This window comes from Sinohyriopsis cumingii, chromosome 4 (assembly GCF_028554795.1).
Source record: "Sinohyriopsis cumingii isolate HCF-2022 chromosome 4, ASM2855479v2, whole genome shotgun sequence".
Lineage (NCBI taxonomy): Eukaryota > Metazoa > Mollusca > Bivalvia > Unionida > Unionidae > Sinohyriopsis > Sinohyriopsis cumingii.
The window spans coordinates 108887488-108959576 of NC_142964.1; the positions used below are offsets into that span (position 1 = coordinate 108887488).

Below are 72089 nucleotides of genomic sequence, written 5' to 3' on the forward strand. Positions count from 1 at the left end.
GCAGGTGATCAACGAGTTAATATATACAAGTTAACAAAAGCACCTACGAATTTCTTCCGTTAGCAACAAAAGCAGGCAGATGTATACCATGTAAATGGAAAAATGACATGCATTGCATATAGATTGATTTGAAAAATACTCAAGAAAACATACTACATGGAAGTGGTCTTAAATTGGTCAGTATACAGCAATATATACTCATTTAAACCATCAGAAGTGACATACATTCAGACACTTGACTGAATGTGCTTGGCTAACTGCAATATCCATGTTTGCTGAGTCTCTGATGGCTATAAATGTACTTGTTTGATGTCTGACATTATTACAACTTTTTTGTGAGTAGCTATTGCACAAAATATATAATATGATTTGCACTTTCAAATTTGCAGAAAACGACATATGCAATTTTTACCTAGTGATAATAAAGTCTGCATTTGACTGATCCTGTTTTAGACGGTACGTCTATGGAGTTGCATAACTTGTCTTTCCCCGAAAAGGTTGACATGTGGTTAATGGTAGGGATCTCAGCAGTTTTGAAGACCAAGGATAATGGTCTATTCAGGTGGGCAAGTATATGGTGAGAATGGTAGACTGTCAAACTCGTAGTCTTCAGAATTGTGGAAACAATTTGACTTTGAACGGCGAATTCATTCTCTCTCTCTCTCTCTCTCTCTCTCTCTCTCTCTCAATACAAAAAGTAGGTACGGCTTTATATCATGTTACACTACAGAAAATGGATACAAAATGTAAGATAATCTGCTTAATAGAGTGCCCTAAAGAGTTAGATATGGATGGATATGAATAGGAATATACTGTTTTATGTGTTACTTTGCATAGGTACTGCGATTTGAAAAAAAGATGATGCAATCTATTCAGCTAATGACGAATTTGGAAATGACAGATTGTACACCCGAGTCAGCGACATTTGTTGACACTTGGTTAATTGATCACTAATGTGGGACATGTACTTAATAGGTTAATTGAAATTTCTATACAATCACCAGAGCCCAATCCATATTGGCATCATAAAATCTTCAAGTTAATGCACACTCTGGATTTTTAAACTATCACAGACCTATGATTTACGAGTCTAGCTTTCACAGTGTATGAGTTTTTTTTTTAGTAAAGCAAGTGTACATAATTCGAACTTGCAAACGGATGCATTGGATGCATCATTTAATTATATCAAATTCATTGGCCTGGTGATTACCGAATATATTTAATTTTGAAATAGAATATTACTTTGTATACATATGAAATATTTCTCTAGAAATTGTGAGTGAATTTTATTAATGGTGTAACGAACCATATAACATGTCTTTCAGCTGAAATTAAATGCAAGTACTATTACTAGCATTATATAACGGATATATATTACAATGACTCAATTTGACATTTTTGAAAAAGTTTTAATTAAAATACTTTTGCACAACAACATAACATTTTCCCTATACTACTTCCAACATATAATATCCACACTTTATGCTGCTAAACATAAATACACACAGTACATTTATTTCTAAAATAGATTATAGCAAGGAAATTGAACATTTGGAATTCAAACTTCCAACGTAACCAGGTATAGACTTTTAAACTCACAATTTCTTTGCAACGCAATTATCTGCAGTTGCACAAATATTGTTCAAAACAAAGGGTAAACACATTATACATTAAATTGGTTTTCTGGAACTAGTTTTCGCCCATATCTATACTTCCATTTTAACACTTAATAACTTTCAACTCAATGAAATTAATTAATATTTACTGCTGTCATAAATAAATGTAGAATTGTTATTTAATGACTAGGATATTTTCCTTACCTAGGAAGACTAATCATGCATATATATATATATATATATATATATATATATATATATATATATATATATATATATATATATATATATATATATATATATATATATATATATATATATATATATATATATATATATAATTGAAAAATTCTGATACTGATTTTGTTATGATTCGAATTGTCTGCAATGTAAATTTAATTTAATACGTAGCAAATGATGACCAACTGACTGCTAACCTACAATACAATATACTTATCATTGCGCCCATTAAAGAAAACGTAACATGAAAATACAGGGTAACTTGCTCTTTTATACATGTTTCATGGTCACAAATACAGTAACAAAACTACTTTTTATATCAAGTACTAATATATTAAAATTTGAGTACTGCAATTACTGAAAACATTTTTGTTTCTCATGGCATAACATAATCTGACCTCCCTCATTCCACCCACAAGACTAAATTCTCTTAGCACACTCCTACGATTTCCCCAGCCAATTCAGCAGTTTACACTCAGAACGTACCCAAACCGAAACGTACCCAAGTCGAAACGTACCCAAACCGGAACGTACCCAAGTAAAAACGTACCCAGAACGAAACATATCCAAGTCAAAACGTACTCAAGTCAAAAGGTTCCCAAATTAAAACACGTCCCACACTTGCTTTAAATGACATCATTTTTGAATATATCATATTTCATGACAGAGTGACCGGCCTGATGTAAAAAAGAAAGATTAACATATACCCTTAAAGAGGAAAAAGTGTATCGGTATATAATGGAGATAACATAAGTTTTACTATATTTTTACCTGCAGTTTCTTCAAATAGCAACAAAACCTTCGTTTAAGAAAAGAATGCTGCACAATGGCCAATATTTTAACAAACATTTATTACCTCCTTTAACTAAGAGAAACATTAACCAGTCTACCTTTAAATTCATGGGTCCTAAAACATGACAAAATATCTATGATATCGTTTTGATATGGATGTTGATGTCTACAACAATACTTCACTTATATGTAATTTGCTATGGTATTCTATGCATTCTGCAGGTTTATAGTTCAATAATATTTCTCTGTGAAACGTATTATTATTAATCTTATTATTTTATCATGTCCTTCTCGTGTTTATGTATGTTATCATATATTTTTTCAGTATTCGTGTCTGACAAGTTAATATCAGTAGAGTAAATATTGCATCTAATATCTGATATAAACAAATTACTTCCCTTTGGAAAGTTTTCTGAGAAGTTAACAATGTAGACCCATAGCTTCTGGTGCATTATGCCTCGGTAGATATGCTCGTTGTCTGTCAGTAAATCTACTGATACGAAATGTGTCAGAGATCTGTTTCTGTGTTATCTATTGTCAGATATGCTGGTGTTGTAGGTCTGGTTAACGTTAGGTCTTCCGATGCATTATGTGTTGGCAGATAAACTGGTATGCTATGTTTTGTCGAATCATCTGCTGCGTTTTATGAATTATCATGTTGTCCGCAAAACTTTTTCACGCCACATTTTATATTAATAGTATTATTCCCATAATACAACACGTAAGGAATATACATGAATCCATGACATACAATTACTTCACAATTAATCCTATGATTTTCAAACTGTGAGTCTTTAAAACAGCTGATAATGATACCATATTTACATAACAAAAGTTATATTGTATCGGCTTTCATAGTGTAACCGTAATGTAAACCTAGACAAGAAGAAGAAGAGGATGATGATGAAGATGAAGATAATAATATAAGAATGATGAACACTTTCAAAAATAAGAGAGCAAGCAATAATATATTTGCCAGCAAATATATTCAGCAACATTTCAAAACCATATCAATTATATAAGGATCAATGCCAATGAAATCAATAACCATTATCAACATGAGATATACAATTTACATCATCATTAATATGTCTGAACAAATCACATTTTGTTTCGTAAGCAGATTAAGTGCGTGTTATAGTGTAGCAAAATGCTAATATTATCGATTGATCCTTTTCTAATTTGTCTTCCTTCCCATCTTTTAACGATTCAACAGTACTACCTTTCTCTTAACAAATGCTGAATCAAACATGGGAAGACTAAACTGGACTTAGATGTCCTTCTTTCCTTCCGTCTGTCCCACCTTCCCTTCTGCATAGTTGATTTTACATGGGCTTAATTCAAATTTAGCACGCGGTTTAATGTTGATGAGGCCTTGGTCTTTGCCCGAGTTTAGCTGTCATCTTACAGCACAATACATTCAATAGTTTTTGTTTTCTTTAACCTACATATTTGATATGCATCTCTACTTTTATGACACTTTGACACATCTTAATTGCAAACTTGCTCCGACATGGTTTAGTGGAGTTATAGCCTTTAATTTATAAACCATCAGTGTTTACCCTAGAGTAAGTAACACCATTAATTATTAATAAATTTCAAAAATTGATTTTATGGATAGCTTGATCATCCTTTCTTATGGCTTATAGAGCATGATCCATAAATCCACCTACCTTTGTTTCCTCACAAACACATTTTTGTTTTAAATGTCTTTCAGCGAAACGACTCAGTTTTAGTTGACCTTTGATGAGGGTAATTATCATCAGTCTATGTTATGTTTAGTGCAATTATAGCTCATTATTGTGCGACGATTCGTTTGCATTATGTACAGTAACTCGTTGGATTTAAAATGAAGCTCAGTGCGGTTGGATGTGTTGCATTATATTGATGATATCGGTTGATTTTTTCAGCAGAACATTGGACCCTGATTGGCGTGCCCACTAAGGACTCCGTTGTTAGCCTACTAACAAATTTAGTATGCATATTATTATTTAGGATACCGTAAGTAAGATTTATTATTTAGCTTTGGTATCTGTTCAGAATGCACCGTATTATTTTGGCAAAATAATGATCCGTGGTTGCCTGACCCACCTCATTTCCTTTCTGCGCAATTACTCCAGTTTGCCACTCAACTTTATACTGACGAAACCGAAACCTTGGCTAAGTCCAAAATTTCACTGCTGAGTAATCATGTAGTAGGCTTGTGATCTCTGATTATCTGATACTTTCAATTTGGTTGCAGACAATTATTACCTTAATAATATTGGATTAAAGAAAATTCTCATATGCAGCATTATACTGTTGTGTACTTCAGCATAATTTTATCTGCATCTGTTTAGGTCAGTGTTACTGCTGAGATCATACATTAAGTGTTTGAATGTTCTGCTTAATGACTAGTGGCTTCTGTACAAATGTACCTTGAGTAATGTACTGTATCACCACTGTCAAGTAGCCATTTTCTGAACACAACTACACTCCCTGTTTACAGGGAAAGGTGGGATCATCAGCTCCCGAGATCTGCTTGTTGGCAATTAATCAAGGTAGACATATAGGTCTATTCAGGGCAAATATAACACATTTGTACGACAACATTAAAAGAACACTTGTAATAAATAGGTATTTTATGATTGCAACTATTATTTACATTGAGAATAAAATAATGCAGATTTGCTGACCACTGAAATCCTTAACACCAAATGTAATAAACAAGTTGATATGCTTTTGTTTTCTCTATAACTCTGAAACATGTACCTTATATTAACAGACTGTTACATCTTAAACGGAAAAGATAGCATGGCTTAAAATATCAATCTAACACGAAGTTTATATGCATCATGAACATTAATAATCGAATAATATGGGAACAGATTTTATGGGAACAGATTTTCCCTGGCTGTCGAAGCACTGTCGTTTTTTGTTCTCTCTCTCTCTCTCTCTCTCTCTCTCTCTCTCTCTCTCTCTCTCTTACAGGCACACACACATTTGCAATTGTTTTATTTTGCGTAGATCAATGTCAATTGTATTTGCCAATACTTTGTTTGTTGCGAAAAATCATTGTTTTAAAGGTCTTTTCTGGAGACGATCATCTAGTTATTCAAATATATAGCCAACCTCCACCAAATATAATGATTAATTTACATGTTTCTTCCTTGCCATCAATTTTTTAAATAGTTGAATGAATACATTGGCAATGAAAACTGTAAATGAGATCTAAAAGTTTTCAAAGTGATGAATGTAGGTAGGTCTGCTAAACTTGTTGAGCTCCTTGCATGCCTTGTTTACGCTGTGTGTCATTGGTACAGGCCCACAGCTAAACACACCGATCTTCTCCACTTGTTGAAATAAAAAGAATTAAATGTTTAAGTACATTTTAAATAATACTGATGGGAAACGGACGTAACCAGCAGTGACTTTTTCACTGACACAATAATGAAGGTAAACATTTAAACGCCATAACAAATGCGATTAAATGCTTTATATATGCATTTTAAATTAACTTGAAACAGACTGCCATTAACTGCATTACGATTGCGTTGTAAGTTTTATGAGTAACAGACAACTATCAGAAATTCCGAGCTGGGTAACATTATAATGACATACAACAATCGCAATTGATTTTAAAGGGAAGAAAAGACAATGTAATAATGTATTACTATTGAAGTTAGTTCATAAGTAGTCAGTGTCTCGTGGAAAAATTAAGAAGACCTTCCTTTAAACTTGTCTTATCTGATTTATGTCGTTGGAAAGGAAATAAACTTCAGATAAATTTCTGAGAATCACTCAATCTCTACCTCACGAATATAAGGAAGTTTTCCCAATTATAAAGAAGTTTTCGCCTGTATGTTTCCTCTACCAAAATATAAAGCCTCTCCAAAATTTTAAAACGCATTCAGTTGAATATAACGTTATATATGTCAAATGTGACACTGAGTTTAAACTATCGGAACCCCCTTCTCATTTCATAGGGTTCTACTGTTTCAATGTTCAACAGATGAACAGTCATATGTCGTAAAAATATTGCATTCTCGCGCTGTCAGAGTGGTGACGCTGAAGTATGTAGACACACATGAAGTTAATTTTGTTTCATATTAAATCCAAAACTGCCTGGAGGATCAAAGCATGCCAACTACCTTTTTGTGACTGTAGCGGAGAGCTTCCAAAAAGTCATAGAATCGTGGTCTTCCAAAATGAGTTGTGGCTTTCAAGCCGGTGAACAGACTCTTTCCAGCTACCCTTTGAAAGTGCCGCTCACATATATACTTAAAGAAAAATGATTAGTATTGTTAGTAGTAGTATTAGGAGTAGTAGTAGTCTATAGTAATAGCAGTATCAACAGTAAATAATCTGACGTTTGCTATTCATTTTTGTTATTGTTTTGTCAATGTTATTAAAATATTTTCTCTTCTCATCATCATCATCCTCCTGCTGCTTCTACTTCTCCTTTCCCCTCTTCTTCTTCTTCTTGCATTCAATGTCCTCGTTTTTGTCATATATTTTGTTTACAGTGTACATGTACAATACTCCCAACTGTTGTGTATTGTAAATGAAACATATAAAGCAGGATTGAATATTTGCAAAGTTACTTGCCCATAGCTTTAACTTACAGAGTATACAAATTGATTTTTGAGGTAATATTTAGCTTAGCTGTTGCACGTGGCTGAGCAGAACGTTATCATCTTTTCGGAATTATACTTAGAAAATGGAAAAGATTACCTTATCTTGGAAACATCACGGTAGCAATAGATCAGTGTACGTGACCAATGCCCTTTCATGGCAGTCTTAAATCCATACATTTCATGTTCAGATCAAATCAGCAGATGAAATTGAATTATTTTTTTGTTTTTTTGCATTTCGTGCCGAGATGTAACATCCAGCTTTCTTTGCAAAATTTAGTTGATTGTTGCTTAACGGTCAAAATTCTATCAAGCTTGTGCTCATGGGCTATCAATTAAAACAAGTTTTAAAGAAAAAAAGAAAATCGGTGATCTACCAGCATGGTTGTACGCAGATCAAATCTCCTTCTGAACTCGGTAACGAAAATGTGCACATCTACTAAGTCATTGCAGTCGCTCTCCACCTCGCGAATAATATCTGTTAACCATTCGAACTGTTTCTGTGTTCTCGTCACCCACATGAAGTACACCTTGGTAGAAAGGTGGAAACGTTACCCAAAATCACTGAATGCCGGAATCAGGAAAACGTTGCTGAATTTATATATACTTCTCGAGGTTATTTATCTTTAGTTGCATGTTCAATCACAGACGTGATAATAAGACATTATTTAACTACTATTTGATATGTCGACAGGAATAGAGGTGAAAAGTATTATAGTTAGAATTTTTTACAAAGCGTACAAACATAAAACGAAGTGGCTTTATAATTGACATTTAAAGCAAATAAGCGCTAAATGTGATACTTTTTCTATTAACTACCTCATAATGTTTCTTCTTGATCAGCCACAAATAATGAAAAAATATAATATTTTGAACAACATTTTGGTGTAACACAAGCAGAAAAAGAATAAAGATAAAATATTTAGTAGCACATAGTCTTATGTTGGATAATATACTAAGTTTTGTCGACCATTGATCAAGTGTAATGACGTCAATCAAGTACGATTTACTGTACAAAAGCTATTTACGACACTCATCAAATTATTTAAACTTTCATTATGATCAACGTTTAATTTTTATATATAAAAAATAGAGAAAGTGGTCACCTTTTTGCAGAAGACAGAACTTCCCAGGGACGTTTTTTGGACGATATCCTGCAAAATTGATGCATAGGGTGTGACGCCAATCCCACCTCCGATCAGTACCGCAACCTCATACCGGTACCAATCCTGATGTCCCTCCCCAAACGGACCATCCATCAAAAGCTGGAACATACAAACATATAATGCTCTATTTTTGCTTAACTGGTAAAAATACGCTAACTTGGATTTAGTAAGCCTTTGAGCATGTAAAAATAGCAAAAGTGAACGAAGTATTGGCAGTAGACATATAGCTAAAAGGGTGTAACAGCATGAAGAACGTATACAGCAAGAATAATGAATAACAGCATGAAGAACGTATACAGCTGGAATAATAAATAATATCATGAAACACGTATACAGCAGGAATAATAAATAATAGCATGAAGAACGTGTACAGCAGGAATAATAAAGAACAGCATGAAGAACGTGTACAGCAGGAATAATAAAGAACAGCATGAAGAACGTGTACAGCAGGAATAATACAGAACTGCATGAACAACGTGTACAGCAGGAATAATAAAGAACAGCATGAAGGACGTGTACAGCAGGAATAATAAATAACAGCATCAAGAACGTATACAACAGGAATAATAAATCACAGCATAAAGAACGTATACAGCAGGAATAATAAATAATAGCACGAAGAACGTGTCCAGCAGGCATAATAAATAATAGCGTGAAGAACGTGTACAGCAGGAATAATAAATAATAGCATGAAGAACGTGTACAGCAGGAATAATAAAGAACAGCATGAAGAACGTGTACAGCAGGTATAATAAAGAACAGCATGACGAACGTGTACAGCAGGAATAATAAATAACAGCATGAAGAACGTATACAGCAGGAATAATATATAATAGCAAGAAGAACGTGTACATCAGGCATAATAAATAATAGCATGAAGAACGTGTACAGTAGGAATAATAAATAATAGCATGAAGAACGTGTACAGCAGGAATAATAAATAACAGCATGAAGAACGTGTACAGTAGGAATAATAAATAATAGCATGAAGAACGTATACAGCAGAAATAATAAATAATAGCATGCAGAACGTGTACAGTAGGAATAATAAAGAACAGCATGAACGTATACAGCAGGAATAATAAAGAACAGCATGAAGAACGTATCCAGCAGAAATAATAAATAACAGCATGAAGAACGTATACAGCAAGAACAATAAATAATAGCATGAAGAACGTATAGGGGTTTTCACGCATAGTATCTCCCCTTGAAAACACCAGAGGGCATATCGGTGCAACTCACTTCCGGATAGTTCAATCAGTTAAGATGGCAGATGTAAATCAAGAAAATGTGACAGACCGCTCACATTATACAAGCAGGATCACTATCTTAAAAAGAAATTCTATCAATATTTGATGAATTATTTTTACATCTTTTATTTTTTTTTTTCACTAACTTGCGCTGCTCCCAGCTTTCAAATAAATATTTTCTGCCCATTTCAGAACTTCATTATCTTTCCCTTACTACCTTATGCTCTAGTTTGTATTATTGATTGTGCTAAAGTGTATCCTGCGTAAAAAGTTCTTGTAATTTATCTCGCTTGAAGAATAATGAAAATATGTTTATTTTGTACAGCTTCAATAATAGCAGCTAATGGAGGTTGAACGACAACGAGAACAAAATTCTAACTTCTTAGGGTTTTTTTAATTATTGATTTAGACTTGCTTTTCTATTAATGTTCATTATATTTTTCATGAATCAACTTGAGTTTTTGTTTTTAAATGCACAAATGTCAACCATGCTTGAACAGACAGGCGCACGTACGAGTCTCATTGATGATTATTTTAATTTTATTTCCTTGAACGGTTGGAAATTTTAGAGTATACACTTTGGAGAAATATCGATATTAGACACACTATACGTGCATACAGCATTTGTGGCTCTCACCTATCTGTCTGTCTGAATGTATGTCGTCTTTCATCTGGTGCATGGGTATGTATATCCTCGAATGAATGGGTGTTCGCATATGTATATTACATAAACATACTTCTGGTTAAAAACGAGTATAAAATGATGCTAAGTTAGAAAGAATGACTGATAGATAAAGACAACAAATATGAATATTTATGAGTATAAATTTATTATTAACTTGTACAGTATGTTCTTACAAGCAGTCTCTTTTTTAAATCATACTGTTTGCAATATTACATCCGGTCACGTGGATCAATATTGATTTAAAAGGCGAACCAAAGTATTATGACGGAATCTGTGAAGTAATTGGATCTTTAAAACTTACATATTTGATGCAAGGAAAGTCAAACAGAATTGAACTAATTTTAAGAAGGCTGTTCTGGATGAATTTGCTGGTGGCAATCAGAAATGTTGTCTAAAGACCACAGCAAATTTGAGAGTTATTACGTGTCAGCATAAGCAAAGAAAAATCATGCTCAAAGTTATTGCATGTACCGTCCGATATTTGATGTTTCAAAAGTCAAAAAGAAAATGAAACAACAAAAAAAAATACTTAATTGGGCATGTTATTTAATCTGAACATTTACAACCTAATATGCATAAATATTCCGTCTGCATTAATTACACTCATTTATCTTTATAATAGCTAATGCAATAATTGCGTTGTGAAATTCCTCTGAATACATTAAATGCTATGTTCCATTAAAAAAAAAAAACTGTTCTGGTTTAAAATATTCAGCATTACAAATCAGCTGAAGTATCGAACTTTCTTAACGTGTTATCAACGAACTATTAGCCTTGCGAAAATAACTGAGAAAGAAGGATTTATCAACACATGAAAAATGCAAATTGTTGAGATTGTTTTCGATAAGGTTATATAACCAAAACTCTGCAATAAATGCTTAAAATCGGAGAGCAGAGTAAAATGTTCATACAAATGTGTCTGAAATTATGGATAATGAATTTATATTATCAGGTATGAACAGTCTATTTAATTTAATTATTTGATATCATTTAAGTATGGACAGTAAATATTATTTAATTATCTGATGTAATGTAAGTATGGACACTGAATCTAATTATCTGATTTAATGTCTATAACTATTCTTATGTATGAACAAAAGATGTTTGACATATATAACTGATTCATTGGCTTAACCATAATGATCTGTAGTACAGCTAAGATACCTTCCTTTGTTAACTTTATGTTTCGCTAACCAAGTGTAGAACGGTGAACTATCCGGAACTGGAAATTTTTTGTGGGCATGCGCATTGGAGCTAAGGGACGTAATTTTAGGCGCTACGATCAGTAACTCCGTGCAACCGTGAAACCCCCTATACAGCAGGAACAATAAATAATAGCATGAAGAACGTGTAAGTAGGAATAATAAATAATAGCATGAAGAACGTATACAGCAAGAATAATAAATAATAGCATGAAGAACGTATAAAGCAAGAATAATAAATAACAGCATGAATAACGTATACAGCTGGACTAATAAATAATAGCATGAAGAACGTATACAGCAGGAATAATACATAATAGCATGAAGAACGTATAGAGCAGGACTTATAAATAATAGCATGTATAATGTATCACAGCGCACATAAACGTTATTTTTTGTCTTTGTTTTAAATAATCTGTGTAAAGTTATTAAATTGATAGCACCTAAGAACATTTGGAAGTAGCCATTTATGTACTAGAAACCACAACAAAACATTCAAATAAATGTCTTGAACAAATGTAAGCAAATCTGGCACAAATTAATCTGGAATGAAGAGCTTTGAAATCTTTGAAATGCCGCCCCCGTTGCTAAAAATAGTAAAGCTTGATACAACGTCTTCGCAGAAAACGCTGAACAGAGTTCAAACAAGCTCTATATAAATTAATTTGACACAGAGATCTTTAATATTCGTGCAAATAATACCGAACAGGAAGCAAAAGTAGCCTTATCTAATAACAATAGAAGTACCTGGCCGATTTCTTTCAAAAAAACAATTTCATCAAACATATCAGAAAATGTCTGGATTTGTTAGGCTATAGGGCTTGTAAAAGTGAAGCCCATCCATCATTAAATACGGCCGCTTTTACAAAATATAACCGAAAATTATTTAACTAAATTCTTGAAGCGATTCAATTTATAGCAATTGACCGGAGTTGACAGAAAGCAGTATGGCAATAAGACCTTTTAAATTGATGTAAATGATGCCGATTCATCATCAAATATGACAGGCGCGGCTAAATATAATTAATGTTTCAAATATATATATTCTCCAAAACTACTGCATAGAAAATTACAAAACCTAACGAACACATCCCACCTTGGCATGCCTTTGAAATTTGAACGAAAGATACCCACCCGCCATTAGATATGGCGGCCGGTTCTTGAAAAATGAAATCTTCACATGTAATCTTAACAAAAAGCCATCAGAATGTCACCATATGTCAAAGAAAACATTCTGGCATAGAGAGGTTACACGTTTTTAGCGGTTTTAGAGCTGTGTGGGTGTGGTGCCAAGTGAAGACAATGGGACTCCAAAATCTAACTTCTCTATAACTGAACAAATTCCGTGAAATATAGAAAAATACAGGTTTAATTTTTCAAAATTAAATTTATTTTTAAATATTCTCTTTTAAGTATAATCTGTTTTAAACAAACTACAACATCTGTGGGCCTTCCTAGCTTGTCCTGTTTTCGTAGTACGGGCTTTGAAATGTTTACATAGGGGATTGATTTGACGTCAAACATTTGCAATGTTACTGAAAATGAAATACTCTTTAATTTACATCTCCCAACAACGACTTAAGAGAATTTGACAAGATTTTATAGAACGTTTTCTACCTCGAAGAGTGTATGAATATATATATATATATATTAATGATGACAATCTGTCATCCGGTTTGGCTTCATCGCTATCAACAAGAAGCCTGTCATACACTCTTCAAAGCTTAAAAGAATTTGATCAAATTGACACCTGGAATGGTTTTATTAATTATACAAATGATGGTCAGACATCAAATATGTATGTGATATCTATCATAATAAGTCAATTACACAATTTTATATAAAGCAAAGATCTGCTAATTCGAATTATAAACCTTTGAAATAAAGCGTTCTGCGATTCGGTATTGCATAAATTATCCTGATGTACAAGCAAATATGTATAAAGATACCGATACCTAGAGAAACAGCGCATCGCCTGTTTTCATAACATGGGCAAACAACAGCGTTGGAACAAATTTGAAAAAGAAACATTCTATTAAGATTGATTTGACAACATCCCTTTCGTTTCAGTTGTCAGCCATCTGAGCGACCTCAGATCCATTTAGACTTCTTGCTCAGTTTTGCTTTTGATCGCATTAGCGTATAGACAAAACGCAAACTTACGCACGGCATATCCCGGCCTCGCAGATTGCTAGGGTCAAACAGGCGTCTCAGGTTCCTGGTCCATGGACCTACGGTTCGGATGTGGAAGGAAAGGTGCATCTGATGAGGTGCTGAGGTTAAGGTGAAGGGATGAAACTCTCCGTGCCCCAGGGACGAGCATGCGACCCGCACCCACTGGCCTGACTTGTATTCAAACCCAGGCGGTTTCTTTACTATCAGCGCCGTCACATCTGTGCGAGGGAAATGTAAACTGTACAGGCATTGTGGCAAATAAATTAGTTGCTAAGCTTGGCATTTACAACTGTCATTCATATATACATCAAATAGAAAGTTTTTGCCGAAGAAGATTCTTAGGTGTGTTGAAGAGAGATAGAACTCTGTCTCCAAGCTGAACACTTTTTTCCTTTGTATTTCTTTCATATCAAAATTTCATTTTTTATTTAATTTTTGATCGAGTCGAGTGAAGATTAGATCTCGCCATTTCACAAGCCTTCGACAATTTATATTTTAAATCAGAAACATAGAAGATAAATATTGGAATTGACTTTTGAAAGAACTTTCTCTTTTAATAACTTCAATGGTCCAAAACAGTATGTCCAAAACCTGGTTCATAAAGATTGAATCAATCTTTAAACGAGTCCCCAACAGCAATTAATAGCAAATAAACACCCTCGTCCGAATTTGTTCCTGTACCAGTGCAATATGACATTATTATAGTTTCCAAACTTTGATGAAATCTTGTGTCAAAGCTACCTTACTGTTTCTCAAAACAATTGCCTTTATCAATCTTATATGTGTACACGTTATGGTCAACAATCATTGGTTGCCTGACTTACTCTTGGGTATGGCACCAACATAGTATACCATTAGTCTGCTCAGTGGTTATTTGAATGCAACAATAGGTTGTAGATGAGCCTTATATATCTTTTGATTTGGCTTTCCTACTATTTGAGAAGCGTGACATGAGGAATGTCACAGTTTTAGTTTTGGCCAAAACAAGGATTCAAGATTTAGTGATACCTCAAACTGATTCCTGTATGACAAACCAAGGGACCTTCATCGGCTAGATAAAGAATGTCGTGTCTATATTACTGAAGAATAAATATCTGAAAGCTCAGTAGCTACTAAGCACAGCAGGTACCTCAGATGATCTCCATTTCCTCGTAAGTACCCCAGTTCTCACAAACTAACAAACTGATACTCGTGTGGCTTAATTTTCGCTAGAAACCCTCTGAAACAGAGAGGAGATCTCAGGATCCTATTTATGTTTGACAATGAATGATTGTTTTTGTCACCCTGATTAGAATATAGAGAATGAGTAGTAAAATGAGGATCGCTGTAAACAAGTTGTATTGTTTCATCAATACCAGGTGTACATACGACCTCAACAAAAGACTGACCAATAAATAAGTCAAGTAAAGAAATAATGTTCTGATCAACATCATACTTGAGAGTAATTGTTACCATAGCTCTGGTAATTCCACGGGCTGGGTATACAATTAAGGACTTCTTTTCAATACAATAAACTTTGTGATCCAAACAAGGCTTGCCAGTTCCGAGTGAATTAACCACGACCTTATCTCCAGCTAGGTCATAGCTTAGTAATAAATGAATACCTACGATGGGTAAAGACGTAACTGTTCAGATTATTTTCACGGGTCCTGAAGCTTAGTATGACGCAAAATTGACACAGTGGAGAGAAATATTAGCACTTTTACCAGCAGACGACTTCTCAGACAATGTGAAGCTCCTGTATTCCTTACAATTTTAAGAGGTATGGGATTTGACAGAATCACCAATACGTGATATAGAAGGTTTCGACATGAATGGTTCGAATTCCCCAAGCTAGAATCACACTGACGTTGTATTTTTTTTTTTTTTTTTTTTTTTTTTTCTTTCACCCAACCAATGTATAGTTTTCAATACAAAGCCAAAACAACCAAGATCTCTTAGAAAAACGAACATTTTAATAGCTCTGTCCTGATTATGTTGCTTATTTGAGATCAGAAATTTGAGACTCAAATGGGTTTTTCCTTTGCTAAAAAAGACTGCGGCGAGGAAGACTTATTGACAAATGAAACTTACTGAGTCAAGGAATAATCATAAACTATGCGAGCAGCATTTTCCAAGGTTTCGTCTTTTTCCTGTTCAAGGTAAGGCTTCAGATCACTCTAAACGCAAGTGTTTAACTCCACAATTAATATGAGCTGTCTCATATTATCTAGATCAGCCTGCTTAGCTACCGATATAATAGCTTCTCTTTTACCTTTACAAATTCGGCATGTTTCTTTCCAAGTGTCTGGTCTTCATAACTTAAACCTTTTTCGATATGCCCCAGGTATTAGTTCAAAACCTTTCAAGATACATTTCTTAACCACATCATAATCAGTACCTTGTTTTACCGAGAGTGAAGTGTAGTCTTCACGAGATTTGCCAGTACGTACACTTTGTATTAATAAAATCCAATGATCATTTGGCCATTTCAAGTTTTCAGTAATTGTTTCAGAACGAGGAAAAATGGATTGACTTCTTTTTTTTGGAAAAGGGGTATTAATTTGAATTTATAGTTTTCTCTCTGCATTTGCATTTGTATTTCTTTCTCTCTTTCTCTCTATGTGCATATGTATATGCTTTTCTTTTTTTGTCTCTCTCTTTATCTCTAATTCCCTTTCCTCTTTAACTCTCTGCCTCTCCATTATCCCTCTCTCTCTCTCTCTCTCTCTCTCTCTCTCTCTCTCTCTCTTAGTTATATTTCCATCTAGTTTTTTAAATTACAATTCCTTTAAGTTCCTTTCCAATCCATATATAAGTTTTAGTAATCAAAACAAAAGCATTGTCATCTTAAACTTTCAAGCAAGCAAGCAATATAAATTAAATATACGTAACATTCATATGCGACTTTTTCTTCTTCCTCTTTGTCTTCCCCATCGTCGTCTTGTTCTTTTATTTATTTGTTTACTTACTTATGTTATTTATTTTTATTGTTAGTAGTAGTAGTAGTAGTAGTATTGATGATATTGTTATTAAAAAACTACTTATATATTTTCTGTCATTCTGTTTTGGATGCCCTGATTACGTGTTTAATAATTCAGTTATATTATCCAACTTCTTCGCCTCTTTTCGCCTTTTCATATTTATAGGGTATGGTGTAATTTTTGCATAAAATTACGACCGCAAAGACCAATATCCTAGTCCCAGCCTAATTGGTGGTGCATGAAAAATTTGTTCCTTCAAAGAATCTATATTTAATCACAAGATTCGCTTTTTGGATATCGTACAATGTGGACAGTGTTTCTTAAACCAAGTGTACACGTTGTTGCGTTTCCAGTTATATGTTTTCCCTACGTTCTTATTCACTATATAAAAACAAATTATTCGATCTCCGCTGCAATATGTATTTATATGTATCGCCCGCAGTCATTTTCTAAATATTAAGTCTCAGTCTTGAAAAGTGTAAGGAGACCTTGTTCCATCGTAATCACGTGTGTACGCAGTAACGGAGCAGAAACCCATTCAAGCAGAAACCATGGAACTAAACACTGATTTTTCGCTTTCTCCCAATATATACTCGATTTTGCTACATAAAGCTTACAATAGTTGAAGAAGAGAAAGAAGGCCAGAATATGTGATGAAGAAAGTCATAAATTACCCGAGGGTAGTAACTCCGCCTTCAGGATCCGTATCTGCACCTTGCTTCTGTTGAGACTAATTATGTCATCTATTACGTACAAAACTGCCGGGCCAATAACAAACCATGGGAAGTCGGGACTTTGTATCATCTGCATGCTGCCATGGAAAAATGTCAGAAGATATACCGGAATGAACAATTTGTGTGTCCGCCAGAAAGCTTTGAACAGGTAACGTCGTGCGTATGCCGATGCAAAGACGCACATAATGATTACCAGCACGCACAGGAGAATCCCGGTGAATCCTTAAAAAAGAAATATCAGATTGATACAAAACTTGTAACAACTGACGTTTGGATACAGGTTGTAAACAAGATGACGCAAGACATTACCGACTGCGATTTCTGACAAAATTACACTAATGGTGGAGGAAAGTGTCATTTGGTTTTCCTTGAATGATTAGATTACGACTAAAGCTTGCACATTTATTATTTTGGCAAAGATTATATGCGTGCGAGTGCTTATGCATGCGTGTAAAGGAGCAATATAACATACTGTTTACAGATCTAATATCATTTTACAATCTTATAATACAAAAAAAAAAAGAAAAAAAGTCAAATCAGACAAAAATCCTTAACATGCCTTTAATTATGATACAGTTATAAGGTAAACCTTGTACAAAAGTATCTTGTTGAAACTTGAAGTAACGTTTCGAAAATAACATCATTCTAAAACTGCTATTATGTCAAAATAGATGATCAACAAACAATGCTTAGTCTGTTGAATGAAGGAGAGCAACATAACTTTGAATACAAAGGAGTGTTTTCACAAAGAAATGTTTATCTATGGACTTAATAATGAGGAAGTCTCCAATTTCTTCATTGCAAATTCCCATCAGATGATAATAACATATATACTATTACTGCTATCACACCGTTTCTGTATTATAAAATTGTGCTTGTCCACGTTTACGCAGTCTACTTCTGTTGACTACAGGTTAATTTCGAGATAACCATACAATCGTTTAGACTTGTAATTTAGTATTTTACCACTGAATACATAGCCTTGATTATTGTTCAATGCAGATGAAATCGACTTAAGTGTCGGCTGAATATATATGCCTACAGGCATTCTAATAGATAGGCACATATATCTGTCTCTGTAGTGAAATATTTCATCTGATGGTCAATGTCAATTACCGCCATCTCATAAAAAAAAAGGTACCGATGTAGATGTATTAGTCGAGGATTTAGCTTTCTGTTCCGTTACATTAGGATCCAATATATGAAACATTCACCAAATCTTACAAATTCTTCACTGGTCATATTGCTCTTACATAGAAACATGTTTTCTGTTCTGACATCATAATTCTTTCTAATGAACGTTGGCCTTTAAATGTGGTAGGAAATTTGTTATTATCTGTTTATGAAGAAAATAAAATCGAATTGAAAGTTCCATTTGTTCACATCACAAACAAGTTAATTTTGCGTTGTAGGAAGAACCTTGTTTCATGCTCGGCTCATGTTTTTCTTAAACCGATGTGGGTATTTTAAAATACAGTCGCGACATCTTGTATGATCTAGCTATGCTGCATACGAGTAGGGAACAGGATTGAGCTATTTGGCTTTTTCCTATCACGTCAGGCAACATTTCGGTACCGACGACGAGTGTGGAACCGGATTGAGCTATTTTGCTTTCTCCTTGTCACGTAAGGCTATAAGTCAGTACATAGTATTAATAGTCAAACGCAAACGAACCGATAACACTAGATTATCTTCCATATCTTCCAATGAGGTCAGAAAACGTACCACTTCGGACCTAAAGGTCCTATTAATCATATCATGTTGTCTTCTTCCTCCTCCTCCTCTTTTTCTGCGCCTTCTTGAGAACACGTATTCGCGTTTGATTTTCCAAATGTTTCATGTATTGAACATGAGTTTTAATATTGTATTAGCAGTGTATGTTTTCTTGTTATAGTATAAACCGATATTTTCAACACCAGAACAACCGATGTGGTTGCCATAGTGGGCGGCGAGTAAAGAAGAGGAGACATATCTTAAGACAAAAATTACCTTAAAATTACACCATGAAGAGAAGCAATCTTTTAAAGCGGAAAGTATGCCTGTTAAAGTATTTTGTTTAAAGTTTGTGTTTAGAACAATTTAAAGTTTAGACATTTTTTGTTAATGGTGAATTTGATGCATTGGAAAATAAAGGATTAAAATAATAGTATATGCATTATTTATTAGCCCAATGGTAGCTAGATATTAATATTTAATATTAGTTAGACACTAACTTGTGACAGTAACTAAACACGGACCTGTAATAGCAGCTACACACTAACATGTAACAACAACTAGATACTGACTATGTAATAGTAGTTAGACACTACATGTAACAATAACTAGACATTGTCTTCTAACTATGGCTAGACACTAACCTATAACGGTAGCTAGACACTGACTTGTAACAGTAGCTAGACACAAATCTGTAGCAGTAGTTACGCATTGACCTTTAATAATCGATAGAAAAACTCACCTGAAACAGTAGCTAGAAACTAAACTGTAATAGTAGCAAGAAACGTGTAACAGTAGTCAGACACTAACCCGTAACTGTAACAAGACCCTAACCTGCAATTGTAGCTAGACACTAACCTGTAATGGTTTGAAATGTCCAGTATTGAAATGACGCTAGCTCGTGGGTTCTGAAATAAAAAAATATCTCAGAAGTTGCATAATCAATCAAAAAAATAAACGCTTGGATATAAGTAATGTGTTGTTAAAAGTAAATGTTGTCTTAACCATATTTTGATTGTGTGTTACAAAGTCAGTGTAACTTAATTTATATTGCTCTATTATAAATGAATATGTTCTTCTGTACGTATATCGATCTTGACATTTATTTATGTTTCTCTAGCGATCGTTGATTTTAAAAAGTGGACATAATACAGTTTTCCGAGTCTGCTTAAAAAGGATCAAGCCAGTGTCCCTCGATATCTGGAAAGATCTCAATAATTGGGTGATATTATTGGTTAAAGAACGATTTATACTGAAATACACTGTATGCGCAATGAGCCAGTTTTTTCCGGCTAAAGCCAATGCCACATATAGTTTAACAGAATATTATTTTCCAAGATAAAACTATGTAGGACAATCAATAAACATGTTGGTATATTATGCCGGTCAAGAGCTTGTCATGACAGACTTCGTTAGTTGCAATGGCATGGTTATCGTGAAACATCACCAATGAGGACCAAACATATGACCTAAAAAGTATGTGATGTAAAAGCTAAAGTAACTTGCCTCCTTTTTTTAAACACGTAAAGAAAAGAAATACTTCCTTTTGGACATAAGAGACTGGCTTGTGTCTGACTCAATTTTTAATAATTTATAACGGTAAAATATGAATTGTCTGACTTTAATACGATTTTCTTACGCTCTAAAATACTCCCGGAAATAGCAGTTCAGATCCATTGACGCATGCGTAGTGATGTGGTAAAAGTTGAAACCATGGCCGATAACATGGATCACTGTGAAGAGAATTATAAAAATGTTAGCATAACGATTTTACATCTTACATAATTCGCATGTCTCTATCAAGTCTTTAGAAGAAGCAGGAATAAGACGATGTATTCAACTTTGACTCTTTTTAGGATATGCTATGTGACAGGAACTTTCACTGAAATATTGAAAACCATATCTAACACTTTAGATATTTATATTATAGTCAATTAATATATTGGGTGAAGCCCGAAATCACCACTTTTTATGTTCTTATTCGAATTCATTCATTTTAGCGATATATCAAATCACAATGTTTCTCATGTAAAAAATCGGAAATTCCGATTTAACAATGTTAACGATTCCGACTTGAAAGATTGGGTGGTCTTCTATGAGAAAATATTTAAACATCAGGCATTGCCTTTTTTCCATCATTTTGTCTTATGTTATGACAAACATAAAGTAACATTCTACATATAATGTTTTGATACTGATGAATCTATTACATTGCAGTTTAAAGAGTTGTACATGTCAGGACAAGAGCCATATAGGCCACGATCTTGTGGGCAGAGTGTAAGGAGTCAAACGGAAAGAATCGGTGAAGGAATGTTTCTCTGAGCAATGTTATGCAGTTCCGGCACATAGTAAGTAGCAGAGTGGCGTACGTAAAAGACATGGCGCTGGCGGCACCCCGAGTAAATGACACTCCGTAACCAGCGATTCTTCGCAGGCCGACATGTTCCCGTAAAACATAGTATTCTGCAAAATATGATAGTACACTTTATTAACAGAATGAACTATTCTTAAAGGTGTCAGTGTAAACTCTTTCGTTAAAATGTTGCACGGCCTTAGGACAAACAAAAATCAATCTTTATGAATATAACGGAAACTGGATACATCTCATCTTGCTTTTCATAATCTATACATGACTTTTCACACAGGGCAATTTCTTGAAAAGGTTATCTGTAAATTAATAGCCTCCTTTGATCCTTCGTTAATCACATGAGCAGAAGTATTATTCTGTGATTCTAATACAGTCTCCTTTATTGCAAGACTGCGTGGAATCAATCGCTTTTTCTTTCAATGTTAAAAGCCGAAGGAAGCGACAATCTTTATGTGCGTCTTGATAAAAAGGAAATATCTGAATGTGTGTGTTCACATACAGGCCTAACATTTCCCTACCATATCATTGCTGAATTTAGTCAATCATACTTACCGTGTGCACGTTCTAAGAAAAGCCCGAATAGTATTAGTATATACACGGTCATCCAGAATACTTCCAGCCTGAAAGTTTCAAGAAAAGCCTTTACATCGTCCCACCGCTCCATCAATTTAGTATTGGGATGGTACAGCTCGGATAAGAGACCCATTCTCTTTTTGGTGTTGAGAAATGAGTTGTCAGCAGTATCACTGCTAATGGAAGTAATCCGTGGGGAAAATGGATTGAGGTTCAGGTTCGTTGCATTCGTGCTGAAAGAAACGATTAGGACTTCTTGGAGAAACATCGACAGTATCTGTATTGATTTGGACGTGGAAAAATGATTGCACCACAAGTTCAGTTTCAGTGCTGGAAACTACCTATACATTACTTTAAGGGGGGGGGGGGCAAAGCAAAACACATAGATAAGATTAATTTGCAATATGGTATTTTATCTGGGTTTTAGTTATTCCTGTTCTGCCAATGATTAATAATATACATCACAAAAGTAGTGGACGAATTCGACTCCCTCAAGTCACTAAATCTACCAGAAAATAGATGGTTAAAGCACGAGGCATGGTAAGTCACTATAAAAGATAATTGGAATTAAAACCCAGTGATACTTAAAACAATCCCCAAAGAATATACGATTTGCTAAATGTATCCGTATGGTTTAGTATCACGGACCTACTAAGCTCTATTGAAACAAAGTTATGATAAATTGTCCTTGGAATAAGATCCTAACAGCTAATTGTATACATGACAAGGCCATTTCAAACTGTACACATCGTACCTATACTCCCGGATAAGAGTCATTCGTCTTTGGTAATTTTTTGTATACTGAGGTTCGTCGCTTTGATTAGACGATGAACGTGAACCTGGATGTATAAAAACGACAATTAAACAACAAGCTAGCCGTGATTTCAGTAACTTTAGGCCCTACATACTTGTTAAGATATTCCCAATCAAAATCAAATATATCAATACACATAAAATTACATATAGTATAATGCCAGGGACCAATATATAAGGCAAAATATGATTAGTTATAATATCCCAGTAATTATATATATGTGACTACTATTATCACCTTAATGATATATTTCAAACGGAGAATACATTTCATCTTATCATTTGCACACTGATCGAAGCAATGTAAAGTCGGCTCCACTTACATGAATATCGGTTAATTGCATAGATCGCTTAAGTGCATAGCGAAAGTATGGTCCCATTTTATATTGTAAATATACATTAATTCCGCTTAAATGCATACTCCGTTTATATACATTGCTTGGGTCCGGTCCCGAGGCTATGTATATACGCGGAGTTGACTGTATACACGTTATGTAATTTCGATAATAAATTAAACTGAACGAAATCGCATACGTTACCGCAATATGCATAACGTAAAGCTCGCGCACATAAATTCACTTTAAACTCTTTAGTTCTAGTGCAAGAGATCATATTAATGTTTATATATATATATATATATATATATATATATATATATATATATATATATATATATATATATATATATATATATATATATATATATATATGTATATGCATGTATGTATGTATGTATGTATGTATGTATGTATATACGAATGCCGAAGAAAAGATGTACTAACTACCCTCCAGCTGTAAATGTGCCCGCTGCAGAGTGGACATGTACTCTCGCCGGGAGAAGACTTTCTTGAAGTCAGAGAACGTCATGTCGCTATCTTGCCGGAGGCCTAGTGATGAATAAATGGATGAGACAAACTCCTCAATAGTGCCTGTCTCAACACCAGAATCTGACAGGTCCACTAAAGACCTAAAACAATAAAATATGTATGTTTATAACAGCTAGGATACTATTGATTATAATAGATGATACTTAATTTATTTGTCTTTTGCACAATAATAAATCTACCCAAAACGTAATGATGCATTCGACTACATCCCATAATAGAATGTAAGTAGTTAGGCGGGATGCCCTAGGGACTAGGGGATTTTCATTGTAAATAGGTGGTTTGTACCCTGGGGACTATGTAAATTTAACATGGAGAGCACAGAGTTTGTACCCTAGGGACAATGGGAATTTAACATGGGGAATTTTAACATGGATGGGACTATAGAGGGACAATGGAAATGGAACATGGGAGATGGATATAGAACACAGACAATAAACATTTTTTTTAAAAAAAAAGAAATGGAGGCATGAAAGGGAATCTCTTTTCGAGGCACTGGAATGGCCCTGAAAAGGGCCTTTGGTTTTATGTTAACATACCATACTGTTAACATAGAGGGCATCGTTGAGGTCTGCTTCTTGTCCTTAAACTCTGTCTTACTTCTGAACCGTAGATCATCACTCTCTTTAAACAACCTTGTCTTTCTACGTAGATTCTTCTTTTCCACACACAGGTATCCGTCCTCTTGATAATGACTCACGAAGATCGGACGTACATGGGTAAGTCCGTTCTAAACAGCATTGACGAGACGCGAGTTGAAGATTCTACGTCGGTCCACATCTTGGTGATGAGAACAGGTGAAGGAATGCAGCGAACTGCGATTATTTATAGGGAGAGGGAGGATCGAAACGGATTGAGTTGACTGACTAATCCAAACACGCATTACAAAATTCAGTCACCATTTGTCCAATTGGAAAAGAGCAGTCCGTTACGTCACATTCCCTATATAGAGGCACTAGCGTTTGTGTGCAGTAAATTCATGCGACACAGTGAGCATAAACATGGCGCAAATTGAGAAGACAATGAATTGGGGTGCACCGACCGTGGAGACTACTCAAGGGAACCCGGACTTACTTCCAGAAGAGGTGAATTGGGACTTTGTGGATTTTCTTTCGCAAGAATTTGTTCCTGAACCAATACCTTCGCCACCTTCTCCTTCTTTACCACACGTGGAGAATTTTAAACAGAGACAGAAAGAAGAATAGGAGAAATTTATACAACAGCAAAAGGAAGCGGAACAAGCTTTTCTCCTACAGCAGCAAGAAGAAGAGGTAAGAAAGAAACAACAAGAAGAAGCAGCCAAGAAACAACAGGGTGAAAGTTAAACGGTTGCGATACTGTTAGACATTTTAGCGGAGTTAAGAAGTCTGAAACAAATGTATCAGATTTCTTTATTACGACCGAAGAGAAAAAGGCCTTCCCGAGCTAAACAACCCAACTCTGTGACAACACCTACCATACCACCCTTAGTGATTTCTACCAAATCATCAACATCGACAGTACGCAGTCCAGAAGTAGGCCTTGGCCGTGGCAAAGGCTTAAGGCAGTTAAAGTTGATTGCTTCCTACGTTTTGTTGTTTAAAACCCACCAAGACCCAAAGGCCCTTTTCAGGGCCACCCATGTCTCTCGAAAAGAAATAATATTTCAATGGCCAACATCAATTAAAACTCAAAAACCCATGTTTTACCCTTATAGTACGTGTGAATGTGTGAGTGCGTGAGTGTAGATTCTTATTCTGAAAATCAAAACCAAGAGACGCTTACGTTTTATAGACTGTTTATTCTTGTACAAATTTTACAATCCAAATCACAACATAACATTTTAAAAAGTTCATAGGTTTCTTCTTTTGTCTTTCTTTACACTCTCTTTTTTTAAATGTCTTCACTTTCACAGCTTTTTCCTCCTCTTCAGCCTCACTTCCTTCCCTTCTTTTCTCTCCTGTTTCTGTTTTTTCACCTGTCTTCTTTCTTCATCATCTTCCTCTCCATAACTCCCCTCTTCTTCTTCTGGTTCCTGTTGTTTCTTAGGGCAATCTGGAGACCAATGTCCTTTTTCTTGACAATGATAACACGTATCTTGACTTTTGTCTCTTTTAGCCCCTGTTTTGTTTTTTTGAACGGTCTGGACACTCTGAAGACCAATGCCCTTTCTTCTGACAGATATAGCAAGTATCTTGACTTTTATCTCGAAAGGAGATTGAGTAGTCCCTCGGCTGGTCTGAAGAAAATTTTCTGATGACCCCTTGCAAAGCTCTGATGAAAAGTTCGATCTGTGTAGTCTCGTCCATCGTTCTGCTCGGTTTGAAATAAATAGTGGAAGGACAAGACACACACCTTTTATATACGCTGGTCTCTCATGGCTATAAAGTGGCCCATGGTATTTAAACTTTAGTCATTTGACTTTTTGCAGTCAAGATGAAACGATCCAATCCAATCGAGAAGAAAGAAGAAAGTAAGAGGCAGAAACGTGATCTATCGCCTCGTACCATTGCTGAAGTCTTGGCACAAATTCATGCCAGTGATTTTGAAGAGGACATGAGTGAACCAGAATCCAAACCCAGAGAGTCTGCACCTAGCCCATGTTCACCAGTCAACCCTGAAAAGTACTATTCCATTCGAGACACAGAAAAGCGCTCCTTTAGAAAATTTAGAAATACGGCTTACATTTACATAGTGAAGTTTAAAGATTTCAAGTCCGACGTACCGTTAGAGAAAGCAGAGGGCTTCATCACCGAGATGTGGGATTCTTTGCTCACCACACTCAAACACCAATGTCAAGCCAAAGAAAACGATCGCTTGAGACTTTCCATACAACATGACGGCTTGAAATCCCCTGTTTGGGATCGAATTTAGCAGCCCTGCAGAATTGACAGCTTCCAAAGTCATGGACAAGATTCAACACGTGCAACAATCCAATGACCAGTTTGACATCACCGATGGAAAAGCCATACTGGACATGACCCACGTCTCTCCTCCTCAAGGGAGTGCACGCAAAAAGGTCTTCTTGGTGAACGGTCTTCGCATTACCAAAACAAGCCTCGTCCAAATTAACAATTCTCAAGACCAGATGTGTTTAGCCAGGGCTATCGCGGTAGGACGAACGTATACCGACAAGAACGACACGGCAGAATGGAAAAGAGCTTGGGAGAACATTCGAAAATCGAACCGAGCCAGACAACGAAATGAAGCAGAACTCCTGTTACAACAAGCTGATCTGTCCAAAGACACACCCTGCGGCATTCCAGAGATGCAAAAATTGCAAGATGTCCTAGCTCCACGATACACCTTGAAAGTGTACCCTCAAGAAGTGCGAGGGTCTCTGTTGTTTCGAGGCCGAGATTTTAAAGATGGAAAATACATTCATGTCTATCATCACGATGAACATTTCGATACCATTACCAGTATCACTGCATTCCTGGGATACGGTTATTACTGTGAGAAATGTGACTATGGGTATAACAATCGAGAGCAACACAAACATTGTGGATCGAAATGCTCGGGATGTTTGGCCTCTCAACCCTGTCTGGACGAAGGACAAGAACGAGTACATTGCCCTGCTTCTCTGCGCACGTTTGTCAGTCCTACCTGTTACCAACAACATTTGAAGACGCAAGGTTCACAGAAGAAATGTGCTTGTCAACTGCTGAGATTGTGCTCCACGTGTGGAAAAGGCATACTTACCAATAATGCCAAGACACACATATGTCGAGGAAAGAAAAAATGTCACATTTGTCACCGAATCGTGGACTTGGAACATCAATGCTACATGCAAAAATACCAGCACCAACAAGAAAAAGAGGATGGTCACAAGAAGAAAGGGAATTTTATCTTTTTCGATTTCGAATGCATGCAAGAGACCGCCATTCACATTCCTAATGTCTGCGTGGCTTATCGAGCGTGTGAGAAGTTCATTCAAGAACCTATCTTCAGTCATTGCCCTCACTGCAGCAAGATTTCTGGAGGACGTGAAAAAAATTTCGGGCACCTAACACGTTAGCCAATTTTGCCCGATGGGTCCTAGACCCCATCGACAAGACGTGGAGCCAAGAGGACATCGAACGTTACGGAGATTGTCATCGTCATGCCACAGTGATGACTCACAATTTCTCCCGATACGATGGACAGTTTCTTCTCAGATACTATACGGAACATAGTAACGAGCGTCCTAAAGTCACTTTGAACGGAGCCAAAATCATTTTCATGCAAGTGGGACAAATACAGTTTAAAGATTCGATGAGTTACTTGGCCATGCCTTTGAGTCGAATGCCTAAAACATTTGGAATGACAGAAATGGCTAAAGGGTACATTCCACACTTTTTCAATACCGAAGATAATGAACATGCCGTTCTACCCCATTTGCCTGAGGCTCACTACTACGACCCCGACAACATGCGTACCGAACAACGAGAAGCTTTCTACGCTTGGTACCAGGCTCACGCCTCGGACCCTTTTGGCTTTCAGGAAGAAATGCTAAAGTATTGTCGTTCCGACGTGGACATTTTACGGCGTTGCTGTGGAAAATTTCGAGAACTGTTCATGGAACACGACGGGGTCGATCCTTTGAAAGAAGCTTGCACCATTGCCAAAGTATGTTCCTTAGTGTACCGACAACGATTCATGCCTGAAAACACCGTGGCTGCCATCAGTCCTCAAACGACCAACTATGTCAAACGTCAATACTCGGTCAAAGCACTACGCAGGTTACATTACTTGTGCGAAAAGGAAGACAAATGGATTCAGCATGCCCGCAACGGAGGGGGCGAAAAGACCATCGGAAAGTATTCGGCCGATGGCTGGGACTTAGAAAACCCCAAGATCGTGTACGAATTTAACGGTTGCTTATTTCACGGGTTTCCCGTCTGTTACCCTGATGGTGACACTAAAAATCAGTTTTTACAACGAACCATAGAAGACTTGTACCAGGACACTTGTCAGCGATGCCTAAAGTTAGAAAAGCAAGGATACCAAGTGGTGGAAATGTGGGAACACGAGTATGATCACCGTTTGAAAATCGATCCCGAGTTTAAACGCATCGTGGAAAGTTACCAGTTCATGGACCCCCTGAATCCGAGGGATAGTTTGTACGGAGGAAGAACCAATGCCAACTGTTTGCTGTACCAAGCCGACGAAGAGAAAGGAGAAGAAATCAAATACTTGGACGTGTGTTCGCTGTTTACCCACTCACCACATCGTCAGTCGACTCTTGGAAAAAGTCTATCAAATCGTGTACCAGAAGCGAGTGCGACTTCCCAATCACTTTACGTTGCCGTATGGACATGTTGGTATTGTTCTGTATATAAAAAGGGACAATGTCCAAGATCGACGGTTCATTGTGACTACCAAGACCAAGCGAACAAGATGAATCCTTTGAAAGAGACATCGTTCCAGTTTGGGGATTGTAAAATAGTTTTACTTTTCCCTAATGTGACTAATATTGGATGGATAAGACCCATGCATTGCGACGGAAAATGTCCGGAGGAAACCGCAAGTGTCCATGCGGTTACCATTGTTATTGCGTAACGGAATTTGCAGACAAGTGCGATTGTGAGTCTTGCGATGGGAGCGATGCTGTACGTTGTGACCTTAGTGATGCCGTAAAGCATCATGCGAACTTTGTTCTCACTACCCCTATCACGGAAAGTCATCCTGTGCGTGTCAAACCTGATGGATGTGAAAGCGATGCCACTTGTCCTCTTGGACACTTTACTGGGTTTCATTTTAAATGTGGATGTTAACCTTCACGTCTACCACCCTACGGTTGTCATCCAGCCCTGAGCAAACTCCTATTGATGTCACCCTACCCTCATTGAGATCCTGTGAAAGACGAATATTCGTTTCCTGTGCGTTTGCCTGAATACTGCGTCTTTGAAAATCGTCTTCAATCGTTCAAAGGAAAAGGGCCTAAGTATCTGAGAGGACCAGCCCCTGAAGAATAAGCCAGAGCCGGATTTTTCTAGTTGGGAGAAGGGGATAAAGTCAAGTGCTTCAGTTGCGGTGTGTCACTTCACCACTGGGAACCACAAGATTCGGCCTACCTGGTACATGCTCGATGGTCACCGAATTGTCATTACTTACCCTTAGTGGGACCGAGACATTGAAGTAACTTACCATGTCGTTGAAGAAACCATATTGGCTAGGAGTCAAATGTTGGACATCACCGAGACCAGTATTTAAACTTCATTTAAAAAATGATATTGAATCATTACCTAAAGAACTGCAAGAGAAGATTTACAAGGAAGTTTGGCAGGGACTTGCCAGAGTGAAATCTCAATGGGTAACTGTAGAACGTTTGTGCCGAGAAATTCACAAGAGGAAAGTGAAAAAGTCAACCAATGTGTTAGATTTCTCTGGATCAAGGGTGCGTTCATGCTATTATACCGCTTTAGACCGTTTACATCAAAAGATTTCAGTGACATTCTTGGACGTTACCCTGAGAGGCAGTGGTCAGAAATTACTTGCTATGTGGATTACTTTTGCTCTAGGAGAAGATTGTAAATTAAATTGTACAGACTGACCTATTCATGGATACTTTACAAGAGAACATTCGTGGTTTGCCTGTGGAGTTGAGAAAACGCATTTACCGAGAACTGGTCAAAATACAAGTCAAACGTAAAGAACAGTTGCATCCGTTACGTCACCGATTTTTAAATCACTGGTACCTGAATGCTATAAAAGGATTGATTCGTTTGAAAGTGTTTCATTGGCCAGACCTTGATCAACAACCTTTTGGTTCAAAGAAATGGTTTATTCTTGATGATTCTATTTGGTACCAGGTAGACTTACTGCATCAAATTTCAGAGGAAGAAGAGTTAAAGGAATGCCAACATCTTTCACAGAATGTCACCTTAGTGAAAGAGGAAACTTCTGAACGAACTGTAAAGTGCAAGTTAGTGACTAAACCATTTAGATTTGCTACTGGAGTGAAACCATCTCTGACCAGACAGTACACTTATTGTCTACGAGAAAAAAAATTTTTTTAGTATGACCTGTTTATGGATACTTTACAAGAGAACATTCTTGCTTTGCCTGTGGAATTGAGAGAACACATTTACCGAGAACGGGTCAAAATATAAGTCAAACGATAAGGACAATTGCATCCGTTACGTCACCGGTGTTTAAACCACTGGTACCTGAATGCTATAAGAGAACTGATTCGTCAGAAATTGTTCCAGTGGTCAGATCTTGTTCAATACTTCCAGGTCGCCAATGATCGACATGTTCATAATTTTGGTTACTTCGAGATTCACCTAGAGCAACGAATCGAGGAAGAAGAGTTAAAGGATTACCAACATATTTTACGTGGAATCTACTTAGTGGAAGAGGAAACTTCTAATCTAACTCTGAAGTGTAGGTTACAGTTTGGTGCATTTAAATTCCCAACTGGAGAACGAAGATCTCTGGGTAGAAAGTACGTGTATTCCATCCGAAAAAAAGAGATTATAAAAAAACAGGCTGCCATGCCAAGGCCTTTATCACATGTGATTGAACAGATTCCGTGGAAGGAACTCAATGACCATATTCAAACCGTGGATCATTACCATCAATTATTACAAGAACTGTTTCCGTTCAATTTGGGTCGACAAGTGGTGTGTGTCTTAGTGACTTGTTTTCTGGGATTTCGTTTACCAGCCGATTCCTTGTGGACTCTTTACGAACAGTACTTACCACCCAAATGGCCTTAAATGTTCACGAAAGACTCATTTTGCTCAAAGCCTTGCGTTTTCATCTGGATACTTCTCTACCTCTACGGGAAAGAAAAAGATTCGTCAACTTTTAGCTACCGAAGACGTGTATGACGATGTGTGTGTGTAGCTTGTGACTTACACCCCAATTGGACAGATGTACGTGCCTGGAAAAAAAGGGGGTTTTGAGGCTTGGACCCAAGAAGTGGCTTAGTATGCTCGAGAGTTGTGATCCTTTTTTACAACGTCCAAAGAAAAAGCCACTTTTCAATCTGTTTTATTGACAGCACCAGAAGAAGAACTCGTCACCCAGGACAGGACAGTCGTAGACATTCCTGAAAGACCCTTTCGGGAGGACACTTGTGTAACATGAGCCCCTGTTGAACTGGTCAGAACATTACCTAAAACATGTTGTACAGAAACTTGTTTCTATTCCACGTTGATCGTTTTCATGTGTCTTTTATCGTTGTACTTAAGCCTTTGGCTTTTATGTATTTTAGTCTTTCGTGTTCATTTTTAAAACATTCAATAAACGTGTCCTGAAAAAGTATAAAAACTCTTGTCTTGTCTGTTTTCGTGTCACAAGTGTCATTCCGAACACTATGGCTACCTCTGCTGTCTCTGCTCCCTCTTTCTCCACTGTCAAAGTCATCGACGAACACTTAGATCGTGCCAGTTGGGAGGCTTTGTATCTTCGTCATCCCTTTAACATGCTCATTGCTGGACTTAGCGGTTCAGGCAAAACCGAATTTGTCAAACGTTTGATCGAACATAAACATCATTTGATTGATCGTCCACCTCAACGCAACGTGTGGTGTTACAAAGATTGGCAATCGGCGTACAGCCTCTTGCGAGAAAGTCAAGGCGATTCCATCGTGTTTGTGGAAGGCATTCCTAAAGAAGACGATGGAATCGTGTCTGACTCCAGTCAAACCCATTTAACGAAGAAGAAATTAAACTTTGGTTTACACGCAAAGGGCATCGTCGTAATGCCAATGTCGTTTACATCACTCAAAATTTGTTTCAACAAAGTAAAGCCCATCGCACCATCAGTCTCAATGCTCATTGCGTGGTCTTGTTTAAAAGCCCTCAAGATAAATCGCAAATGCAAGTCTTAGCCAAACAGTCAGGAACGCCTTGGTTCACTCAGGCGTACGACGATGCCACTCATAATCCACACGCCTATTTACTCGTCGATTTGAAACCTACTACCCCTGATGATTTGCGATTTTGTACCCAATTGTTTCACCACTGGTGCCAAGACGGAGGGCCTGTCCTATACACGTCTCCGTCCTCGACTTAACCCCACAAAAAATCTATAAAAACCTTAGACACTTTTCGTCTGTCTCACACACATTTTCAACATGACGTCCCTTCAGTCCCATCTTCCCGTCAAATTGATTCGTGCCTTGTATGGCATCAGTCGAGAAAAAAAATCCACAAATACGGGCTCGTGTCTTAGAAGCCAGTCTCAGAGAAGTCTTACGATGGTTCAAGGTGACAGCACGTCAATTACTACAAGGGATCATTCAGATTCCTCATCAAACCAAACGCTTTTTTGATCGAAACAAAGTCGCTTTGACCCAACTGGCCGATCCCCGCATCGACACTCAAACCAAAAAACAAATCATTTTGAAACCTGGAGGGAGTGGTACTCTAGAAGGTGTCATCATTCGCTCTCTCTTAAGATGGGATCCTAATGCTCCCAAAGTTCTCCCCAAGAAAAAAGCCACCGTGTCAAGACCAGGGCCCCAAGGAGACCCGTGTCTCCAAGAACTTCTCCAGCAGCGGGACCCTCCTCTTTCCCATCACCACCCCGGAAAAAGAAAAGCCCACAGAAAAAGAAACAGAGAAAAAGTCTCCAGAAAAAGAAAATCCCACAGAAAACTAGTCGCAAGAGAGGCACTTCGGCCAGGACACAACCTTACACTCGCAAACCACGACCAACAAGGACGGTGACCGCGTCTCCGGTAGCCTCAGGTTCATTCACTTCTCCGTTGATGACACCAAGAACTGAGAAGTACTTGGAGACGTTGATAACACCAAAAACTTCTCCGTTGATGACACCAAGAACTTCTCCAGTGGCAGGATCCTCCTCTTTAGCGGCAGTGGCCGCTGCTCACAAAGTACCTTCTCCCAAAATCAAAGACCAAGAGAGATCGGGCATGTTACAAAGTTTACTGGATTTGTCCTAGCAAGAACTGGCTCGATTTAGTCCGTTACGTACCCCTGCACGACGTGTCATGCCTGTGCTCAAGTTAATACGACTTAAAGACAATCAGTGGCGACACGTTCCAGTATAAAAAAGTTGTGTTACAAAGTAGGGTATCAGTGTTTTGGTGCTCCTGAAGACTCAAAGATGTCACCCTCCAGAAAACATCCCTCTTATAAGCCCCAAGGAAAGAAAAGGAAAGGACTGCCTCCTCGTTTAGTCAAACATGGGGACATGTTATCTGTCCTGTCCAAAGCTTCTCCGCCCCTACGAGAAAAACTCATTCAAACAGCCTCCAAAGAGGTCATCCATGCCGTGTGCGAATGTTGTTTGAACATTTTGAAAGGCATGATCGATTTGTCCAAACACCAGAAACAATGCTTAGGCAAACATCGTCACGTTCTTCGCCAAACGGTTCAAAAGAAAATCCCCATTCGTCAAAAGAAGAAAATGTTGGTCCAACGTGGAGGAATTTTACCCCTCTTGTTAGACCCATTGCTGAAAGGAGTCTTGGGAACCATATTGTGAGGACTGGTGGGAGCAAGATAAAAAGGACCACTGAAGCAACAAGATCTCAGAATTGACCCTTGACATCCAATGGAAGGACGAAAACTAGCTTTAGTGCCTTACAAACGATGGATGGAATACCATCGTTAGCAAGAACAACAGACCCCGCATTTACCTCCCAATCCCCATTTGAGCGAGATGTCCCAGTTACAACACGAATTGCAGTCCTTGATGGATCGCCAAGATTTGTCCGAAACAGAAAAATCGCAAAAGTACGGTCAACTCTTGCAACGACTGCAACTCTTTCACCAGAAAGCTTTAGACGAAACAGCTCTACCCACTCTGAAAGATTTTAAGACCTTGATGAAAAGTCCAGCACCATCATCAGTACCAGTACCAGTACCACCAGTACCAGTGACCAAGATAGAAAAAGGAAAAGAAGAAGAAGGGTTTCAAACTCCACCAGAAAAAGTACGCAAGTTAACAACACCACCTACCTCCAGAATTGGATGGATTAAAAAGATGATGGCCACCCCTTCTTCATCACAAGAGAAAAAGAAAGTGAAGACAGAAGTGAAACAAGAACCGATATCCCCCGCTCAAACATCCTCCTCCTCTTCAACACCTATTGCCGGTCGCACACGCAAAGCATTGCAATCCAAGAAAATACCCCAAGAGAAAAAGAGTAGCATCCTCCAAGAGTGGGTGCCTTATTAACACACCAACCAACACAAAAAAATGGAAAAAGTCTTAGCCAGCATTTACTACGATCCCTCCCATCCTGCAGGTTACGCAGGAGTTCAAAAATTGTATCGTGCTGCCAAAACGCGACTGAAAAGTCTCCGTTTACCTCAAGTGCAACGATGGTTACAAGAACAAGCTACCTACACTTTACACAAACTCATTCGACGCAAGTTTGCCAGAAGTTGCACCCGAGTGGAAGGCATCGATCATCAATGGCAAGCCGATTTAGCCGATGTCTCTCATTTGGCCAGCTACAATCGTGGCTACAAATATTTGTTTTGTGTCATCGACGTCTTTTCCAAATTTGCTTGGGTCGTACCCTTGACTTCCAAATCAAGCAGCAAGTTAGTGCGAGCCCTGCAACGGGTGTTGAAATAAAGCGGTCGTCACCCTCTTCGATGGCAAACGGACAAAGGTACCGAATTTCTGAACCAAGCTTTCCAAAAAGAATTAAAGAAACGTGAAATTCATTTTTTTACCACCGAGAATCCTGAAACCAAGGCAATCATCGTGGAACGTTTTGAACGCACTTTGAAAGACCGCATGTGGAAATATTTTACGCATCACCACACTCTGAAGTGCATCGACATCTTACCGCACCTGGTGCAAGCGTACAACCAATCTTACCATCGAAGCATTGGACGTGCCCCGCAAAAGGTGACTCCCGACAACGAAGTGCTGGTTTCTGATCGCCTGTTTGATACGTCCCCGACGAGGGCTGTCCCTAAGAAAAGTGGAGTGTTGGCCGTAGGAGATTGGGTACGCATTGGCAAAACCAAACGCACTTTCGACAAAGGTTACTTAACTAACTGGACGACCGAATTGTTTCGTGTCACTGGACGAGTGCATGGTCGTGATCCTGCCGTCTATAAATTGGAAGACATGAACGGAGAAGTGTTAAAAGGAACGTATTATTTGCCCGAGTTACAACGTATCACCAAAAAGAAGACGACGTATACCACATCGAAAGCATTCTCGAATGCAGAACCCGTAAAGTGGGCAAACGACGTGTCAAAGAAGTTAAAGTACATTGGAAATGATATCCACCCAGTTTTGATTCTTGGATCGACGCTTCGTAAGTCATCGACTATAAAAAGAAGTGACCATCATGCCCTTTCACACAGACTCCGCTACTGCGACCACTCCTTCACCTAGTTCTTCTCTGCAAGATCTACAGAAACAACCCTTGTATGTGTGGTGTGGAGAACGTGTGCCTAAAATGCAAATCGTCTTTTTCTGCCAATTTGAGCTTGCAACAAGAAGACAAACAATTGTGGATCATTTTATTGAGCAGTTGCATCGGTTACCTGCTTCCCAATCCCTCCCTGAAATTCACCTCGAACGGGAACGACGGGAACCTTGTGTCCAGTGCCAGTGCCAGTCACCACTCCAACAACAATAACAACCCCATTTCGGGTGGAGACACTCCTCTGACTTCCAGTAACCCCTCGGACAGCCACAGAACTCTGGAATTATGAGTCACACTAACCAATTTTACTTAAACTTACCCAGTGACAGTTTCATGGAGGCGTTTCCCAAGAACACGTTGTGCTGTTACACGGATAAATTACCTCAGGCCATCCAATTTGATCACGAAGCCCATTGGGAAGTGGCTTTGGTAGAAATGATTCACCCAACCCATGTCCTCAATGTCCTTCCCAATCAATTTTTTTTCAGTGGAAGTTCATGACGAACAATTTTAACAGTACTTGGATACCAACGTCAAATATGATAAGAAAGCACCTAGCACAAAAAATCAAAAGTCGACCACCTATCACTTGTTGATTCCTCCAGGCTATTATTTTAGTGTTCAACATTTGGTGAGCACCATAACCTCCAGGTTTAATGTCGTGTTTCTTAAAGCTTTGGAGAGTGTCAGAAAAAGTGTCACCCTGGAGTACCATATAGTAGCTCGTCGTTTCCGAATGAAATTTCCTGAGGGGGGTAAAATCATGTCCGTTTTATTTTGTCCTGAATTGTTTGACATGTTGGGCGGAGACATGGAGATGAAAATGGCCATGATCAAGAAAAAAGGAATTACCAGTCATTTCCGACAACGATTCTTTTACCAAGTTATTTCGTTCCACGGTAGAACTGAACCAAGGACTGAATTTGATCTTTGTGTACTCCGATGTGGTGGAGCATAACGTGGTGGGACACACCTCCGTACCGTTACTGCGTGTCATTCCTTTCAAAGTGGATTCTGCCACGAACGCTGACGAGGAAGGTGGAAACACTTATCACGTTCACCGCGAATTTGTATATCCTCACTATTTGCCTGTCGGCAAGTCTTATTTGGACACGGTCAACATTGCTATAAAAGGAGATCTGGGACAAAATATTTTATTCACCAAAGGAAAAGTCACGGTGAAACTCCATTTTCGAAAACGGTTCTCTAACGACTTGTAAGTCATGTATCCAGTGTACCGAGGCGTTGCTCGACAGCGATGATACGGTTTGGGAGATATGCTAAAATCGGCTTTTCGTTCGGTGGCTCCCGTGTTCAAACCGATGGTGACACGCGCATTGCACGCCTTGAAAGATGCCGCACTGACACAAGGCAAAGAATTTCTCCAAAATGTCATCATCGACAAACAAAACCCTAAAGAAGCCTTCTTGAGGGCAGGCAAAAATGTCTTGTTGCAAACGGGCAAAGACATTTTGGGCTTACGAGAAACGCCTATAAATGCCCTGAGCTCTAGTGAGTCAGGCATTACTACATCCCTGCCGCCTCAACAAGCACAAGGCAGAAAGAGACGACAAAGAAAATACCCTTTCCCCAGACTTCACACTTCTAAAGCTAGAAAGACAAAGAAGAGAAAAACTGTTCGAGACTTAGACGTTTTAGATAATTAAATTATTGAGAAACAAAAAAAAATGATGCACCGAGAGTCTTGTCTTGTTCCAAGTCGGAACTAGATCTGTTTGCCATGCCACCCACCATGATGACCATGCAAGAATCCCAATGGGTCGAATTTCATCCCGTCTCCTCTTTGACGGATTCAGCGCCTATCGAGTTTGAAATCAAAGGACAACCTGAAGATTACATCGATCTGAATAGTAGTTACTTGTATTTGAAAGTGAAAGTGATCGAACCGCTCAACACCAATTCAGGAGCCGATGCTAGAGTAGCCTCCCGTCAACAATTTCATGCATTCCTTATTCAGTGAAGTGGGTTTGTACTTGAATAACAAACTGGTCAGCAGCAGCATGGATACTTACCCTTACCGAGCGTACCTGGACAATCTCTTGACGTACGGAAAAGAAGCCAAGACCACTCATCTGGATGCTTGCGTGCTATGGAAACCTGACACGGCAGGTGCAACCACGTTTAACGACACAGTCCTAACAGAAGATGACGATCCTCACAATGTGGTGTTTAACGACCGTCGTAAGAAAATTCTGCAAGGACGTAGTTTAGAATTGATGGATCGTTTGCATTTGGTCATGTGGTTGCAAGAAAAGTATTTGCTGAACGGTGTGGATGTCCGCCTGAGACTGAATCGTAGCAGTGCCTCTTTATATTTGATGGCTGCTGCTGAAGCCACTTACAAAACTATCCTTCAAGAAGCCAGACTCTACGTGCGTCGTGTGGAAGTGTTACCTAAAGTGGGAAACGATATCAGTCACACGTTAAGCAGAACGACCGCCAAGTATCCAATACGACGCGTAGAAGTAAAAACGTTCACCATTCCCGCTGGACAGCGATCTATAATCGAAGATCATCTGTTCCAAGGACAGTTACCCAAACGTTTGATCGTTGGTATCGTAAGCAATGCAGCTTTCAACGGAGCCTACAATGAAAATCCATTTACCAGTTTCGAAAACTTTGGCGTGTCCAAGATTGACGTCAGTCGCGACGGCAAGACCTTGTGTACCCGACCCTTTGAGCCCAACTTTACCCAGAAGAATTATTTGAGATCATGCTTGTCTCTGTACGAAGCCACCGGACAGTTAGGAACCAACACCAGTCACGGTATTTCGTACGACGATTATGCAGGAGGTTAAGCTTTGTGGGCTTTTGATTTCACTCCAGACCAAGGCAGCGACGAGGGACATTTCCACCCTATAAAATCTGGTCAGATTCGTGTAGAACTTCAGTTTCAAACCGAGACCCTGATGTAACAGTGAACGTCATCCTGTATGCAGAATTTGATAATACGATAAAAATCAACAGTTTGAGAGAAGTCATTCTAGATTATTAGAAGTCATGGAAGACTGTTATTCCTCTTTACCTAGTGGAGAAACTTTGGACATGGAATGTGAGGAGACCATGAAAGAAGAATCTCAAGACAAAGACGACGAAGTTATGATGAAGTCGAGATAGCCAGAACAAGAAGCACATTTAGTCTCCTGTTTTGCTACAGTCCTAGCAGAAAAAATTAAGGAATTGATCAAGGAAGATTGCTATGGATGTCACAATGATCATCCCAGTCAAATTCAACACGATAAATGTCTGATGTTGAGTCAAGAAGAAAAATTGGACGAGTATCTGGACGAAGCTTGGGGTCTCATCTCGAAAGAAGTCGTGTTGCATCAGTGGTATAAAAGCTTGCGTGAACATTCTTGTCCTCCATTAACGCTTCTGGAGATCGCATAGAAACTCTCCTGAACCAGGGTCCGAAGTCGGAGCTAAACGCCTTTTACTTGTCAGACATTTTCCAAGAGAAAGTCAGGATCGAATTGATCACTTATCATTACTTGTGAAGAAAAAAACACACAAATAAATGGATACCTGGGAACTTTATTATCTTTTGAACCACAGTTCGTACACTGCTTCTTGGAATCCTGTCGTATGTGCTAAAGATGAACTCCCTCATCGCAAACCTCAAGACCATCAAGCTTATGTGATCAACACGGACGACAGTCATCACCCAGGAACCCACTGGGTAGCCGTCTCCTTTCCTCAAGAAGGATGTGTGGAATATTTCGATTCGTATGGATTGCCTCCTTTGGAAGACGATATCATTGACTCTATGAGAAGAAATGCTCAGACCACACGATTCAATAATGTGAAATTACAAAGCACAGATTCCTTGGTGTGTGGACAGTACTGTGTGTATTTTCTGCATCATCGCAGTCTGGACTATCCTTTAGAACATTTAGTGACTCATTTTGAACCTAGTTCTTCTTCTAGAAACTATGTGAAATTAGGTCGATGGTTTTGTGACCATTATACTTATCTTTTGTCTCAAGCTAGGAAACGTAGTGTCCATCAATGGCCTAGTGACTTCCAACAGTGGAAATCACAATTTCATTCACAACGTTGTCAGCCCTGTCCAAAATAGTGTTAGTGATTTGAGAAAAAATGTTTGTTATTTGAAAAAAATGTTCAATGTTAAACTGAATAGTTATTGTTAAAATGTTATAGTTCCTTGTTAGTGTTAAGTGGTTTTGAATTAAAATGTTGTGTTTTGAAGAAAAAAATGTCTTTGTGGTTTGTTTGGCTATAGGTATCCTGATTCATGCTCTTTGACTTCTTACTATCACTCCCATGACACTCATTGAACGTTCCGACTCGAAAACCGTGTAGGGATGTTTTCCTTCACGTCCGCGCTTTGACTATAAAAACGGGGCAGTCTCCAGTCTGACCATCCATTGTCGACTCATTCTCCTACGAAGATGTGCTCCAGACTAGCTAAGCTAAACGAAGCCTACGTGAATTTGCATAGCGTCAGACACAGTCTGATACAGAAGCCTGAAGAGATAGAGAACGTTAGAATGTTAAAAGTCACTGAAGACCTGATAGAAGAGCTCTTCAGAGAAGAAATTAACAGGGAGAAAGAAGAATGGACAGAGAAGTACAGACTTCAGAAACAGCAGAGAGAGCAGCGACAGCAACAACAGCAGCAGCAGCAGCAACCTGAACCTGACAGAGGCTGTGTCGACTGTCGTATCGATACCAAAGAGTTCTTCTTCTCTTTCCGAAGAAGCAGACCTTATCCTGGGAGAAAGCCTATCGTCAGAGGAGGTCGCAATCTTAGAACCTAAAAGATTGTCATAGCTTCAAGTTCACACACAAATAAAACAGCCCTTTTCAGTGCTACCCCATGCTCTAGAAAAGAAATAACAATCGATTGGAATATGCCAGGCGCATACTGAATGAACTGGCCGCGGAGGCCATAGTCAAAGAGGGAAGGATAAAGAAGGAAGAGGAGGAGAGAAGACAGAGGGATCAGGAGGAAAAGAAGAAAGGAATCCTGCCTCACATAATAATGAGGCACAAAGTGAGGTGAAACCCTTGGTGAGGACATCACCCCAGCCAGAAGCTATACCACAGCCACAGGCACAACCTCTTCCACCACAGCCACAGCCACAACACCATCCACGAATTCAGCACAGACAGAGGGAAGTCTTCAGGGCCGCAGAGAGTGATGATTTGGATTCGGAAGCCAATCATCCCCCTTCTGCTATTCCAGTCACAAGGGTGAATTGGCAAGGAGACTGGAGTCGGAGATGCGTGTGCGGTGCCAAGCCAGGGAGGTGTCACCACTAACAGATGCCTCTGGAGTTCGCGAAAAACAGCCCTTCTCAGAGCTAACCAAAACTATAGAAAAGATATAGTAATCAATTTGCCAATGTGCGAATGTGGAGTAGTGTAATTATAATCACTCACTCATTTTCCTGCTGTGATTGTATGTGTTGATGTGTGTGTGTGTGTGTGTGTGTGTGTGTGTGTTTGTGTGTGTGTGTATGTGTGTGTGTGATTGTAAGCGATGGCGTAAGTATGTGTGGACAGCATATTTGGGTTTGATTTTGCTGCTTGTCGTGTGTGAATAGTATATTTTGGGTTTGATTTTGCTGCATTACGAGTGTGGATAGTATATTTGGGTTTGATTTTGCTGCTTGTCGTGTGTGGATAGCATATAATATGAGATGACAAAAGAAGGGGATGTTTTCCTTCACGTCCGCGCTTTTTATATAAGAAACCATAGCGTTTGTCGTTCGAACCATTCTACAAAGAATAATAAAGAAGATGGCTTCAAACCACCTTGATAAAATGAAGAAGTTACAAGACGTTTTGGACAATTTGGGCATGATTGAGTAAATGTTAGTAAAACTGGACGAGGATCGCTATTCTTATAGTCCACATAGAATAAAGATGGAGATCAACAACATAAAAAAGCTAAAGGAAATAATCAGTGATCTGCTGAAAGAAATAAAGGAGGAGAAGGAGGATGAAAAGGAAAGGATAAGGATGAGAGCTTGGAATGAAAAAATTGAAAAGGAAGAAGAAAATGAGAAGAGGAAGAAAGAGGAGGAGGAGAAGCAGAAAGATGAGAAAAAAAGAAAAAGGATGAAGAAAGAAAAGAAAAGAAGAGAAAAAGTGTAGGAGAGAAAATAAGAAGCTGGAGGAGGAATAGAAGAAATTAGAAGAAGAAAAAAAACCAAAGGCCCTTTTCAGGGCCACTCCAATGCCTCGGGAAGAGATTCCCTTTCATGCCTCCATTTCTTTTTTCAAAAAAAATGTCTATTGTCTGTGTTCTATATCCATCTCCCATGGTCCATTTCCATTGTCCCTCTATAATCCCATCCATGTTAAACTTCCCCATGTTAAATTCCCATTGTCCCTAGACAGTCCCATCCCCCCATGCTAAATTCCCATTGTTCTTAGGGTACAAACTGTGTGCTCTCCATGTTAAATTTACATAGTCCCCAGGGTACAAACCACCTATTTATAATGAAAATCCCCTAGTCCCTAGGGTATCCAGCCTAACTACTAATGTATCATCATTACCATTTCCCATCCCATAACAGAATGTACCATCAGTACCATTTCCCATCCAGTATCTTTAATGTGTTAGAGGTCGATGTTTCTATTCATTTCCCTCAATTATTTTAAAGGACTCAAAATGGCTATAGTAAAAGACTATCAAACGTAGGAATAGAGCTTATAAAGGGCACAGTTTATCATGCACATATTTTGCTGGAATATATGAAAAACAACCATTAACATGGCCATTTTTCATCCACAGCCTCACACTAACGTCTGCAGGACTGAGATCTATGTTTAGCATCAAGTCAGTCATAAGCAATAACCAAATTAAATATGGTCTAAGTCTTCCTGGAAAATTGTCAAAAATATATTACGCTTCATAGGTAAGATACTTGAAGATAAAACCCAGAACATGAATACTAGTATTCGCAAGTCATCCAGCTATCCCAAGCCAGTTAAGGCCAGAACTTTATTTTGAAAGAATGGTCTAAATATGCCGAAATCAAACTCCTTTGATATCTTGTCGAAATAAAGTTTTTCGTGAACTTTTGTTATATAATTGAAACAAGATGGATAGCAATGACTTCAAAATAAATTAGGTGCATGTCGATTCTAAATCAGTCATGGGCCATTACTCCGTAAAATTGAGTCACTTCCTGGTGACTAGATACTATGTTGAGGGGAATTTTATTTGCAAACGTGCTTAACATCAAACAAAGCAAATTGAACGCCTGTGTTCTGAACCCAGAGTGATGATTAAGTCACTCAAAAACCGTGATTCTTTAAAATAAGGTTATAATTTGCATCATCGTAAACGTCATATGAGATATTGTTAAAAGAAAAATCCACAAGGCTAATATTCAGTTCGACTCAAGCAGAAAATTTAAATAATAGTGTTCGCATCTGGGTGGAATGTCTGTTCAGGATCGTTCAATGCCAAAAGTATGCAAAATAAGGTCAAAATATAGTCATGTTAAAACTTTCTACGAATCGGTTACGTTAAAGATTTATTGCAAATTTGATTGAAATCAGCAAAAAGTGTAAATGATAAAGAGTTCATATGTGATATAAACACCCATGCTCAGTTTATTAAGGGCCACAACTCTTATCGATCTCATTTATTACTCCGCTGAGGTGAAATTTCTCAACTAACCTGATTTAAATCATTTGAAAACGTGAATACACGAGTGTTTACAAACTTGTGAAATATCTATTCTAATTTGACAAAGGGTCATAAATGTGTACAAAATCGTTTAAATTAGTGCTTTATTTTATTTATGCAACCCCTTGTTCATAAGAGTTTTAACTGTGCGTTTGATTGAGTACGTGAAAATTATAATATATACAAGCCATTGAGATGCCTATTGTAAGTTGATAAAAGGGAACGACTTTCAGATACACAACCCAAATCTGCTCATTATTCTTAACTCTTCCTAATTCCTGTACACACAAAGTTTCGCATCACATTTGTTTGAAATATAATCACGAATGTGGATCCTAGTGTTCACAAATTTAAATATTTGCGATGTCAATTTTAAGCCGACCACGGGCCACAGCTAATAAAATCATGTGCACCATGTGATCAACATCTCAATTATTCGAGTTGTTGTTGAAATAAAGCTTCGCAAAATATTTTGTTTAAATCTAAAATTAATGAAGCTGTAAGAGCGCTCAAAAGTGGAATAATGACTGGAAGCACAGCTGGAACAGGTCTGTGTATATGCCCCTTCCCTTATAGCGGTGTAAAACGTCCAAAAGCTGTTCCTCACACAAAAGATATGGCTTTTGAAATGTGCAAGTTCAGTTATACTTGTTAAATACATTATCTTGGACATATCCATAAAAATTGACATGTTGTGCTTCAAATTTGCCAATGAATTAACCACTGAAATCATACATCATTAATTATTTTATCATACTGATGTGTAATATTAAAATCAGTCATTTGAATGTAACTATTTGCAAATCATAACTTAACAAAAACAAGCATAATCTTCAGTACAGACAAAAGAAGGAGGTAGAGGTGAGGAGGATAAGTTGAATCAAACGCTCAATCCCTTTAGCATTGTTATAATTAGAAATCTAGTAGTTTATCCCATGCTTAATTTTGAGAGTAAATTTGGCAATTTCGTTTATATTCAAACCATCAGAACACCTTCCATAAACATATAGACAAAACCAACATAGGTAAAGGATTTTGTTATGCCTTTTTAACTAATTACCGATTATATTTGTCTGTATCATTATCTTAAACGCATTCAGTATTTGCTGCAAAACCAAATGGTTGATAAGCTACATAACAGTCAGCTTAGCTCGTTGTTTGAGATTTAGTGCAAGAAAAAACGTTTATATCAACCATTCCATATGCTTGAGTATTTGCAATGCTTTGCACAAAAGTATTAACCTCAAAGTAAGGATGAAAATAGAGTCGCAACTGAATGAGGATACATGCATTTACCGTATCATCTCATGTATGTCATCTTTGGAAAGCACACGTTTTTGACTGGCGTCGTACATGTTGAACAAAAGACGAACTTTCTGGTCTAAATCATCTAGCAATAGAAAATTATAGAAATATAAATACTCCGATATAGGCTTGAACTATTGAAATTACAGGCAAAGAAAATTCTTTAATCTTTCTCTCTAATTTGTTTTAGCAGGAATGGATAAACAAAACAATATACAAAGGTTTAGTTCACAAAAAAAGATTTACTTTTATTTGTTTTATATTGGCTGTATCCCAAATACTCTAAATCATTAAATGAGATGTCAATGATCTTTAAAGGCGAGCCCAGTAGAAAACTCATACATCTAAGGCCCATTTGAAGCTCTTAAACAGATTCAAATGACGAATATTTCGGGTACATTATTGGAGCATCATCCTGATTCCAGTCGTGAAGCACGTCAGTATAACATCGCATGTAATCAACTGCACTGGATTTCAAATCGAACAGTAAATATGCATGTGGCAAACGCTTGGCATTGTCATATGCACAATATAGCCACGACGATCATAGCTGTCTCTCCAGCACTTCCATTAGAGATTTGGCTGGTACTTTTGAACAGCACTAACTAATGCGTATTGGGACTGGTGATTCGATGATATTCCAAATCTTTACATAACATGTTATACAAGATGACGAGACGAGTTTAACCGAACTTTATGACAGCATTGTTTGTATCTTCCTTCTCAGCAACAATAACAACTTTGAAAAGGAAATTGTTGAGCATCTGTTCAGTCTTTTTTGACAAGTCATTCCTATCTGCAGCTGTCGCGGTTGTACATCAAAAGCAGAAAACGGAAGCATACTTGCTGTGCGAAACACTATGAACATTTATTTCGCAGTTGCAGATATTGAACTATCAAGAAATAAGTGCTGAGAATGCACACAGACATTAGTTCGTAAGGATGGGTTTTGGATTGTAAATATAGGTTTGGCTTTGTAAGAACTTATTTTATGATAGTATACCCTGTACCCGGTTGACAGGATTATTTCCCAATGACTTGTGTTTGTTTGACAGAGTGTGATATTTCATACATTGCAGTATACCTGTTTTTGCATTATTCTAATTTCTTTAAGTATGTGCTATTTCTCTAACCATATACATTTTCTCCCCTCATTTAGTTTTGATGACATAATATGAATTCATTTTTTCCGTAATTTATTATTTCATTCATTCATGCAATCATGCATATTATTTTCCTCTGAGCGATTAAACATTATTACAAAAACATGATTATGTTTTAAAAAGTGTAACTTTCCTACGAAATGAAAGTGCAGGAAACACCAAGCTGAATCGATAAGGTGTGACCTTGTTTGAATAAGTGTCTCTTTCTCTCATTCTCCCGGTTACAATTTTACAGCTATGAGTATGGTACTATAAAGCATCTAGTTCATTATTTATTAACAATATGTGGCAACTGAGTGTGTTTGGATGTTAGTTTGTAAGAAATAGTGTTTGTCGTCTGTTTATAGCATATTATACCCCTATGCATGTATTTGCAAAAACCAATGTTGGGATGTAAATGTTTGCTTTTGGTTTTCTTAGAGCGGATGTTTGTTAGCATGCAAAACAAATGATACTGCTAGACATATTAGTTGGCAAGGGTGGGATGTTGGATTGTACGGATGGTTTTTGTTTCTACAAGTAAATGTTTTCCATCATTTGTTTCGAGACTGTTTCTCCATCAGACCTTATAGCCGTTTAAGTCATGTTAAATTGCAGAGAGGGCTGTAGTAATTAATAATGTTACATTCATGCAAAGAAATAGTGACAAATAATGTTTAAGTTCCAATGACCAGTACAGTTAAATGATAATGCTTAATTCCCACAGGCTCCCATAATGTCTCACAGGTAATATTGAAACTCCTACAGACCCCTAAAGTGACCTATACTTATAAATTTATATCAGCCACCATACGATTTATAGACACCAATGGCGTCATCTGTCATATTAAAGTCCCATAAGCTCATATACCATTTCAAACCTAAGGTTAAGGTCTCACAGACCATCAAAGTATCCAGCAGGACGCCATAACATTTCTGTAGATTCCCCTTACCGAGTAAATGTAAAATACTGGACGAATCTACAGACAATTAATGGGTCACCAGGCGGGCCTACATAAGCTTTCTTTAGATATCTGACTGGAGGACGAATAGTAGGAAAGAGAACACCTAATAGCATTGCACTATCAAACCTAACAAGTACTTATATATAAATGATTACTTGAAGCAAACAGAAGGAAGATCTTCATGAAGTCACGGAAGGACACGTGACCATTTCTCTCGGTGTCCACCAGCAGGAACATATGCTTGATGAAAATGGAGCTGGGCTTGAGTCCGAACGCCTCTGCAAACTCGGTCTGGGTCAGCTGCGCTTGAATTATCTTCTCTGACACAGACTCACTCTTAAAATCATCCATGTAATCCGATGAGTCTTTCCAGAATGACTAGACAACATAAACAATGGATAATGATTTTTACATTTGTCAATGAAATGACTTCTGTTAAAGTCATCAGCTAAACGCGTATCTTTCAGAGGTACGTTTGTACAGTATCATGTATCATTTCTGGTAAATCTACTGACAACAGCACCAATAAATGTTACGCATATGTAATTTTTATGCTGTTTTTCAACTTTACTCAATGTTTTTGTTTCAGTGCATTTTATCCATAATATGTTTTCGTTGTACACAATCTGTTTAATATTTCTATTCTGTTAATGCAATATAATTACTAGCTAAATTGTATGAATTCGGTGAAATGAATTAAGTCACCTTGAGGCAGACGCTTTTGAAATACTTGTTAAGCTCTGCTTGCCGGTCCTTTTTGGTTGTGCTGTTTCGTATAATGTAAGCCTCCACCAGTGATCTCCCCTTAAGAGTTATGCCCTGAGCCTGGAGCATGCGCTCTAGGATAACTGCGAACTGGGTTCTCTCTGCCTTGTTTCGGAATCGAATTACCTAGTAAAAGATATACTAGAAGGTTTGATTGATACGAAATAATCAGAATTTAGAAAAAGAGAAATGTGTGTACAGATGATCAAATTTTATTCTAGCATCTGGATGCTGATAATTTCAAGCTATTTCTCGAAGTCTGAAACAACAATGCAAGTAATAATAATGAGGACTTTGTATAGCGCCTACTCTTTAGAAGCTCTAAGCGCTTTATAACATTAGACAACGCCTATAAGATAAAAAACATAACAATATTATTACAAAAAACAAACACCATGAAATTAGAAAAACATTAGTGTAGTTTGTTAGTTAATAATAATTCATGTATGCCAACGAGGAATATATTTCAATAGCCAAACTAGTGATAGAGCTAGAAAGTGTGTGTGTGTGTGTGTGTGTGTGTGTGTGTGTGTGTGTGTGTGTGTGTGTGCAAAACTTCCTTTTTCTCAACTGAATTAAAATCTAATATCGTTCCAAATAGTTATTTCAATCGACAAACTTCACGCCCGAAAATAGGTAATATGATAGACGTACACTATTTTCCAGGTTTAAATTACGTTAATTAAAAACATATTGCATTGCATATGGTTCAACTAGTGGTGGTATTTAATGTAGATGTTCAGGTCTCTGAGTGGGAGTGTGGTGTTTGCTAGTGCTCTTGACAGCATCTTGTCTTTCATGGAATTATTTCTTGTCTAATGTTTATTGAATTTTGTTTTAGTAAACTATTACTATTCAATACAATTAATTTTATTTCCAAAAAGCCTTGTCTTCAGATTCCGAACCTCACATATATGACCTCATTACTATCCTACTAAAATTGCTTCTTCCACATTTTTCGTGTTCAGGTCGTAGGCAACTTCAATGCTCAGATGAAAACATGGAAATAATTGGAAGTTGTTAATTTTCAGACCAATTTGTGGCTATGTGCATTCATTTTAAAAAACGGAGAACAACATAAAACGTCATTTAATTGTAAATCTTTTTCAAAATCAATCTGCACGTGTTTGTCTTGTGTTTCGCAACATGTTTTTGCGATCATACATGAAGTAATATATGCTTAGATGTCTGGTAACATCCACAATAAATCACTTGAGCATATAACGATATTGCAAGGAGTCTACATCAAAGACAATCCGGAACTTGAAAAATACTTAATATGGCCTTTATGGTAAGAATGTATAGGCCTACTGGAAGGCAAAAACATACAATGTTGCTATTATCACATCTGGTATCGCAGAAAATTTGTTAGCATGTATTTTTCGCCAAGATACAGAATATCCACAATGTAAACAAGCGATGTTCATTGATCTTATCTTCTCATAGAGCTAACTCAGTCAAAAGCTTCAATATTGGTTACTTCCCTTCCGTTAATCTCGTAGCAAACCATGATAATCGACTTTTATGAACATCTTTAAGGGATACATGCCCAGGTAGGAAACAGTATTCACACGCAAAAAGTTTACTCACAAGCTCAAACTCAACTCTTTGAATAAGGACCGGAACATAGTTAGCCGATATCCTTTTAATCGATAAATAGGAGTATAGATATGTGTGTGTGTGTGTGTGTGTGTGTGCGTGTGCGTGTATGTGTGTGTGATTTGGATTTTTAACGTAGATTTTAAAGAAATTCATTCGTATCGCAACAACGTCTGCAGTGTGGCAGTTTATAATAACGTCTAGCACTGTTGCATCATGCCGCAGGCATGTAGCATGATGTCCCACCCAGTCACATTATCCGGACACCAGGCCGACATGTCTTAGCACTAACCTCTGAATGCTTAGCACCAAGCGAGACAGCTGCTAATATCATTTTAAAAGTTCTTTGGTATGACTTGGCCGGGGATTGAACCCACTACCTTCCGCATCAGAGGAGGACGATCTAACCAATATGCCACCGGAGCGGTGTGGAATTAAATCACGCCTACTGCGAGATAGCATGGATTCACGTCAAGAAGACCAATAACAAAGATTGTAAAGACCTTAACCTTGATTTATATACAACATGGATTCACGTAAAGACCAAAGAGTGCCAAGACTATATACAGTAAAATCCGCTTTATTAGGCCAACTTTTAATCGAGGCAGCCGTTTATTTGGAACAAATTTTAAATGAAAGAATACATGTATACCTCTTTAACTCCTCGGCATAAGTGGAGCAGTCGTTTAATTGGGTCAAAGTGTTCGAGTCCTGATTTTTTCCAATTAACCGAAATCCACCGTATATACCAAATCATTTGCTGCGAGATCACATGAACTAAGGACCAGATTGGATGGTACAGACCTTAATTTTCTGAATAACATAGACAGGAGAGTTTCAAGAACACGTGTTCTGACAAGTCCTGACACACCGGTAAAAAGATATTACCTATCAGATCGAACTGAACATCAAGAAACCTGTCATCATGCAATTTAGACCTTAAACATAAAAACAACAATTTCCATGCAGCATGGAGTTTCTTCGTGCAACACAAGTATCATCATACAGCTGGTTATAACTGAGCTACGTTCAAAGGTGCAATCTATCTGAAGTACAATCTTCATGTACACTAACTGTACAACAAGACTACTGATGTATTTGGGTTCCTTAAACACGTGTAAACATTGTCCATCCAAGTTGGCGTGCATACGTTAACTTAGTCCGACGAAGGATGAAGTTGTAACCTACCATTTGGAATCCCAAGCAAAAGATACAAACAAAACAGGTAGAGCAGAACGAGTGAAATGTAGTCAATATTATATTAAATACACGTTTAATATAAAGCAAAATGAAACTGTAACTTCTATGCTCGCATACAATCTCTTTCCAACATCCAGAATATCTAAAGCGCTACTAATGCCAATTGATAACATACCAGTGATGGTTTTATGCATACCAATACTCAATTATTTGCCGGTCTGTCACAAAATGTAATCATGTTATTCAAAGCGAACTCACAGGGCCCATGTGACTTTACATCGGCCATTCTTCAAACCCCATTCAAATATGCAGCGGTTCGCTTTTACGTTTTCCGGTTTAAAAGTTGAAGACAAAATAAATGGATAGGTAAACGAATGAGTTCTTCAAAAACGCATTCAATATCTTTCTTAATTGAATTATACGCAGAACGTGATTACTGTCGTGATATGTTGGGTGAATTTCAAGTGCGTTTAATAAATGAATGTAACTTTTCTTCATTGGATACACATTATCCAGTCCGTGTCTTTATAACGTTATTACTTACAAGATCATGTTCATCTGGAATCTTAAGAGACAAAAGTTCCTCCATATTGTCGCTGGAGAAATACACCTCCATTCTGTCGATACCTCATCGCATCATTCCGCGCAGGTCAATAAACCTCACAGCCACGCCTGTGTGGTCCAAGACACTGATACGGTGTTCCTTCTCCTCGAGGTTAGTGGTGACGATTCGATCCATCTCGTTCGGGCCAATCCACTCATTCACTGAATGTTCACGAAATTGAATTAATGGAACAAAATCAACATGAAGTATGTGTGTATATTTTCTATAAAATTGAACAAATGTACACATAGCATATATTGTGAAAGCACATAAAATGATGGGTAAACATACTTTCATATGAAAGAGACTAAGAAAAAAAACTATTTTTCTGTATTCGAACACTTTTGATCACTATAAGAAATTGATAATTGATAGTACGACCACAAGTACTTTTCTTTTTGTAGGAATCAAACATGTATATCAGAAAGAGAAATTATTTGAACCTGAATATGATTTCATCTTTAGTAAGAGATACGTTTGTGTATATTAGTAACATATTTAGCCTCCTGCACATACTGTGAATACAATCTTGTTAGAATTTGCTTCTTACAAAACAAATACCAATAAATTACTTACTGTTGGCTTAGATTAGTTGTACTTGCTACCATCGCAGAGACTTTATAACAGATGCAAAATATTGATGACGTTTAATATTTTGGATCAAACTGAGATCTTGGTCAAACTTCATTCTTATACTTTTAATGGGGTATGTATCAAGGCCAATACAAGGTTAGCAATATCAGGTCCACTTGGGCCACATGGTAGCACTAATAACCTTTTGAGGAAATTTGAACATACTTGTTGATTGCATATTTTTTTATTCATTTATTAGTATTTTCTTGCAAACACTTGCTGAAAGAAGTATAGTGTGATAGAACATAGTATGATCTCCACAAGGTTGAAACTTCAGAATACTAAACCTCATTTTTACAATTCACCAAACATAATTAGATCAAATATATACAAATTTGTTGATAAATGCTTTGTCATAATGAAAACCTCACTCCAATGAACATTTTACTTATATCAAAATCCACTATAGCATGGGACCATTATATGTGGCATTTATCAAGGTCACAACAATATTTTGGTACTTGAAAACATCTGTTATGTTGTAAACAATACAGAGCAATAAATATATATTTAGTAAATAGTTTCTGAGTACCTGTCCCTCAAGGGACTTTTACTTTTAAACCATGGATTGCATGAAGCAATGCTAAAACTGTTTTAAGCGAAACATAGGGATACATGTTTGCAAGAAATGATTTGATATGTTACTATATGAAAAATCAGGCATAGAAATGTAACAGTGAACATTTTCAACACATCTTACTGAACCTTCAATTTTTAAAACACAATTTTGCGATTATTTTTATTTTTTTAAAAATTGTTTTCCTTCACAGCATAAGGAAATGCATTTTGTAAAAGATACATTAATACCTCTTTGTGCATTCATAATCTTTTGTGTTTTATTGTTTTGGTAAACTTTCAAATAAACTTGATTTGTTCAAAAACTTGTATTTTAATCTTTCTGTCTACATGTACCTAACTAGGTCAGTATTTGCACATGTGTAAAGCACTGTGACAACTGAATGTTTCCAAAAGCCTGTAAATGTTATAAAGGGACATTGACTGGCATTCACAATCATTACTAGCTCTTTTCTATGTTATGCATTTCATTTGGTCAGCTGTGGTGTAAAATGTTCGATCCACAATGTGCCTTTTCTGTAATGGAGTTTTCTTGAATCAGTATTTCCAGTTTATCCATACATCCATGCATTGGCTTTTCTTGTACGATATATCATGAGGATTATAGCTGACTCTACGAGATATTACTGAGACAATCAAAACTATGCAGTTGTGTAAACTTACTGGCAGTCAAGTAAAACCTAAGCAATTTGACACATCAAAGTCATCAGTGTCCATAATTTATCCAAACTTGCCATATGTATGACTTTCTTTATGACACCACTTTTTCTACCAGATCCATCTATTTATTGATTTATTCATGCATCCATGAATAAATAGAATATGATAATTGTCATAAGATAGGCATTATATATTAAAATGTACAATTTTATTACTTCAGGATATTGAAGTTGTTGAAATATGCACTGATTTTTATTTTTTTTAAAGTTAAAACTGTATGCGGACCTTTTGGTTGAGGAAAAATAAGACATATTATTAGATATTACCCTAATTTTTGATGCCATTGAACATATTATATAAAACTTTACAATAAACGACACATTTATGGAACTTAAAGACTATTTACATTTCTTTAACTATTGTTTGAGAGAGCTGATAAAATATAATTCCTAATCAAGAACAAACATCGCAGATATACAGCCTTTGTTACGCTCTTGATCAGTAAGCAACTAATTAAGATTTCACTGTAGATTTTCAAGATCCTGCCTGATATTGTTCCTTAGAAAAAGGTACAAATCTAGGCCTTCATATGGGTCAGTAGGGAATGCTAGTCTCTCTTCTTCCAAGATGAATGTGCATAAGTCAAATATTTCCTTGTCACAAGGATACGTTTCTCTAAAAAGACACTCACCTCTGCAAGTGTCAATGTCTTCGATTGGGACACCTGACTGATAATTTTGAGTTCCATATAGTGTAGGAATTTGGTACATAACTGCGGGGCGTCCACTTGGCATAAGTGAGTTTCTTGTTGGCCTAATGAGATGCATGTTCCACACCTTCACAACTTCATCCAACTCATCCTGCAATATTATTAGAACTCTGTTGTATACCCATCTTTAACAGTCTATACATATTATTTGTAAGACAAAAATTATATTTTTGTAATTTGATATGGAATAAGTACGATTTTTCAGTGAATATTTAGGATTAATGCTTGGATGAAACATCATCATCATAATTCTTAAAATACATTGAAACATTTATTTTATGAATGTAATAAATCGTAAAGACTTTGCTGCCATGCATTAAGAAAAATTGCCCACATGTCCAAATTCTTATTTTGCCTAAAGGGTCATTTAAGAACAAATTATTTTTTGCAGAATAAATAAATAGTCTTACTTCAAGCAAAGACTTTAAAAAATGTTATATATCTTCCAAAACTATAAAAAAGGATATATTTTAAGAATCTTTATCACACATGTTTATGTCAACAATGCATAACAGCTGGGACACAACTGGAGAGGACCATCTTTCATACATGTGACATATATAATTCCAAAATGTGGTCTGTCACACATTTATTAAAATGTGGTGAAGTTCAGAGGTCATAGATTCTTAACAACTGACATATATTCAAGTTTCTTTTAAGGCAATGATGCAAAAGCAATAGGGACTTTTAAGTGATAAAACTATACCAAGTCTTTCGTTTTCTCTCGTCATTTATCATCTCATTTCTATACCCCTCAGAAAAAACTAGAGGGAAAACAAACAAAAAATATCAAGAAATTATAATCATCATCACCACCACAGGTTCACATCATCAACAGCAACAATATTTTTTATTGCTTGTATTTTTTCAACGGTTTAAAGTCTTTTAACAATTGCATACATGCAGCAAATTGTTATATATCAAAAGCACAATACCCCGCACACAGTACAAACAATAACAAATGAACATGCACATACCAATATGTGCTAAATATCCATATGACATATGGTCAGCATTTACTCACAGCCTCGTCTTGGAGCAATGACAATGCAATCATCATCAGTCTATCCAGATTTCAATACAATTTTCTAATATATATGTATGTATATATATATATATATATATATATATATATATATATATATATATATATATATATATATATATATATATATATATATATATATATATATATATATATATATATATACATATATATATACATATATATATATATATATATATATATATATATATATATATATATATATATATATATATATATATATATATATATATATATATATATATATATATATATATATATATATATAGACACACACACACACACACACACACACACACACACCATGTCGGCTTATTCTGCGTGTCGTGTAATTCTGCGCAACGATACGTCATTTCTGTAAACAATGGATCATGTGTTGTTTTTGGTCGACAATTCAATTTGTGCAAAAAAGAATGAATGTCCTTTAAATAATGAAAGTGATGTTCATAAAGTGTACACAAATATTTCATATTTATATTCTAAATGCATGTGAAAATGTGAATTCTAATGGTCAACCACAGGTACTCAAAGCGAGGTTGATGTTGAAATATGTAGCAAGCAAAAGGAACAAAATTATACAGAGTGACATAATTATCTCAGATTACCGCCATGGCCCCATTCTGACATAGGACCCTGTTTATCATACCTTAAAAGAGACAACTTGTCAACTTGCCGTTCGAAATGATTCTCAGTAGTCTGTTTCTTGTTACGTGTTTAGGCTCGAATAAACAGTAACACAGAAAGTGTGAAAACAACAAACTTTTCAAAATTTAACAAATAATTTATTTTCCTGGAAAATTCTGTAAAAATGAAAAAAAGAAGAAGAACTTAGGGTTTCAGAATCAAATCCAAAAATAATCTAAGAATAATCCACGAATTAAATTGCAAAGGTCCTAGTAATAAATTTACTAATAATTTCAAGTTCGAATTCTGATGGAAAATCCAAGATGGATGACGATGACGTATGCTGTAGTCAGTACTGTGCTTATCTACAGTTCCTTGTAGAAATACAAATAATGGCACTCCAGTGTTGGAAATCCAAATTAAATTTGTAAGCAATGTCTTTCCAACATTTTTGTGTGAGCACTCCTCGAAATACTTCAGAGAATAAAGAATTAATCCCTTTGAAATCCATCTGATCTGAAGAATTATTATAGCTCAAATCTGGCTACAACACATTAACTTGACATCAGTATGAAAAGCCCAAAACAGAAATATCTCTCAAACCAAAGATTATATTGTATCATAAGACACAGTTTCGAAATTCCCCCAAGTTGCGAAATCAGAGGGGGTCACATGATCATGTTTATATCACATACACAGAATATGGCCTTGATTAGACCAATGATTTTATTCCCAGAATTAAAATTTAAAAAAGTGTTTACTTCTTAACCCACGTAGTCCCATCATGACCTTGACAACAACCAATCATTTTAAAATAAAATAGAACTTTGTTTACTAATTCTGAATCCAGTTCAGAATTTAGATCAACACCTGTTGTTTAGAAACTAACAGTCAAGGTCAAACACTGTTCTGAAAAAGTATCATCTCTAGTGAATAAATTTACATTACATAAGCATGTAAGAAAAATACAAATTTAAAACTGAAAAACAAACAATTGAATTAATATATATATATATATATATATATATATATATATATATATATATATATATATATATATATATATATATATATATATATATATATATATATATATATATATATATATATATTAAATCAGATATACTTAACATTCTAAATTCTTTAATATTTTTTTCCCATAAAAGAGACGTAAACACATTACATCATTTTCATTATTGTTTCTCTTCAACATAATTGCTTATTTATAAAATGTTGAACTTTTACAAATTTTCTTTTTCAAAATTGGTTTAGTTGGCTTAATATCTCTTGCCGTTTAGTGGCATTGTTACGTTGAATTTTGTAAAAACCAGCTATAAACCTGACCTAGTTCATCGGATAAAATGCAGACGGAAAGAGTCTAAAGTAATGCATTTCATTTCCATACCCTGACGCATAAACATTACATCTTTTCAAAGCCATGTGCAGAATAGGCTGATATATCGCGAGTCACGAAAACACAGGGGTGGTATCCTGTATGTCAAAAATTTGTCTTATGCTGAACATAATGTTCTGGTAACAATTGCAACTTTTCAAATGGTAAGCATTGCAGTATTTTATTTTCGTCAATCGGTCGAATTCGTTATGCGGTTTGCGCCAGTATTGTTGACAGAAACCTTGCATGCGCAGAAAAGCCAGAGAGCAATATATACACGCGATCCTATACAATTGGTTATAGCCACTATGACATTGTTAAGATGATTAGTTTTCGTGCTAATTCTGAAAACTGACAGTATTTACTTGCAAAATACTTTGTGCTGTTTAAGTCGGTTATTTAGTTGCTCAAAAAGTACGCACAACCTTGAGTGTGTGTATGTGTGTGTTTGTTTTGGATTTTTAACGTAACTTTAACAATTTTTTTCAGTCATATTCCTTCGATGTCTGCAGTGTGGCAGTTTATAGTGATTCTAGTACAGAGGCATCATGCCTAAGACACGTGGCATCATGTCCCACCAGGTCACATTATCCTGACATTAGGACGACCAGTCCTAACCTCTTAATGCTGAGCACCAAGCGAGGCAGCTGCTACTACAACTTTTGTAAGTCTTTATGACTCGGCTGGGGTTAAAACCCGCGATCTCCCGCATTCAAAGCGGACGCTCTAACCGCTTAGGCCACTGGAGCGGTCAGCACAGCTTTGAAACTTGAAACAATATGTGAGAATAAAATATCTCTCCCAACAATATCTTTGGTTTTCTGGTGCAAATGTTCGTACCAACGTTGAAATTAGATGTAATGTTAACCATACCAATACCAAAGAACAACTTATCTCGAATATCCGCTTTAAAACATGCAAAGAGATCGCAGTGAGGGTACACAGCTTAAGTGCAGTAAAAAAAAATAGCCCCAGCTGAAATATGCGAAGGGATAAGTGCTGACCTCATGGGATTTAGCATTTCACTTCACTTCCTATCATTTATGATCATGTTCAGTCATCTATATCCTAATTTTTGTTTCAGAAAAGGTAATTAATTTTATACCTGGATCATTCCCATGAAGCAAAATTGTAGAATGCTTTTGTCCAAAATGTCTCCACCAAAGTGACCATCATTTTGAATACGTTGAAAGAGATCAATCCAGAATTATGCACATTGTTTTCGAAAATGTCCCCACCAACACTCGATCCTCTGGTTATGGGTACTATCACCTTCTAAGAATGCATTCTCATTAATGTGTTCATTTTGCCTGTTTCTCCTCAGAAAACGCTGGAAACTCTTGACGTAACAATTTTCAGTTCCAAGGTCGCCTCTTACGAGAGTGGGTACTCCACCTAATTTTCCAACAGTACTTATAAAATAACCACCTATGATTCTTGGATCGCTGCAATTATGATACACATAAAACCATACAATATTTCTTGAATATCCGTCGATACATCCATTTATACAGAATCCATACGGCTTCAACTTATCGTACGAATCAATGTGCCAGATATAACTGGGTCCTTTGGCAAAACATTCGCGTCTATTGAGACGTCGTGCTCTTCTAGCCTGGCACCCATTAGGATCCAACGCGGATAGAATGAGTCGCACGTCTTCTTTTCTCACTTTTAAACCATTAGCCACACATTTTGCGTGCATCCATCGATATCCATGTAATTGACCTGAACGATTGATTTCATTGGATATAAAGAATACGACATTTGCTACATCGCTGTACTCTTTATGCCTTGAAAGACCTCTAAATTTTAGTATGCGTCTTAGATGACGTTCACTGATGGTAATCCCATGTTGAAGTGAAAGAACAGTGATGATGTCTTTATAAAGAAGTCCTAGTTTGAAGTAGAACTTAATAAGCTCAATTCTGACGCCAGCATCCGCCATTGTAATGCAATAATCAAGTACACAATGTATACCGAGGGAACAAATTGTTAAGCCACTAGAGGTTTTGAGGGAACGAATTATTAACTTGATGAAACGAATTCTTATTTTGAGGGAACAAATCATTATCTTGAGGGAACAAAATAATAACTTGTGCGAACGAATTCGCAATTTGAGGGAACGAAATGTTAATTTGAGGGAACGAATTATTATTTTGAGGGAACGAAATATTAACTTGATGGAACGTAATATCAATTTGAGGGAACGAATTATTATTTTGAGGGAACGAAATGCTAACTTGAGGGAACAAATTATTAATTTGAGGGAACGAATAATAACTTGAGGGAACAAAATAATAACTTGTGCGAACGAATTCGCAATTTGAGGTAACGACATGTTAATTTGAGGGAACGAATTATTATCTTGAGGGAACAAAATATTAACTTGAGGGAACGTAATATCAATTTGTGGGAACGAATTATTATTTTGAGGGAACGAAATGCTAACTTGAGGGAACAAATTATTAATTTGAGGGAACGAATATTAACTTGAGGGAACAAAATAATAATTTGTGCGAACGAATTAGGAATCTGCGGGAACGAAATGTTAATTTGAGGGAACGAATCATTATTTTGAGGGAACGAAATATTAATTTGAGGGAACGAAATAATATTTTTTATATCGTGTCCTCTCTGGGGCTCCGTAGATATTCTCTTAATAGTCTTTTATTTTATGTTTACATGGGTACTCTCTTCAGCGTGCTTTATTTTACCTTTATATTGGTATTCTCTTCAGTATGCTTTACTTTACCTTCACATGAGTATTTTCTTCAAAGTGCTTTAATTTTACTTTTATATTGGCATTCACTTCAGGGTGCATTATTATACCTTTATATGGAATTTCACACCAGAAATTCATCTTCCTGAATTTCGTATTAAAACGTAACCTCAATAGAAGCCAGTAGCAGAAAAAAATTGTATGGAAAGTGCAGAATAGTAATAGCATCACCATAATTAATTTAGGAAAGAATATGCTTGCAATTCAGTTTGTCATGTACTAGTTTATAGTAACATTAACATATAAGATCCAAAATAAATTCAGATGCATAAAGAGAGCCGTCAAATCAGGTACACGTTAAATCTTCGCGGTCAGGTAAACAGCTATAGTGTCTAAGTTACTGATATGTCACACCATATTATCTAACCTCTGAATTTACTTTTAATAAAGAAATGTTTAATGGATAAATGTGTTATGATATGGTTTATTGTTTATTCTCCATCAACTGTTATGATATGGTTCGTAAGACCCTTCGCAAGACCGCTACTTTATTCATACAGTTTTTTGCCTTCGTTCAGTCCAGTCAGACCTTTGACCTGTTCCCAGGGCCATCGTGTTAACCATCTGCGCAGCTCAACCATTATTGATCTAATACTTTGTCTGTTCAGCAGCTTACCCCCAAATCTAAATTGCTGACACTTAGATACGAGCCAAATGTATTTTGTGGTGACAACTGTTGACATTTAGTTACGAGCGAAATGCATTTTATGGATTTCTGCACCTGCTGGTATAGCGCGATCTTTATAAAATAGCATACATTTATATTACACAAATATATAACATTTATCTCAATATATTCTAGTGGAAAATTACTTTCAATATAATTTAGCGGAAAATTACTTTTAATACATTTTAGATTAAATTTCAATGTTAATACTTTTACTTATACGTTCTGTCCTAATAAATGTATTTAAGATATATACTATAATAAATAAAGAATGAAGAAAATAAAGTAATTTATAGGCATGCGAAAAGATTTAGTTTGTAAATAACATAGTTTTGAAAAATGAAAACAACTGAAACGTAACAACAAAGGATATCTCTTGAACCGGAAAAGTGTGGTTTGAATTACTTTTGTTTAATATTGTTTTCAATGCTTTTGATGTTTACGTGAATTGACGATTCATCTTGTCTTTATTATTTGTTTGTTTGGTTTTTGCGCATGCTTTTCTAAATGTATTTCAGAGATTTGCCTCGGAGTATGTTCTTGTAAACCTATTTCGGGCTATAAAATGTAAAATTAATAGAATTCATGATATTTTTCTTTGGCAGAATGAATCTTTCTCCCCAGTTCTGACAAATTTGCTTGATATTACGCGCTCACCTTCGCACACGGCCTGTTGAATATTTTCTCTTCGTCCTTGACTGTGTCCCATTTGTTCTGCAGAAGAATTTTTCCAGTCTGAAAGTTGTGCCAACTGAGCCAAAAAACACAGAGGGCCAGAAAGTTGAAAATGTTAAGTAGCATTGAATGTAGAATCAACAGGTATGCTAAGTTTTAAAATTATTATGGTTGTATTGTTCAAAGAATTAATTATATCAAGATACGAAATTACAATGTGTGTGTGTATGTTTGTGTGTGTTGAAAACAAATCATATATATATATATATATATATATATATATATATATATATATATATATATATATATATATATATACACACACACACACACACATATATATATATATATCTTTGATTTGAATTATAACAGTTCATTTTCTTTTCTTCTGCAAAAAAAATGTATTAACCTTAAAATACTCTTGTAGCGGGCATTATTATGAGCACATGCAGTACAGAATAATGAAAATAATAGTTTTACAATTAATGTTAGTTACTTACAGTAGAATCTATCGACTGATTGCAACGTGTAGTCCTTTGTTGATTGGGGAAGTTGGATATTGTTATCCACGGCAAAATCCATCATAATCTCGGCTAGGTTTGTGCCAATCAACAGGCCAGCACTGACATTCCGGATTCTATATGGTCATGTTTTGGCTGGGCCGTAGTTCAACTTACCATTCCAACAGGGAGTTATCTCTCTCAGCATGATTAACACAAACACATGCACATCCAATACATACATATATATATATATATATATATATATATATATATATATATATATATATATATATATATATATATATATATATATATATATATATATATATATATATATATATATCGTATGTGTTAATGAAGATGAGATATATAATATCTGCAGTCAGTTTTATTTACCTATCAATGGTTTTGATTATATCATGATATAACAGTCGTATTGCAGAGGAAATCACAGTTGTATGTGTATTAATGAATGTGGAAAATATTAAAGATGGATTTATAACAAAGGATTCTGTAGGTAATGCTGTGTAGTGAGGAGTAACGCTTGTAGTGATTCTATAGAACTTTACCATGTCTTTCGATCAGCATTCAATGTTTTCACAGGTTGAAGGACGCAAACACGTTAAAGCAAAATATTCAGAACGTAGATCATCATGCATCGTATTATTTCTCCAAAAGAGACAACAGAGACGTACATACATACTATCCGGATTAATAAGTATGGAACTGCAGGGCTGTCTTATGTATAACATGCGGTGACTGTATCATATATGCTTTTGATTGCTTATTATTTGCAGCATTATAAGCGGCGGCTGCGACATGATATGTGATTGATAAATAAATACACAGTTTTGCAAGGCGTGCATCTCAAAACAATGGAAAGAAATGTGATGTTTTCAAAGAATATGATAATGAATGTTAACATCGCTGCATCACTCGGCACCCATTCGTTTTCCGGAGACGATGACGTATCTACTGGTTGGGTGTCCTATTTTCACCTTTGTAAGTGTCTGAGAAGCCCGACCCTAGAGTGAAAGTGTCTGTTGCACTTTCTGCAGGTGAACATCGATGCTTATTGAGGCTGTTGTTGTTTCGCCTTCATCCTGGCTCTCTTTGCAGAGAGGTTTGTGTTCCTCATCATTCTGAACGCCATGTCTGACAGCTAGACACCAGGTGGAGAGGTTGTCAGCAAGGCTCTCTCAGTCGTTGACGTTGATGTTTGCCGTATTCATGTCCTTCTTGCAGACATCTTTGTAACGAAGACGTGGCCGTCCAGTCAGTCATGCGCCTTCTGCTAGCTCGCCGTATAGCAGGTCCTTGGGAAATTCGGCCTGGGTCCATTCTCTTGACGTAGCCGATCCAGCCAAGGCGCCTCTGACTGAGAATGGAAAACATGCTGTTTATGTTGGCGCATTCAAGAACCTCTGTGTTAAGTACTTTGTCCTGCCATCGGATGTGCAGAATGCATCTCGGGTGGGAGCTGATGAGTGCCCTCTCGTGGCTTGCATAGGTGGTCCATGCCTCGCTGTTGTAGAGTATGCTGAGTACGCATGCCTGGTAGACGCGCAATTTAGTCTTCTCAGTGAAATTGGGGTTGTTCCAGATCCTTTAGTTCAGTCTTCCCATAACCGCTGCTGCCTTGGCAATCCAGCCGTTGACCTCAGTTACAATGAAAAGCAAGCTGGAGATGGTGGACCCGAATAATGTGAAGTTCTCAACAACTTCTAGGTTGTACCCATCGATGGCAATGGTGGGAGGAGATTCTGCATCCTGCGCCATGACGTTCGTTTTCTTCACACTGATGGCTAGTCCAAACTCCTTAACGGCGTGGGAGAGGCGGCATAACATTTGCTGGAGTCCATCTTTCGTGTGTGATGTCAAGGCTGCATCGTCGGCAAAGAGAAATTCACGGATGAGAACCTCTATGACTTTAGTCTAAGCACGGAGAAGGGCGCTGTTGAACAGCTTGCCGTCAGCCCTGGTATGGATGTACACTCCCTCGCTGAAGTCCTTGAAGGTGTATTGAAGGAGCATGGAGCAGAAGATGACAAAGAGTGTCGGCGTAAGGAAGCAACCTTGCTTCACTGCTCTGCTGAATGGGAAGGCCTCCAATGTTGCGCCACTGAAGCACACTGTGCTTTGTTCTCGTGGAACGACGTAACGCCAGCGAGCAGTCGTGGGGGCAGCCGATGTACTGCAGGAGTCTGAAGAGTCCGCTCCGACTGATCAAGTCAAACGCATTCGTCAGGTGTATGAAGGCGTTGTGGAGGGGCATCTGCTGCTCACGACACTTCTCCTGCAGCTGGCGTAGTGAGAAAATCATGTCTAGAGTTGACCGGCGGGCTCGGAAGCCACACTGAGACTTTGGGTAAACGCGGAAGACTAGGGTCTGCAAACGCACCAGGGCGACACGGGCGAAAGACTTTCCGACGATGTTGACGAGGGAGATGCCTCGTTACTTGTTGCAGTCGCTACGGTCTCCTTTGTTGTTGTACAAAGTGACAGTGTTTGCATCTCTTATGTCCTGGCGGATATGGCCCTGTTTCCAGCAGTGGCAGAGGAGTACGTGCAGAGGCTGGAGCAGTGCTGATTTCCCGTTCTTGAGGACTTCAGGAAACCGATGGCTTTTCCGAGCTCTTCTAGGGTGGACAGTGTGTCTAGTTCTTGCATGACTGGCAGGTCTGGGATGGTGTTCAGGGCGATGTCGGTGACGACATTTTGGATTGCATACAGCTCGAGATAGTGCTCAACCCATCGCTGTAGCTGTTTCTCCTGGTCTGTGATGACTTTGCCCGTCCTGGGTTAGAGGAGTGCGGTATTGGAGGTGGGGGGGGGGCTGTCGTCTTCTTGATATATTCGTACATCCCTCTTGCATCCCCGGTGTTGGTAGCGGTCTCTATACTGGTGCAGAAGTTCAACCAGCAGGTGTTGACGAAGCGGCAGGGGGTCTGATTGGCGATGTTCCTGGCAGTCCTGAGGGCTTGTAGTGTACTAGGGCTAGGTGCAGCCTTGTATGCCTGGAGGGCATTTCTCTTCGCCTCAGTCACGGGCTCCGTCTCCTCCCAGTTGGTCTCATACCAGTCGGCATTTTTGCGCTCCTTCTTCCCGTAGGCAGTGATGGATGAATTGTACACAGCGTTACGTGGGTGAGACCACTTGGAGTCGATGGTGTCATCAGGTGTCTCTTTGGTGAGAGCATCATGCAGTTTGCTGATGAACTGCTGTGTCTTCTCTGGGCTGCTTGCACAGTAGGTGTTGATGCGTGGGTGACCCTTCTTCTTGGCGTGTTGCAGCTTCTTGGAAGTGGTCCGTGTCGCAGTCGGCACTGTGATAGTTGCGGCAGAGAAGGACACTGGCCAGTTCCGCAAGCCTGGTGATGACAAGGTCTAGGTTTTGCCAGTGGCGGGATCGTGGGTGTCACCATGACACCTGTTCGATGTCCTTGCATTTGAAGAAGTTGTTGGTCACACAAAGGTTGTGGGAGAAGCACATCTCCAGCAGTAGCTCACCATTCTCGTTCAAATCATATACCTACGCAAACATTTACTTTTTCCTTTTTATTTATGATTCATTTATGAGACAAGATTTTCTATGGTAGTGTCTTTTATAAATTGTAATGTAAATCAAATATTAAATCGAATTTGTCCTTGGTGCACGGACGTAACAATTAATAAGCGTTTAGGTATCGACTTAGAACATATAACTTATACTTGACGGCAAAGTTATTTTACTTCAAAATTATTTGGTACAGACTATTACCGTTGGTACCTTTGACTAGCACCTTGCAGTAGAGAGTTCTTCCCTTTCACATTATGCATGATATAGTGACTGCTTGATCTGTTTTGGCCAAGACGTTCAAGCTTCCCAAACACTTCCGAGTAATATAGGAATACATACCTACATATTGAAAACACAAATAGAGAAAAATGATAACTACGTAAATCGATACATTCTTGAATGAATATTTTTTTAATATAAAACAATAGCGAACTTCACAAAATCGTTATATTATCAATGGCATATTTATTAAATAAGCCAATCATACACTCATTCTAATATAACACAGCTTAGTTTAAACTGAGCTGTGATATCATTCACTAAACTAAAGCTCCTTAGTCATGCATTTTCCACGCCACGTGTTTAAATACGTGTTATACAATCTTCCACATGCTAGGTCTTGATGTGTATGATAAATACCTATCCATAATATCAGTGACCCAATTATCTAGAAGCTAAATACCAGGAAGAGATGATTTAAATACACATCGTCCTTGATGAGAAATATATATAGTTTAGAAAAAATCCCTGAATTGGAGGACTGCCAATCACACGAAAATCAAACTTTGTTATCAGTTATTAATCCGAATAATTCAAAGACCTGAACGAACAGTCGAACATGGACTGTTAAGGGTATTCCCAGCAGTGATCTAATGGCATTGAAATCAAGGTGTATAAATCATTTATCCAAAATAACAATATCTGTTATTAAGGCAAGTAGCCAGCGGTATATTGTGGCACCATGTTCTTGCATGTTTCACAAAGTTCATAAAACACTGGCACGCACTATAGGCATCAAGTACCCCACCTCGACATGTGGAACAAAAAGGGAAACAAGTTATTTATACAATTTACTTTAAAGAACTGTGTCGACATAGGTATATTAATTTTTAAGGCTAAAATACACTCATGGTATTTGTCATTGTTTAATCCTTAGTAAAATTGTCTCGTGTATCTATTTGTCGTTTAGTCATTACTGCAAAGTACACGCACATATACGATCAAATTTAAACAGTGGTGCGTGAACGGCAATGATTACCAGTGATTTAAAAGATATGTTTTTTATATTTAAGTTATTTTGGGTAATTCTGGTGAGTGATAGTCTATTCTAAGTTAATCCCGAACACTGAGGTTCCAGTCTCAGAAATGTTTAAGCAAAGTATCACCGTCGTTTTGAACCATTTCTTGCTAAACATAAATAAGTACCAAGATGGCCGGTGCATGTAACCGTTTATGCAGTAAGTGTGTCGCGATTCATTGAGTGAGTAGGCCTTGAATTGCGAATGATATGGCAGTTTTTATAGTGACTGCATCATCAGTTTTGCCCATTATGTTCACGTATCTGAAAACGCTTAAAGGTATTACACAAATACATACCTAAATGGGGGCAACGCAGATTAGGAACAAGTACAGGTACATAGATGAATGGATAATTCTTAGGATGAGTCTTCTTTTCATAAACCACACCACCACCATCACAAAACAAAAGAAAAACCCGACCATCACAAACCCGTAACAGAAATGGCTCTTCAGTTACTTTCAGCAAACTTTCCTTTTAAAGAACTATCAAACATTCATTCAAACGTAGCAACTTTTTCTTTACACTGAGTTTGCATTATGTAAACTAAAGCGTCTTAGTCATACATTTTGTGTCAAACAATATGTGCTGAGATTTCCTTGTTTTCATGATTTATCATAAACAAAAATGCGTCATCAACAACAAATTGTAACAATCTCCTACACATCAATGAAACTGTCGACCTTATCCATCGATAAGTGGCTGCCAATGTTAGAGAAACTTTGATTGCCAATTTACACAACCGTCGCAGGTTAATCAGGTTTATGCATACTCATGACAAGATGAGAAAATACCCTCGCAGGCGACACAAAAGGGAGTTTAGAGGATTATTGCATGTCGCTTGTTACAATTTTATTGGTGGATATCCAAATTTGACAGCCTATTCTTACATGCTTGATTGGATTTAGGCCGTGTGCCTCCTATTGGCATGTACGAATCGCAAATGAACGCGTTTGCGTGCTATTTAATGTATGCGATTAATCGAGCCGTTCCCATGCTAACGGAGCACACCTTAGAAACCATGTCTGCCCCTAACTTGTTACATGCATAGTGAATGGACTAGCTAATGCAGATGCAATTTTATTGTTGACCTTGAGACTGAATACTTCTCTTCATCATATAGCTTTGGCCGATTGATTCTACGCTCAGAGGACTATGATCGACCATTAGATATTGAAAAGATAAAGATTGATATAGAAAGACATACAAAGAACTAAAGAACAACAGACAGTTTCCATTGAGATATGCTTGCAAAAGGTTTACATTTCTGATTTTCTTTTACTATAAAATTGACAAACTCATGTTCATTTTGTGAGAAATTCAATAAACCTATCACCGTGTCACAGGCTAGAAATGGGGCTCAAATTCGTGTGTGTGTGTGTGTGTGTGTGTGTGTGTGTGATATAAAAAGACATACAAAGAACTATAGAACGACAGACAGTTTTCCATTGAGATGTGCTTGCAAAAGGTCTTCATTTATGCTTTTCTTTTACAATAAAATTGACAAACGCATTTTCCTTTTGTGAGAAAGTCAATAAACCTATCCCCGTGTCACAGGCTAGAATCGGGTGGAATGGTGCTCAAAATTCATGAACTGCATAGCTTGGGACTGGTGTTCTAAACCTTGGGCTATCAGTATCGATGAAACCGATATGTTTCTGCAACAAATGCCCTTACTTTTGAGAGATACGACCCGTTGACCCTTTTTATTTATGGAAATGAAGTCCAACTGACCCTAAAAGTTACATTCTTCTGAAATGTGGCATTTATGAGATTTTCCACCACTGATATAAAATGTCAGCAAGATGATAAAACATCGAAACCTGAGCTTGAGCCCAGGGGATTTCTAATTAAAAGGTACTTGCGTAATTTTAGTTCAACGACAAAGAATAATATTCCCGGTGCGGCACTTTCAATATTTTTCAATATCGATCATATTAAATTTTAATAACGAGAATACACGACGATAAGGTTAAATTTTTGAAATACTTCCTAAAAGCATGTCTGTTATTATATTTTAAGCCTAGATGTTGATCATTCTGTGTATGTATGTATGTATGTATGTATTTATATATGTGTATGTGTGTCTCTGTCTATGTCTGTCTGTATGTATGAATGTATGTATGTATGTATGTATGTATGTATGTATGTATGTATGTATGTATGTATGTGTGTGTGTTTCTGTCTATGTCTGTCTGTATGTATGTATGTATGTATGTATGTATGTATGTATGTATGTATTTATTTATGTATGTATGTATGTATGTATGTGTGTGTGTGTTTCTGTCTATGTCTGTCTGTATGTATGAATGTATGTATGCACGCACGCACGCACGCACGTACGTGCGTACGTATGTATGTTTGTATCTATGTATGTATGTATGTATGACTGACTGACTGACTGACTGACTGCAGCGTTCTGTATCAAAGAATCTATATGCTACTATTTGGATAAAAATACTCCTGTCTATGCTACAGTTCTTGATAATGCCAAAGCCTTCAACACAGTTTGGCATAACGGGTTATTCTACAAGTTGTACAGACTTGGCATCAAAGGGAAGACCTGGCGCATTACGAAAGATTCGTTTGAGAGAGTAACAAGCTCTGTTTTATATGCGGGCAAGCTGTCCAAACGCTTCGATATTAGGCAGGGTGTAGGACAGGGTCGTATCTTGTCTGCCTGGTTCTTTCTTGTAATGATAGATGATTTGATCACGGAATTAGATTACACTTTGCGAGGTCTAAATCTTGTCGATCTACACCTGCCTTGTGTCTTATTAGCATATGAAACAACTGTAATGTCTAACTCGCATCATTCAATGCAACAGCTGCTTGATACAATTTCCGACTATGCGAAAAGGTGGAGATTAAGATATAATGCAGATAAAAGTTGCACCATCTTGTTTACTAACAAAAGAACGACTGGTATACCTTCTTTTATGCTCGACAAATCTCACATTCCGGCAGTCAAAAGTAAGAAGTATGCCGGCATACATCTAAAATACAACTTAAAACCAAACGACGCGATAAAAGAAGCATATGATAAAGGCAAACACTTGTTAAACTCTTTATATTATATTGGTATCAGAGATGGAGGAATGAACCCTCTAACAAGTCTGAAGATTTGGAAAAGAATTATTCTACCCTCGGTCCTATATGGATGTGAACTATGGTCAGGTATCACGAAGTCGAATATAGAAGAACTTGAGTTATGCCAGAGATATGCAGCGCGACGTATGCAAGCTTTCGATAAATATTCGCCTACAGAGGCAACGAGTAGTACCTTAGGACTCTGGTCAATGGAAGCATAGATAGATAGGATGAAATTGCTCTTTTTCAACCGATTGTGTAAGGGCGATTGGACTTTAATCTGGAAAAAGATGTCAGTATCTGAACAACCCGCTAAAACAGACGGGATTTATACCTGATATTGACAGAATAACTAAGAAATATGGTATGGGAAGTGTTCTTTTAGACTATGCAGCAAGAGTACAAACTGAAGAAAAACTCGTCTGGAATCAACATATTATTGATATTATTCAAAACCATGAAGAAACTACCTGGAGAGCAAATATGGAACTAAGGGGTGATTTAATTCACTTCAGAAACATTCATTTGGACTTAAAACCAAGTAATATCTGGTTTCTTGGGCGTAAATTTCCATCCATGTTATGGCCTCTCTCTGAAGTAATAAAACTATATATCATGCCTGTTGGTAAAGTTATGGTATGCAAACTTTGTGGAAAAGAGACTGACAACAGAGCGAAACATCTTATTTTAGCTGCGAAATGCTGCTTGAGGAACGAAACGTTTTCTTTGAGAGAGTGATTGACTGTTAGAAGTGAGAGACGGGGTTAACTTATTCAATCAAGAAGACGATATATTGTTGGAGACACTTCTTGGAAGCAGGGTTGACTGCATGTCGTCTATTGACGATGATGTATCAGATAGGCTCATGTTGGTGACCGCAAACAGCATAGCTTCATTCTATAATAAAATGTGTGGCCTACTATCAACTAACATGCTCTAACATTATATAAAAAGTAAGTAGTAAATTAACATTAAAAATAAACAATTAAAGGCCAAAGTCTTCTTGTCAAATCCGCAAATTGTGTTGTATGACAGCTGTTTGTGTGGGTGTTTATGTATTTGTTTATGTATTTGTTTATGTTTATTTCCTAGAGATTTCTATATGGTTTTCTGTATTTATATATCTCATTTTGTAAATGCATTAGTTGACGATGTATATACATCATGCTTGCGTTCTCGTCTATGATGTGTCTCATAATCCTATGATATGTATAATATGTATCTTAGCAACCTGATATACTCTTTGTTGAAGAGGTAACTAAGTCATTTAGACAGTCAGTCATAGATAAATGCATGCACGCACGCATACGCGTAAACAAGTATATATATGCATAAATACATGCGTCTTATGAAGAAAAAAAACTACATATACAATTACACTGTTATAAGTTTGTCATTTCATTTTCGTTACTATCTCGAACTTAATGTTAAGCACATAACACTATAGACGTATTAACTTTTCGATATATTATCATCATCAAGCAACTGTTAAAAGATCAGTGCCTTGATCTGCCAAATGATTGCAGATTTGCATAATTGCAGGTATTGAGATATTTCGTTTTGTCAATACGATAGCTGACACAGCATTACTATTGCATTTTTTTCAGTTTTTTGTTCTATTTTATCATCTTGTATTATCATGAATTTGTTTAATATGATGTAATCTCTTTTTAAGAAGAAATAAAGTGAGTCAGTCAGTCAGTCAGTCATACATACATGCATACATACATACGTACATACATAAATGCATACATACATACGTACATACATACATACATACATATAGACATACATACATACATACATTAATACATACATATAGACATACGTACATACATATATACATACCATACATACGTACATACATACATACCATACATACATACATACATACATACAAACATACATACATACATACACACATACATACATACATACATACATACATACATACATACATACATACATACATACATACATACACATATGCATATATAAAATACATACATACACACATCCATGCATGCATACATACATACGTACATATATAAATGCATACATACATACATACATACATACATACATGCATACACACATACATGCATGCATACATACAAACATACATACATACATACATACATACATGCATGCATACATACATACATGCCTACATACATACATACCATACATACGTACATACATGCATACATACATACGTACGTATGTATGTATGTATGTATGTATGTATGTATGTATGTATGTGTGTGCATGTATGTATGTATGTATGTATGGTTGTATGTATGTATACTTTAATTTTGGTCTAAGTAATCTCGATATCAATATGTAGACTGTGTTAATGCATATGATTTTAAAAATTGCCTAAGTTCATCCGGTATTGTCAGTGT

General features: G+C 37.0%; 2 protein-coding genes across 2 annotated transcripts; both read right to left on the reverse strand.

Moving 5' to 3' along the window:
* Nucleotides 1–6674: 6674 nt before the first annotated feature.
* LOC149801857 (dual oxidase 1-like) lies at nucleotides 6675–54104 on the reverse strand. The gene is made up of 16 exons (XM_089956861.1): nucleotides 53952–54104; nucleotides 51332–51552; nucleotides 47929–48114; nucleotides 47379–47601; nucleotides 45108–45201; nucleotides 23689–23870; nucleotides 22845–22929; nucleotides 22070–22323; nucleotides 21382–21612; nucleotides 20789–20891; nucleotides 20008–20057; nucleotides 17377–17658; nucleotides 13728–13957; nucleotides 8368–8526; nucleotides 7639–7791; nucleotides 6675–6907 (listed from the first exon to the last, which is right to left on the reverse strand). Exons 2-16 carry the CDS (start codon nucleotides 51401–51403, stop codon nucleotides 6761–6763), a joined length of 2451 nt encoding a protein of 816 aa, XP_089812987.1. The 5' UTR covers nucleotides 51404–51552; nucleotides 53952–54104; the 3' UTR covers nucleotides 6675–6760.
* Nucleotides 54105–58319: 4215 nt separating this feature from the next.
* LOC149801858 (uncharacterized) lies at nucleotides 58320–59144 on the reverse strand. The gene has a single exon (XM_089956862.1). The coding sequence runs from the start codon at nucleotides 59058–59060 to the stop codon at nucleotides 58320–58322; it is 741 nt and encodes a 246-aa protein (XP_089812988.1). The 5' UTR covers nucleotides 59061–59144.
* Between the last annotated feature and the right edge of the window lie 12945 nt (nucleotides 59145–72089).

Excerpts from the sequence above, each read along its gene's own strand:
- LOC149801857 (XM_089956861.1), bottom strand. The coding sequence starts at position 51,403 with ATGGAGGTGTATTTCTCCAGCGACAATATGGAGGAACTTTTGTCTCTT. Across the intron at positions 47,602-47,928 it reads TCAAAAGCGTCTGCCTCAAG|TCATTCTGGAAAGACTCATC; the intron begins GTGACTTAATTC and ends TATGTTGTCTAG. Across the intron at positions 6,908-7,638 it reads ATCTGCGTACAACCATGCTG|TATATATGTGAGCGGCACTT; the intron begins GTAGATCACCGA and ends TTTTTCTTTAAG.
- LOC149801858 (XM_089956862.1), bottom strand. The coding sequence starts at position 59,060 with ATGGCGGATGCTGGCGTCAGAATTGAGCTTATTAAGTTCTACTTCAAA.